Raw genomic sequence first — 72,089 nt, 5'->3', positions numbered from 1 at the left:
AATGACTGCTAATGGAAATAAAGTTTCTTTTGCTGGTGATAAGAATATTCTAGAATTAGATATTGGAGATGGTTGTATAATTGTGTGACTATGCTGAAAACTATTGATTTGCATAGTCTAAAAGGTAAATTGTATGTTATGTGAATTATACTCCAATAAAGTTTTTTTTAATTTTATTTAATTTTATTTTTTTATTTTATTTTTTTTAAAGAACAGCATGTTCCGGTCAAGGGCATGTACCTGGGTTGTGGGCACATCCCCAGTAGGAGGTGTGCAAGAGGCAGCTGATCGATGCTTCTCTCTCATCAATGTTTCTAACTCTCTATTCCTCTCCTTTCCTCTGTAAAAAAAAAAAAAAAAAAAAAAAAAAAAAAATCAATAAAATATATTAAGAGAAAAAAATAGCATGTTTGGAGGAGAATTTGATTATAGTCATGGGCTGCTTAACGACAGGGATATGTTCTGAAAAAAAGGGGTTAGGTGATTTCGTCACTGTGCAAGCATCATAGAGTGCACTTACACAAACCTGGATGGCAGAGACCACTACTGTAGTTGTATGTGTTGTACTTATAGGTGACTGGCAGCGTAGGAGCTTTGCTTACACAGGCATCACCACAAACACGTGAGCAATGCCTTGCCCTACAACATTACAGTAGCTAAAACATCAATGGCGGCAGGAGTTTTTCAGCTCCGTGATAACCTTATGGGACCACCACTCAAGTCTTGTTATGCAGTGCCTGACTGTACAACCCAATGCCAATTCGTTCAGGGGAGCTGTGTAGAGTTTGATGTCAAATCCCATCTCTACTTCTGAAGCTCAATGTCAGCTTCTGTCAAACGGGCAGTGGGAGAAACAACGCCAATGCTGACAGAGTGTGTGTGAGGATGAAACGAGGTGGTATATACAGAGTTCCTGGGACATAAAAAATGACCCCCACGATGGAACCCAGTACTAAAGAAAAGTAGGATTTTGAATGTAATCAGGTAAAGGAAGGCTCACCATTGATAGAGATGAGATTTGGAGAAGGGCTGAGTGTTTTTGGTGCCACATGGCTCCTGGCCTTGAGTGTGTTGAAGGCAATGGAACTAAGGGAACAGGTGCTGGTCCCACGTTTTTTTCTCTTGTTTGCTTACCAGGAAGGAGGGACATATTTTCTGAGCATTCTGGGGCTTCTGGTCACTGGCTGAAGGGCCAAGGTCAAAAAGTGAATCCACAGCCTCAGAACTGCCTTCCTTCCCTTTCTTCCCCATGGCCTCTCTGTCTTCACAGCAAGGACTGTGTTTTCTTGCCTTGTTCATGAGTCAGAAACCAAGCACGTGATCTCTCTGGTCCCTGTGACCCACTCGGCTCAGATCTGGACTGTGACTCCAGAGAGAGGAGGAAGTTCAGGTGAAGAGCATGGTCAGGAAAGGCTAGCTGGGTCTGATGATTCCACTCCCAGGCCATCTCTTTAAATCAGAACTTGACATTTACTACAATCTCTTATTGATTCTGACACTTACCACTGATTTGATGACAACTTTTGGGGGGAGGGTATGGGTTAGAAGAAATACTATTAAATTGCAGGCAATTTTACTGTACTCATCAAAAATAGCTTCAATTTGTTCTTAACCTTTTATTCCTTTTTCTTCCCAAGTTGTAATCAGTGTTGAGTCAAGCCCTTTTCACATTGTGACTCTTAGAGCTCCAACAAGTGACAGCAGTTGGCGGAAGTCCTCACACAGTCATCTCGTGGGCTGCTTCTTATCATGACTCATGCTCCCTGACCTCTTTCCTGTCCTTTGGCTTGATAATATAATTTTGAGTCAAACTGAAGAATATTGGGTTCTCATCTGCAGTTCTCTTCAGTCAGCCTTATAATCCTTTAATTGAATTTGATGCTAAAAAAGTTAAAGGGCTTTTCTGAACGATCATTGGAAGCCTCGTGATAAATAGGAGAACAGCCCCTGACCGATCCTTCACGGCCCACGAATCAATGAACACCAATCGCTCCTGACTTTTTGAAAATTTCGGGGTTGGTTATGCTAAAATATTTGGCTACATTAGCACATCCTCAGCAATGGCGAGGTGCAGCTTTCTCATCTTCTTACCAAGGCACTTTTTGGCTTCTCATGGTCTTTTGACCTTTTTGCTACTTAGGGTATAAAGATTCTTTTTGCTTTCAGGAGAATCTTCTTTTGTGCAGTCATTGGGAAATATTGACTTGGATGAAAGAAGCCAAAGGAGTATGGTTAAATCAAAAAGACGTGGCCAATCAGAGGTTTAGACCTCTGTCCTTGAACCTTGAGTTCTTAGTCATGGAAACATAAATCGTCCAGGGGCAGTGGTGGCACCGAAAGCCCAGGGGGCCCTGCTCTGAGTGCCCAGGGGGCTGCATCAGTGATAGCATCCCCAGAAGGAGCGGCTTCAGTAGGGCTTTGGGCTGCTGAGCTTATTTTCTGATTTTGGTTGCCTGCCTTCCCCTTATTGCCTCTGAATGATCCATTGTCTTTGTCTGCTTAAGTAGGCCCATGCCGGTTTCTGTTTTAAGGGAACCTGGGGTGTGTTTTAATTCAATATGGTAAGACACGAAGACATAAAAGGACTGTCATGAAGGAAGAAGTTACACATGCAGCCCCCTAGAAAGAGGAGGCACAGTGTGCCATGAGGGCCATACAGGAAAGCTCCAGGGCTGGGTAAGAGGCAGAAGGGCTGATGAGAAATGTGGGCAAGAGCCTTTATTGTGGTTTCTCTGGGAAGGAACTGGTGAGGCAATGTAAGCAGGCTTAGCTAATTTGAATAATTTTAGCAGGCTCTAGGGTGCAGAGGTTGCCCCTGGTTGTCTGGCCTGGAGCCTGGGGTGATTCAAGCAAGTGGAGAGCCCCATAAAGGAGACAGGGACAGAGGCTCAGGTTTGGCTCGCATATGAAAGGCATGCTCTCAGGTGGGTCATTTACTAGCCTTGGAAGGGGCAGTCTCTTCTGGGTCTGCAAGATCCCAAGGTATCAAAGCAGCAATTAGAAAAAGGGGGCGATTACACTATTGTTTACATCTGAGAACCTTGACTATACAACTTTGATTTTAAAGAGTTCTGATTTGGGAATGTTAATACGGAAAATGAAGATAAGCATGCATCTTACACCAGTGTAATCTGGGAGTGCCAGGCACTGTCCTAAGCACCTTGCTCCTGTCTCCTTATTGAATTCTCTCAGGAGCCCCACCAAGCAGCCGCTGTTTTGATTTCAGGTATATTCATGAGGAAATTGAGTTTCGGAGGTTAACAAGCTACTGTTCCAAAGTCAGACATATAGAAGAGAAGCCAGGATCTGACACCTGGTCTCTGACCCCAAAGCCATGATTCTTTCTGCCATGCTCACCACCTCTGGGTTGTGATTCTTATAGGGGTGCAAGGTTGGTCGGCCAGTGGGTACCAACTACATGGAAGGTCCAGATGCCAGAATAGAGCAGAGGATGGGGCACTGATGCAGCTGTTGACTCCATGGGCTCAACTCCACAAAGGAGACAGCCCGTTGCTTTATTTTCCTTGAAAATTTTCAAACAAAAGTAAAGAGAATTCCCAAAGGAAGCCCATGCAGCCATCGTTATCATCATGGAGTCAGTCTTGTTTCCTCGTCAGTCTCAGAGAGCCCAACTACCCAGGTCATGGACATGGCCAGTGTTAGCCCTGATGTCCAGTGTCCTGGGAATCCCTTCACATGCATCTAACAATAGGGTGGCCATCCTCTGGCCTCCTTCTCTCAGATCATGTTGAAGCAATTCTAGAACAATGTATCATTTTATCCATAAAAGTTGAAGAAGGCATCTCCAAAATATAAAGACTTTGCTTTTCAAAACACAACTACAGTACCAGTGGCACATCTAAAAAGAATTCTTAATATTATAAAATACCCAGTTCCTGTCCAGAGTTCCTCAACTATCGCATGCATAGTAACATTGATTTTATTGAATTAGAGTCTATATAAGTCTGCACAGTATGTTAGGCTGCTATATCTCTTGAGTTTCTTCTATCAAAAAAGTTCTCCTTCCCACATGTTTCCCCTTCATTTATCTGGTTAACATTTCTGGGAGGGTTTCTGAGATTCTGTGTTTTGTTGCCATATACCTGCACTGTTATGTAGCATGCACCTCTCTTCCCTGTGTTATAAACTGGTAGTTAGTTCTAGGTTCAGTGTTTGGGAGGTGGGAAGGGGGATGCTATTTCATATGTGGGGTTTTGACCCTCTCATTGTATTATATCAAGATGCACATCAATTCTGATGGACTCTTTCTAAGATTCATCATGGGTACATTATAAAGTTCTTCTTTAGCTTTTTGCTGAGTTTTCTTAACCACCATTGGTTATTATTGCTTAGATCCATTATTTTGTAGGGGTACAAAGTGGTGATATTCTAAGTTTTTCATTCTTTCATCATTAGCAGAGATTTTTTTTTTATAAAGAATTTCCCATCATCAACTCTTTACCCAAAAGTAGGGTTTATACAGGAAAATCAGGTTAAACTTTTTAAATCTTCCCTTTATATTTCATTTTTTAAAAAACAACTTGGAATCCTAGTATCTCCAGAGGTGATCATTGAGGCTTCTTCTTCTTTTTTTTAATAGTATCATTTTGAACCCATTGATTTTTAATCAATTTAATCAATTTTAACTATTTTGATTCATTGCATAAGTTCTTTTTGAAGTTAAAACTGAACCACCTTTGGCCAACAGAAGTATTATCTTGGGACCCCCTTGAGTCCTCTGACCTGACCCCTGTGGTCTTTGATTCTCTCTTGCCTTCTAGTACACAATATTGTGGGCTCACTTTTTACATTTCCTGACCCAGTTGAGGAATTTACCACTTTTCCAAAAAATCCTAGTACTTTTTAGTGAGAAATGATACTTAGAAGACACAGTCTGGGTTGTGTCATTCTTTTTAGACCTCTTATGTAGGCAGAGCTAGGAAATGAATGTTTTTATTAAATTTATTGGGGTGATATTGGTTAATAGGGTCATAGTTTTCCAGCGTACATTTCTATGATACATGATCTGTATATTACATTGTGTGCTCATCACCCAAAGTCAGATGAGCATAGACAGAGTGAGAAAATGAATATTTTTAAGAGAGAAAGTGCATCACGCTCAACTATTGATATCTCCAAAGGTCAAAGGTTTTATACCCAGGCATTCTGACTCAGTTCTTGCGTATTGCTTTCCCAAACAACATCCTCAGCCGTAGTGACACCAACATCATTGCTCACTTGTTTTATTCTTCCACATTTTTGCAGCAGTTCCAGAATAACCAAATCAATATTATAACTAAAATTATGGTTTCTGAAAACAACTTGCAATCTCTTTGCAGTGGTTTGCAACCCTAGGCTGCATCTCAGCAGGGACATGCAGGAAAATGACTGTAGTTTAAAGTTGTTTAACATAATTCCTTACTGTTATGCCACCAATTTTGATATATGGTTTAGTTTATTTAATTTTGCTTCAGATTTTTAAGGATTGCTTTTTTTTTTAAGTTTGATTTAAATTTATTTTATAATTTGTGAAATATTTACCTGCTGAAAAAATAATATATTTGGAACAGATTGCATTCACACAAGTCTGGTTTCTATTTCTCTCCCCTTCATATGTGTCTTACCACTTGCATTAGGAAACCCTTTTGTTTATTCCCCCATTGCTTTTCTTATATATAAGCTAATAAATATTTATTTATATCTGTTCCATTTCTTAGGTAAAAAGGAACATGCTATAACCATTCTTTTGTGCCTTACTTTTTAATTTAAAAATGTATCCTGGTGATTGTACCTTACCACTTTATAGAGACGCAGGAAATTCTCATCTTTTGTGGTTACTTTCTGTGAAGCTGCAAATGGACACTGAATTAGCAAACCCGCCATCCTTGCCCTGGGGGAAACACATAGATTCCTGTGAGCCTCTGGCCACAACTTTTTCATCAACCAGTCACAATAGGACCTTGTTCTATGAATGTTTCTCTTTAAAGACACCTTATTTAATCTGTATTGTTAATTTGCTAACATTAAACTTGGGCACTGTATCTGTTCATGTCAAAGCTTATCTAACACAACACGCATTTTCTCTGACAGGCACATCACAGTTTCCTTTTGTTTAAGACATCTTTTAAAACATATATATATATATATATATATATATATATATATATATATGTGTGTGTGTGTGTGTGTGTGTGTGTGTGTGTGTGTGTGTGTGTGTATATATATATATATATATATATAATTTTATTTATTTATTTATTTTTTTATTGACTTCCGAGATGAAGGGAGAGAGAGAGAGACAGAAACATCAATGATGAGAGAGAATTATTGATTGGCTGCCTCCTGAATCCCCCCTACTCGGGATCAAGCCACAATTTAGATCTAAGCATGTGCCCTGACAGGGAATCGAACCACTCAACCATTGAGCCATGCTGGCTGGGCTGTTTAGGACCTCTTGATAGTACTTCAGCATTATGCATTTTAAACAGTGAAATTACCATCAAAATGCACAAAAATGTGAAGAACATGGTGTTAAATACTGTGTGAAAGACCCCTAAATTTACAATACGGAGAACTGACAAAAGACGGTAGAGAGAGGGTTGCCATGTTTGAGCTCAGTTGGAGATGTGTACATTCAATAACTCAATTTTTTGCTGTTCTGTGTATGGGTGTGTCTGGGAATGATTGCAGAAGTGCCCTTGATGTTGGCGTTGGGGTTACAAATCTTAGCTAGTAGGTGAATTTGCAACTATAAAATCTCGAACCATGAGGAACAATTGAAGTCCTCATTCCCCTTTTACAGTTGCATCATACTATCTTGTGTGCGTGTATCATAGCCTTTTCAACTGGTCCCTTATTGATGGGTACTTGGGGACTTTCCAGTCTTCTCTGTTACAAACATGCCACAACGAATAGGCTTGTGCTTTGACAACTCCTTGGCATGGAATCCTTGAAGTAGGAATGCTAGTCAAAGGTTAAATGCACAGATAGTTTTTTGTAAGCATTGACAATTTCCTCTCCTTGAGGGTTGTACCATTCCACCAGTATATATGAAATAGTCGATTTCTCTACAGTCTCACCAACCACATTGTAGGCCATCTTTTGAATGTTTACCAATCTCTAAGTGGTTATTTCAGTGGAGTCTTAATTTACATATTTCTTATTATCGGTGACGTTAAGTATTTTTTCATATTGCTATGGGGCACTTGATTTTTTTAAAAAAAATTTTGATTCACCTGTCTTGTTGGGAGGAAGCTTCTTATTAGCAGGGAAGGTAAGAAATGAAATAAAATACCATCAGAGTGGGTTTTCCTAATAAAGAAGAAGAGGAATGAAGAATGCAAGCCGTGGGGCCAACCCTGGAGGCATCTTCAAGTAGAAACCATAGTCAAACCCATAAGAGTAGCCTGGCAAGAAAGAAGGCATTGGATTTTCAGCCAGGGTCTGGAGCTTAACACCCTAAGTTCATATTTACAGTCGAGGCAGGAAGGGAGATAATGGAGGCCGGGAAAGGGAACCATCAGATCTAAGGAAAGGGGGCAAGTGGAAGCATTGCCATGTGGAATTGATTCAGGTGGCTGGAGAGAGGAGAAGACCAAATCATTGTGTAGTTCAGAGCACTGGCTCAGAAATCATCTAACATTTAGCCTTTTTCTCCCACCTAGTTTGATCTTGTACGAGATTCTTCATGTTCCCGAACCTCATTTTCTTCCTCTTGTGAGCAATAGATGGGACCTCCAAGAATTTCTGTGAAGCTTACATGAGATTTTTACATAAAGGAACTTGTACCATGACTGCTGTTTACTAAGTAGATGAAAGCGATAGCTATTGCTATGCTGTGGCGGCAGCACCCTGCCTTCTTCAGGTCATGCCTGAGAAGAGAGGCAGGACAAGGAAGGAAGGCAGGAGGCATGGATGGATCCTGCCAGGAGGAATAAGGGTTACAAGATGAGGTGGGGGGTGAGTTCCCCGCTATGGATCATGCCTCAAGACACTGTAGAGAAGGAATGTTAATTAGCTTTAAAGGGCACAATGAACATTTTCTTTAATATCTGGGTTGGGTTTGAGGCATCTTTTTAGGGATACTTTGATTTAGTGCTGGGTCCATCACTCTTCTCTCATTTCAATCCATGCTTTTTTTTTTCTTTTTTTTTCTTTTTTTTTCCTTTTTTTTCCCAGTGGTGATGATCCCTCTTCCTACCTTCCCTAACTGCAAGGGAAGAGACATGAACCAGGTCTACATTGGATCATACTTAGATCTAGTCACCTGCCACAGTGGCTAGTTCAGGGTGGCTATGTGACCTAGCCAGGGAAGCACAATGGCCTTTCTGATGGACCCCAGGGAGAATCTCACTCTTTTCACAAGGAATTTAAAACTGAAATGATGTAAGTACTGAAAACATTTCAGTTGTTTTTGACCATGATAGAAAAACTTGTAAAAAAAAAATAAAAAAATAAGTCACTATGAGGTGAAGCAAGTTGCAACTTAAGGGGAGAGAAATTAGAACTTATTGACATCATTTTAGCCCCTGATCAAGCCGTACCTGCAGCTGGACTAGGCCCTGAAATGGGCGTTTGTTTGAAGTGATAAATTCCCTTTGTGCTACAGGCAGTGTGAAAACAGGTTTGAGTCACACCAAGACTATTAACTGGCAGAGTGGCCAATGGTTAGTGATTGTCCCACCCAGTTTGTTTATCGTCACTTCCCTAGGTGCCAGGCCACTGCTTAGCTCACTAGAAATTCAAAGCAGCTTCCAGGCTCCAGGGAAATTCATCCTTATACTTCAGACACTGAAAGTCTGGGCAGCAAGCACAGGATGACTCTTGGGCACTACAATTTTATCCCATCAATTCCATTTGGAGAGACAGCAGGTGTAGGGTTTCATTATAGACGCTCCAAACCCCCAAGATCTTGTTCCGGGCTCTGATCTGGCTCCTGCCTGCTGGCGCTTGTCTGGCCCATTGAGAGACTACGATTAAGATAGAATTTGTATAGATTATTTTCCAGCCAACAAAAGAATCGCCTTGTTAGTTATTCACAGGGTCTGGTGTGCAGTATAAATTTAGCCAGTTTGAAGAGCCAGGCTCTCTGATCTTGTGAGAGCCAAAGGCTATTGTCTGCTTTTCACGCGACGATGGAACTCCTGCTGGAAACCTCATTTCTAATTGCAGGAAGGTCAGAACGCAGGGAGACTCCTGCTTCCCGGGCTCCTGGAGCATAAGGAAGCAATGTGCTCTGAGTGCCCAGAGACCTTCTAACTTCTGGATTGTAATCAAATTGAATGCTCACTTGGTCCAGCCCCCTGTGGAGAACCACTCTGGAATCCTCGCGGAATGCATGTGGCAGGAACAGAACTGGGCACTGGCCAGGAGATGTCCCAGAATTAGACAGCCCAGGATTTCAGCTCAAGCTGCCGCTCCAAAAAGTGCCTCGTGGGGATGTGTGGTTGTGTGCATCGCAATCTCAGAATGGCAGAGCTGCTGCTCTGATCATCCCAGAATTCCCAAAGTTACCAACCTATTTTTAAAGGTATGTCCAAGTTCATAGTAATCGGTTGGTATTTATATTCATACATGTTTATTAAAAATACCTAGTAAATATTAAAAAGGTACAAGGAAATAAGCATACTGCTGAGAGATGGCCATTATTTATTTGGATGATATGTGCTTGAGCAGTGCTTGGCCCACAGGAAGTCCTCTCTTGATGTTAGTTGTTGTTGTTGTTGTTGTTGTTGTTGCTGACAAAGACCAGTGGGAACTATTTACATTGGTTCATATATGGCTTAATCCATTTTAACATTGAATGAATGCCCATGGCTTGCAAAAGACTTCCATTGCATTATTTTCAGTGGTAGTATGATATTTTCCCATTATATAAGTAATAGAGGCCTGGTGCATGAAAATTCATGCACTGGAGGGGGGAGGGTTCCTTAGCCCACCCTGCCCCCTCTCACAGTTCAGGAACCCTCATGGGTGGGAGGTGACCTGTCAATCAGGGGGAGGTGATGCCCCATCACACCTCTGCTGCTGCCACTGCCGGCAGTGCGAGCCTCGGCCAGTCTTTGGGCAGTCCTGGGCAGCTGGGCAGCTGCCATCTGAGGCTTGCCTGCACCTTGGACCAGCCCTGGGTGGCTATGCAGCTGCCTTCTGAGGCTTGCCCGTGCCTTGGGCCCGCCCTGGGCAGCTGGGGGGAGGGGGGCTAAGGGGACTTGGGGGCTCTAGAGGCAGGTGCGTGGAGTGGTCGGACCCGCCTAGGGGTGGGCCCAGCCATGCCAGGCACCTGCTGCCCTGGCGGGGCTGAGGGGACGGGGTGCCGCCATCTTGTGGCTTGGGTACCACCATCTTTGTGAGGGCATGGCGGTCAATTAGCTAGGATACCATAATTTATTTACTCAAATTTCTTATTGTTGGATATTTGGGCGCCTTTCTCTCTATCTTTATCTCTATCTCTATCTCTATCTCTAATCTCTATCTCTATCTCTATCTCTACCTCTATTGCCATCTCTCTGTTTCTAGCTCCCTCATGTTTTCTCTATATTTGTTATATGTGTGCTATTATAAAGAGTACTGTGCTAGACAGAGAAAAAAAATATTTGCAGTCTATTATGTCTCCAAAGGTAAAAATGCTTAGAAGTGATACCTCTGGGTCAGTGAACATGAGCAACATCCATATTGCCAAATTATCTTCCGGGAACCTCCCAGGATTTATACTCTCACCAAATAGTAAATAAGTAACAGTTCCTGTTTCTGGCCACTCTTACCAAAACTATATACTCTCCTTGAGTGCCTTGCTTTTAGATGCTATTATTCTTAGGTACCAAAGAGTTCATTCCATATCTGTGTTTGTTGGAAAAGACTGTGTCATTGTCTTCATTTGAAAGAGGACTGGCTTTGAAGTCACAGGGCCTGCTGTCCTATCTTCTAAGACAGGCAGGTTTGAGTTGTCTCTTGCTTCATAACAAAACACCCCAAAATTCAGTGACTCAAAACAACCATCAGTGTATTACAGCTTGTGGTTCTGTGGGCTGACAGCTCAGTTGAGTGGCTCGTATGCTCCATGGTGTTGACTGACTGACACTGAAGTAGTCTGAGGGCTTGATGGGGCTGGACCCACCAAGACTGCTCACTCGGATGGCTCTCAGTAAGTGCTGACTCTCAGCTGCGGGCTCAGCTGGGAATGAGCATCTTGGTTCTTCTCCGTGTGGTCTCTCCATATAACTTAGGTTTCTCACATGGTGTCTGACTTTCAAAAACAGGGAATAGAAACTGCTAGTTTTTTTACTTTTGAGTTTAGAATCCCAGAATGTCACTCTGCCGCATTTTTCTTGGTCAAAGTCACAAAGCCAGCCAGGATTCAAGGATTGGGGAAATATGTTCCCCTTATTCATGTGACAGATGACATGTATGTTCAAGGTGGGAAGGGAGTCAGGGTGGGATCTTTGGAGACTGTTTAATGAGGGCAGCAGGAAGAAATGGAAGGAATATGAACTTTGGAGTCAGGTGGCTTTGGATTTCAATCTTTTCTCAGACCCTGCTGTGTTACTTTGGGCACATTACTTAACTTCTCTGAGCCTTAGTTTTTATGTCTGAGAAACAGGAATAATCTCATGAGAGTGGAAAGTTGTTGTATATGTGCATATATTTAAATGTACAGCCATATGTCGTTTAACAATGGGGATGCATTCTAAGAAATGCCTGGTTAGGTGATTTTATCACTGTGTGACCATCATGGAGTGCACTTACACAAACCTGGATGGAGTGGCCTACTACACACCTGGGCTATACGGTACAGCCTATTGCTGCTAGGCTGCAAACATGCACAGCCTGCACGGCAAAGGCAGTCTGCGGCGTTGAAAGACAAGGTGGGGCCACACTGCAATGTTGAATTTACTACTAGCTCTGGGAGATTGAGATGATTTAAGAATCTTATTCATTATATAATATGAACGTGACTGGTGTGTCTGCGAGTGCTGATGGTGAAGGAAAATTACTTGCCAGTATAGACTTGGCCTCTTTAAGGGTGAAAGTCCTTTCGGCATTCATTTCCATAATACGACCTCACCAGGCGATAGGTATATTTCAATTGCATTATAATCTTATGAATCACTGTCCTGTGTGTGGCATGTTGTTGACTGATATGTTATACAGCGTATGACTGGAGATATATATATATATATATATATATATATATATATATATATATATATCTGTATCTCTATCTATGGATCTCTCCATCTGGATTCTATGAATAGCAAGCACAGTGGTGACAGTGCAAGTTATTATTGCAGTTCCTGGCTTTGCTAATTTCTAGCTCTGTGGCCCAGGAAAGCCATTTAATCTCTGTTGCCTCATCTGTAAAATTGTATGAAATGATATCTCACAAGGTTGTTAAGAAGGTTAAATGGAATAATGTTGCCCCTTAGCCTTGTTCTAAATATCTTATTTTTTTCTGGGGATTTGGAAACCAAAAGCAGACATGTCTTGTTAAACATTATTTATGAGGATTCTTAACTGATAAAAGCAGACCTTTATTTTCCTTGATTGAAAATGATAATTTCCTCATATATTTATTTTTTAAAATATTTATTGATTTGAGAGAGAGAAACATTGATTCATTGCTCCACTTATTTATGCATTCATTGGTTGATTCTTGTATGTGCCATGATCTGGGATCAAACCCACAACCTTCACATATGGGGAGGACACTCTAACCTACTGAACTACTGGCCAGGGCCTTCCTCAGATCTTCTATCAGGATATAGAGAAAACCCAGACAATTTGAATTTTTATGTTCACTTTAGAAGTAAATGTACACATAGACATCATGGTATAGCAGGGTGGGAAAAATTAAAATCTCACCATCTGCTAGCAGACGTCATTCTAGGGAAAGGTTGATTGCTTTCCAATCTACAGTAAATGTCTGCTCTATGCAGATGTTCTGCAGAAGGGTCTTTTCTTTATATATGAGGGGAAGAGAGGTAGTAGATTCAAGTTATAAAAAGAAGTCTTGTGTCACAGATTTGAGGTGATGCCAGGGACAGCAAGTACATATAGATATTTCTCTATATCTCTATGCACAATATCAGGCCAAATTAGCAGAGAAAAGGGTGCCTTAAAAAAAGTATACGCCTTGGAAATGATGGGAATCTCTGGAAGGTCAGGATATGAGGTTGGACTTCAAGGTAATTTTATCTAAATCTTTAAGGAGGTCAAAATGGCCCTAAATACTTTCTGTTACTCTAGGACAGTAGCCAGCAAACTCATTAGTCAATAGAACCAAATATCAATTGTACAACGATTGAAATTTCTTTTGTGAGCCAAACTTTTAAACTTAAGCTATATAGGTAGGTATATTGTTATTAACTAATTAGAGTACTCCTAAACTGGCCTTTGCTAAAAACTCAAGGGGCCAAAGAGCCACATGTGGCTCACGAGCCACTGTTTGCCAACCAGGTCTCTAGGAAATGAGGCCATTGTGAATTAGCAACTCAGAGAAAGACTTTGCCCGGGAAGCACATTCTCTGTGTCTTTCCTTTGTCATCCACATGCAGATCCTTTCGCCAAATCCCTTTCCCCAATAAGCTTCCAGGTAGCTATAGCAGATTGAACACTGACATTTACCTCCATTCCTCCCTGGAGACTCCCACTTCAGTGGCACCAAAGGGATGAAATGTTATAAATAGTGAGAAACTTGAACTCCATGGGGAAAGGAGAACAAGAGGGGAGACAATAATGGATAAGAAATGTCAACCAAATGTTGAGCAATGGAATGTGGATCAATGAATGGTAACTGAAGTAACAGAGTGAAGAAAACTGAAATCTAAGAACTTGTCAAGGGGGGGATATAAATAAAAGTCAAGGTGATTTAGGTCACGGAACCTCAGGAAGTTCAGGAAGTTTCAGTGACTGGAGGTACCAATTACATCAGAATCATGAGCAAAGGGTGTTGGTAACAGGAGAGTCCCTTGATAGATTCCCAGATCTCCAACCTTATCTTGTAAAACCAGGCACAGAATGGGAGGTAAGGATTTGAAAAAATTGAATTAGGATCACTCTTTATTCAGAAATATCAAGCACAGAGAATAATGAGCATGCCAGGCATCCAGAGAAAAGGATTGAATGAATGTCAGTGTATTGAAGGGTAAGGCTGCCCGGCCCTCTTTCCCTGGACTCCTGGATACTGGCAGCCAGGATTACACCTCAAGATAGAAGATTAGAAGACTCTTCTTGAAAGAAACAGAGAGGACCAAGAAAAAATAACTACAGAAACTAACATTTAGGGTTATCCCAGTAGAATGGCTTGGTTCATGAGAGTCAAATTATTCTATGAATTTCAATTGATGAATTGCATCCACAGATCCTCCAATGAGTGTGTGTGTGTGTGTGTGTGTGTGTGTGAGCATGTGCTTTATTTAAATATCTATAATAATAAAAGCATAATATTCTAATTAGACCAGATAGCCAAACAACCTTCTGGACATCATTCTGGACATCCTTCCAGACAAAGCCACTGTGGTGGGGGGTCAAGGCAGTGGTTAGGGGCAATCAGGCAGGCAGGTAGAGTGATTAGGGGGTGATCAGGCAGGCAGATGAGTAGTTAGGGGCAATCAGGCAGGCAGGCAGAGTGGTAAGGGGGTGATCAGGCAGGAAGGCAGTGGTTAGGGGCAATTAGGCAGGCAGGCAGAGTGGTAAGGGCAATCAGCCAGGCAGGTGGGTTGTTAGGAGCCAGTGGTCCTGGATTGCGAGCGGGTGCAGGCTGGGCTGAGGGACCTTCCCCACTCCAGTGCACGAATTTCATGCACCAAGCCTCTCGTTAATTCATATTAAAAGGTCATTAGCCACTTGAGAAAAGTCTTCAACTTGGGGAGAAAAAAAACAACAACATACAAATAGTTAACTGGAATTTGAGGAAAAACCAAAGCCATGCAGGAAGCCAGAGAAAACTTCAAATAAGAGTGAAGATCCTCACAGAAATTAGAGAAAATATCTCATCAATGCAACCAAAGTAGGATGCTAAAAAAATGAAATATAGGAGAACAAGAAACAACTCTTAGAATTAAAAAATATGGAAGATGGGACAAACTTTCAAAAGCATAGTTGAAAGAGAAAATTCGGGAAATTTCCAAAAAGGTAGAAACAAAGGTCAAAGAGATGGAATTAAAAAATATTTAAGAGAAGTGGAGGAATAAAAGTAAATATTGTCTACAGAAAATGCAGAGAGAGAACACAGAAATTGGCAGGGAGGTGATAATCAAAACACAGGTGCTATCAAATTGCCCAGAAATGGAAGATATGAAGCTCCAGGCTATAGAGATTCATTGAGTACCAAATAAAATAAATTTTAAAACCTATTATAAGGCACACAATTTTACAATTACAGAATTCTGAGGAGGCAGAGATAATCCTAAAATCTTCAAGGGAATAATAACAGATGATTAAAAATAAGGAATTGACGATGGACTTCTCAACAGAAATACTAGAAAGCTAGAAGACAAGAGATCCATGCTCTCAGAATCATAACCCAGAATTTGATATCCACTCAGTTACGCAAAAGCAAGGATATAATGAAAACTGTTTTCAGACATGAAAGGACTTGAACATTTTCCTGAGATGTTAGAGGATATGCCTTGGGGAAAAAATAAAAGAGGAATGAAAGAAAAAAATTTAAAAAGAAAATATGAAGCATAGAAAAGGGATTCTAAAGTGGGAGAGGTTAAAGAAAGTCTCAGGAGAATGTGGAGGTGATGAAGGATAGAAAGGGGTGGGTGATGCAGGATAACAGTTATGTGGCAGATCTGGAGAGCTAGATGACACAGGTGTTTTGGAGGGGCGCCTCCTAGGTAAAGGAAGGATAGCTTACTGATGAGCTTTATCACATTCAAATATGTTTGGAGTTCTGGTGGAGATTTCTGGGAAGAATTCATGTTAGATGCATAGAAAATCAAAGGGGAGGACAATCACTTCAAGAAGAACTAAACCTGTATGGGGAGAAATTGAATCATTGTATCCTACTCGCCTCAATGGCTACAGTGATGCACATTCTGATTATTAATATAACAAAATATGCAGTATTACAGAGTTGACAAGATGGAGTATGTGGTGTGGGGGGAGAGAGAGGTAAAGGCAGGAGAGAGAGGGGGAGGAGGAAATGAGGGAGGAAAGTAGAAAGGAAGGAAGGGAGAGAAAGAAAGGAAAGGGAGAAGATTATATCTTCCAATACTATCAACAGGAAGTTAAAATTGACAAATTAAGAAACAAAGTATAAACCGGTCATTTAGAATATGGAGGGAGGGCTAAAAGTTAGTGAATGTTATTCCCTCTGAGGAGCAGTATTCAGTGGTGGGGAGGGGTGAGCAAGAGGATTGCTGTTTTGCACTTAAGCCCCTTAACACCCTGACTTTTTGAACTATAAACACTCAGTGCTCTGATAACAGAAAACACTAAGTTCAAAAAAGAAGCCCTGTCAGAACAGGATCTGGCCTCTGGCATTTGAAGGTGAAACTTGGGCGACACACAGTACCATTCCACATTTGCACAGAGCGGTCATGGAACATAAATTTTGTGCCAGACTTTCCATTCCATATGAAGTCTCATGTCATCTTCCTACCAACTTGTCTTCATTTTGCAGAAACTGCTACCCTGGCATTAAGTAACCCTGTGAGTGAATCTCAGAATAAGGATTTACACACACATTTGTGGTGATGTTTTGCCCATCAGCCCAGCTGCCTTTCTACAGTTTAAAGTCTATTTATGTTCCCAACTCACCACAGAATAATAGAATCTTAAGTCGATAACAAGTCTTACAAATCATCCGGCTTAGAACATTTCATTTTGCCGGTGGGTAAATTGAGGTTCTGTCACTTGACCAAAGAGACAAACAAGGTCATTAGCAGCTGACCTGGCCCAGGTGCTGCCGCTTCTCTCCATCTGCATGCCCGTCAACATCCTGGGGACAGCCAGGAAACTGGGACTCCTCCAGTGAACAGAAACCACAGCTATTTCTTCACCCCCAAGAATAAGAAAACCTGGCTATTTCAAGCAGAGAGAAAGGTGGGACTCCGACCGTGGACATTTTCCAGGGCCGGCAGCACCAGCCCTGGTCTTGCTTTCTCCCGCCTGTCTTCAGTACCCTGCCTACCGCCCTGGAGAAGCCCTCCTCATCTTTATGAAGTGACATGTGGCAAGAGCTCCCCAGGGACAAAGCTCTCTAAGGAGGGAGTCACCTGCTCTTTCTATAGGGGCTTCCTGGCACAGGTCAACACGTGAACCCCACCCTGGCCAGTGTGGCTCAGTTTGTTGAGCATTGACCGGTGCACCTAAGGGTCGCCAGTTTGATTCCCAGTCAGAGCACATACTCAGGTTGTGGGTTTGATCTCTGGTCGGGGTGCCTGCAGGAGGCAGCTTCTCTGTGAGTAAATCCACTGGATTAACTTCGTGACGGGAAAATTCCTTTCAACCCTGGGCCTCTGCTTTCTCACTGAAAGAAGAGAAACGTCAGTTCCGTCTTCTTCCTGACAATGAAACTCATAGAGACAGATGATGTTATTCAGCCAGAGTACTCAGAAGACAGAGTGCTATATAAACACCAGATAGCTCTATTGTTGCATTAATAATAAATACTTAAGAGAGAAATCCTTGATTTTTAAAAACAAATAATGCAAGACACCCAGCGTCACCTGTCACTTAGCGAGGGTTTGCTCTCTCCCTGAACCAAAACACGCGGTGCTTTTATAAGAGCTTCGTGTTTTAATATTCGGTAACTTAAGAAATCCAGCACATAGCTTTAGGATTAAATATTAAAATATTAAATATTAAATTGGACAGCAGAAATCTATCACAGACTTGAACCTGTCTGGTTTACTCAGGGTTTCTAGCTGCCTCCTGAAACCCAAGCACTGTTCATATTCACTGAGCTCATAGCTTGCTTGCTTTCTTCCTCTTTTATTTTCTTTGCCAGACATCCAGGCACCGCATGCATGTTTTATTGATCAATCTTGAAGAGTTGAGTGAAATAGACCAAATACTTGTGTCTGTACTTGAAAGAGCCGCTGTAGCATATGAATGCATGGGCTACATTTAGTAGACACGGCCAATTAGTCAGAATGTGGGAGTCAGGGCATGTGTTGTCTCCTTGGTCCATGCCTGTTTCTTCTTGACTCCTCCTGACAGCAGCTTCCCAAAGCCACGCTCATCCCGATGTTTGTGTACATTTTTGTTGGCCACAGTGGTCTGACAGTCCCCCAGGGGTCATCAACATCTGAGCTCCAGTACTCAAGTCAGACCCCGAGAACCTGTTTATTTGATTGAAGAAGTCTGGGTTTTCTCTACCCGAGGAAAACAACTTCAAAGTTTATCTTTGCTCTATCTGCCTCTGCTGTCTGAGTATCAAGCCCTTGTGTAGAGAGTCAAAGTCTTCTGCTCTTCAAAAACCCATTTCTGGGAAGTGAGCTGATGCTAGTCATTTATAATTCATTCTTTAGAAAAACCACGTGGTTTAGTGAAAAGACAGAGAGACCGAACTCCATTGTTTAGCTGGGTGAACGAGAGAAAGTTATTTTTACTTCTCAAACTGTTTCCTCATCTGTTAAAGAGGATGGGAGAATTAAATGTAACAATGTTTACATGGCTGGCACTTTACCATTCACAAGCTTGAAGGTATATATCGAGTCACATTTTGTTTAGGGATGTGATTAGCAAAATTTCAAACTCCAGTGCTGGCCTGGCAATAACTCCTCAAAGCACGGAGGGCGTGTGGAGTGGGAGGAGGAAGAAGGAGAAGGTGTCTCTCTCTGAGGTGATACCCAACCACAGTTGCTCCATGCCTTCCTAGGCTGGAGTTTCACGTACAGGTCTTCATTTTACACACACACACACAACCAGTAATCCAAAAACACAGCTATAGTGCTCAGGGGACCTGGACACTTGAAATTTCCAGACATAGCCACAATCTTTGCGTAGAATCAGTGCCTATTGCTGTTGAGATCTTGGCATTGAGCCAAGATAACTGATCTGATTTTCCTTTTATTTTATGGTGGGTCATGAGGGGGCCTTTTGTATCTTTTCAAGGTTACTGGTTATTCAGGGCCATCAGAGATAGTCATTCAGGGCCATTCAGTGTCACAAAAACTCAAACATGATAAAGGGTCAGATCTTATGGGAAAGTTCCCTGTGGGAATTGCTCTCCAATAACCATTGAATTCCTTAGCCCAAGGGAGTCACAGACTGAGGTATATTTGTTAAACCATAACGTTGTCCTGCTAATATATATAAAACATGGCACAGTGGCAGGTGCATGGCTTACTTCTTACTTTCCTTGGAACACATTTATAATTAGCTTCTTTATTTATTCAAAAATTTCCCATCCTTCCAAGCTCAGATCAAGGCCACCTCTTCTGTGAGATTTTCCTAGATACTCTAGATCCCAGTTGCTTATTTTTCCTCTCAATTCTTTAATTAGCTAATCAACCCATTTCCATCCCCCTATACACATATCTTTATATATTGTCTCATAGTGTTGGAACTATGAAATCAATAGTAACAACATTAAATAAACACACAGTTAAATTTTACTCGCTAGACTTTACACCAAGCCCTTTACCTATGTTATTCATTAACAAGTATTTACTGAGCAGATACCCAAGCATCTGGTGCTGTCCTGGGTGCTGAATTTGCAGAGGTGCAATATGCTTCTTGGTTCCTGCAGTTTTGGACCAAATGGACTTTTGGTCTTGTGTGTGTGTGTGTGTGTGTGTGTGTGTGTGTGTGTGTGGAGAGGGTTTGGCATTGGTTAATAAAATTATTTGGTTTCAGGTGTACAATTCTATAATGCATCATCTGTATATTGTATTGTGTGCTTGCCACCCCAAGTCAGGTCTCCTTCCATCACCATTTATCCACCCTATACCTTTTTCTCTACCCCCTGTCTTTTCCCATCGGGTAAAGGCCATGGCAGATTACAGCCAATGGCCTGATTCTGAGTGGTCCATGAGCTAGGAATGTTTTTATTTTATTTTTTATATTTTCAAAGTGTTGAGAAAGAGAATATGCAGCACAGACGTCATGGGCCCACTAAACCTAAAATATTCACTATCTGGCCTTTTTACAGAAAAGTCTGCTGACCCCTGGTGATTGCACTTTATTTGCCCAGTTATCCTGCAAGACAGATTCTTCATTATATGCATTTTACTTATGAGGAAACTGAGGTTCAAAGAGGTAAACTGTCCTTTCCTAGATGACTCAGCTAATCCTCTTCTGAGCTCGCAGTTCAGGCTAGAATGTGTTTGGTTTATCTGAGGCCAACACCTTTTGCTTATTCTATATTAGGAGGGAGAGACTAGTGTGTCAGTCTTAGTTCTGCCCAGTTCAGCTATGGAAACTCCTTATCCTCCTGCAGTCATGTTCTCCCCAAAATACTATTAATCCACCACAGGGGAGTGAGGAACCAGTGCTTTGAAAAACCAGATGAGCAAAATAGAGACAGACTCATAGATAGAGAGCAGGCCAACAGCTGTTGGGGAATGGGGTAGTTTGGAGTCTGGTAGTAGTGTGGAGATACTGAGCAAAAAGCAGGGGGGGGGGGAGGCAGAAAAAACTCATGGACAAGGACAATAATGTGGTGATTGCCGGGGGAAGGGTGTTGTAGAGCGTTGGGGATGGTATGGGCCGGGGGGGGGGGGGAGCGCGGTAAATGGTGATGGAAGGAGACTTGACTTGGGGTGGTGAACACATTATACAGATGATGTGTTGTGGAATTTTGTACCTGAAACCTGAATATTTTGTGAACCAGTGTCACCCCAATAAATTCAATAAAAAGGAAAAAAAATTAAATAGAAGTCAACTGTTGATGGGATCAAGAAAAATAAGATAAGGAAGAGTGGTCTTAGAATTAGGAACCTTCGTTTTAGTCCTCTCTGGGCCTCAGAATGCATACACCATAGCAGGTGGATTGCTTGACTTCTAAGGTCCTCCCAAGCCTGAATTCCTCTCAGGAGCAGGTGTTCTTTACTCCAATTGGATTGTGCAGATTTCACTTCACCTCACCAGTGGCCACATCATAACTGTTGACCAACCGAATAATAGTTAAATATTTAATGTAAATATATTATAATTGGGAGGGTATAATGTCCTATCCATGCATCTAAAAAAGTCTTGTTTATTCTCTTGGAGGGGTTGTTGGCATTATTTCACATCATTCTAGCTTGTACTTTGTAATCAGGAGGGCAGAGAATCTAAAACATTCAGAATGATTGGTGGCTAATTCCTGATAGCGACCACTGACTGTTCCCCACCCTGTGCTCCCTGCCCCTAGGATATATAATCTGATAACAACTCAGCACCAGTCTTTACTCTGACTCCCATCCATACTAATGTGGGTTAAAAGCGTGTGCTTTTCAACGGAGGATGTGCTTCCTGAGGTATCTAACTTGTGCCTGTGTGACCCAGGGAGATATGCACCCATCTGTATTTTAAAGCCCCAGGTCTGGTCCTCATTATCCTGTCTAGGTTGTGAATGCTTGGAAGAGATGGTTTAGGGCATGTTTTGGGAAGTAAGAGGTTTGCTGTTTAATGGGAACAGATGATTTGCATACCCAAATCTTTTTGAGGACCATGGCTCTTGTCTAAGGAGCTTTGAAAAACACCAAGGCCCAATATAAAGCAGGGGGGAAAAAGGAAAAACAAAAACAAAAGACACCAAGTCCTGGATCTCATACCTAGAGATTCTAATGTAATTGATCTGAGGAGCAAACATCTTAAAGGCTCCACTGGTTTCCAAATGTGCCTATCGGCTTGGGAACTCCCATTACACTAAGATCAAGTGGCCTACTAATCAAGTATCTAATTCTGGATTACCCAACATAAGATAGAATTAAACTCCTATACATTTATATACAAACTAGAAGCTCAGCGTGCGAAATCATGCAGCTTCACCCATCCGTGCGTGCTACATCATGCTTACAGCCCTGCCCACCTGCACTGGTCTTTGTTTGTTACAGTGTTAGGGCCACAGGCCTTTTAGAATATAGACTAGAGGCCTGGTGCATGAAATTTGTGCATGGAAGAGGGGTCCCCTTAGTCCAGCCTGCACCCTCTCCAATCTGGGACCCCACGAGGGATGTCCAACTGCCATGGATTGGGCCTAAACTGGCAGTTGGACATCCCTCTCACAATCTGGGACCACTGGCTCCTAACTGCTCACCTGCCTGCCTACCTAATCATCCTAACTGTCCCCTATGCTGACATGGTCACCCCCAATGGCCCCCCAACTGCCCTCCCACCTGCCAGCCTGGTCACCCCTCACTTTCCCCCTTGGCCAGCCTGGTCGCCCCTCACTACCCCCCCATCCCCCGCCAGCCTGGCTGCCCCCTGTGCTGCTCAGTTGTTTAGTCATCCTTCACTGCCTGCTCCCCACCAGCCTGGTCACCCTCAACTGTCCCCCCTCCTCCTCCCCCCCCCCCCCCCGTGGGCCTGGTCACCCTACACAGCTTGTTGCTCAATCATTTGGTCACCCCTTACTAACACTCCTGCCAGCCTGGTCACCCCACACAGCCTGTTCAATCATCCATTCGGTTGTTTCAGATGCGATGGTCGCTTAGACTTTTATATATATATAGATTATGTATACATGACATTCTAAATATTTGATTTTTTAATGTATAAAGATTCAGGTTTTATGGATTCTCACAAGGAACTGCAATGTAAAACAGGTTTTACTGCTTCTTATTAGCTCATTCTGAAATACCCAGGCAAACCTGAGGGGAAGTGAGCACAGATGGCCACCTTCCCATACTGCTTCTAATGATTTCCATGCAGTTTAGTCATGTTCACGGTTTTTAAATCACACTTGGATAAACATTTCATACATTGTTTTAAAATGCATTTTAAAAAAATTAATCCCATCAATTTTGTTTTCTGAGTTGAAATTTTGTTTTATTAAATCCAAATTGGCAGCATTTTGGTGAACTACACAGTCTGCAGGGGAAAAAACTCCCACAATGCCTTATTTTTGTCACAAAATCATGGTTGCAGTGGCAGAAAAGACTGCTTTGATGGGCTTCACTAAGTGTCTTGTGGAACCCGTACCAAGCTTTGGATCAAGGACTGCTGACAGCTGTGGCAGAGCAAGATAGGTGTTATGGGGAAATGGATTCTAATCTGGGGAAGTGGGTACCAAAATTACCCATGATGCCACTATAACATCACCTCCAATTGCATGATCCTTATAATCAGAAAAAAACAAAAGAAAAAAATGTCCAGCACATCTAATTGTGTGATCCCATTAGTCTTAAGAGGTAAGTCAAGGGCTTATTCCATAATGAAAATGCCTCTGGTGGCAATCTTCAGTATTGTACATGCAGGCCTGCACAGAGTGTGCATTCAAAAGCCCCACAGGGGGTCCTCTGGGTCTTCGGAGTCAGTGATGCAATTAAGGAATGGGCTTATTTTTAGACAAAAGTCCCTAAAGTGACCTGTAATTGGTGCAGCATGTAAAGACATGGCTATAAGCTGATTGTGGAGTTTTGGTCTTCTGTGGAAACAGTGAGGGCTTGTAAAGACATGGCTATAAGCTGATGGTGGAGTTTTGGTCTTCTGTGGAAACAGTGAGGGCTTGTAAAGACATGGCTATAAGCTGATTGTGGAGTTTTGGTCTTCTGTGGAAACAGTGAGGGCTTGATATGTACAGGATTTCATTCTGCAGATGACATTGTTCTCAATCTGGTTCAGCTGACATTTATTGGGCATTTACCATGTCTCCAGTGCGGAGTTAGGTAGCAGGGATAAGAGACAAACTCACAGACCTTGACTGCAGTCTGCCGACAGCCTGGTAAGGAAGGGATCTATAAGTGATGGGTTAGAACTCCATGTATTAAGAGGAGCGCATGTGCAAGGTGCATGGGGCGCTCACAGAGATGGGATGGCTATCTCTGTCTGGAGGAAGGGGTGCTTGGTCAGAGGTAGTTTGATTTGTGGCCCAGACACAACTAGACACACACTCCAAGGAGGACAAATAGAAAGTGGCGCTGTTGTAAAGACAGAGAATCTCATGGAGACAGATGCAGACAAAAGCCTCGTGGAAACTGAAACCATCAGGAACTCTCACTCTGTCTGTGCCCACATCATCTCTTCTCTCCAGTGCCACGCCTCTTCTCACTCACTTTCTCACACACGGCCTACAGGAGCTTCCAGTTCAGCTTCTCCTTCCGTTCCCATGCCTCCTTTCCCCACTCCCAGGAGAGGAAAGGTGATTGGGTCCCCTGGGATCCCGGGCCTGCTCTAGTCCAGGTAGTTGAGGTAAGGGAGTGCATTCAGGCAGGTGCTGTGAGCTTTGTGCAAGGTCCACTTTTTAAAAGCCAATTTAAGGAAGGAGGAGATGGTGGAGCAGTCGCTATCAAGGGTCTCTGTGTCTTGGGCATCAGACTCGTTTCTAAACTTATAAAGTAACTGGGTAAGAGATGGTATATATCCATCCATATGTATGTGCACATACTTGGATGTTATTTACTGTTTACCAGCCTGGAGTTACCTATCTTGGCAAGTCTGGGGCTGAGGATACTCTGTTTTGCCATCGGGTGATGACCAGGCTCAGAAAAATGCGCCTTATCTTGAATAGTCTGAGAACGCTTAGAAGCTCTTGTTTTGTTCATAGTGCAGCATGGCATAGATTGCACTGTGCTATTGTGGATCTAGCTGCTAAGTAATCCCTTACTGTTTTTTTTTAAAAAACATTTCAAGAACTATAAGGCAAGTGATATAGAGACTGTCTCAGACTATTTTAGAAGCTGTTATGAAAACACTGAAACAGAATACAGTAATTGTTTGGAAGGAAAATTTTGACAAATGATTTGGGTAACAGTAGATGCTCGAGAAATACGGAGGAGATGTCAGTGAATTCTGTGGCTTTTTAGGAAATGAAGGAGAGAGAAGTACAGTCTCAGACAGAAAGGAAGAATGGACTTTGGTTAAAAGAAAGCTTACAGAGAGATTTTAGGTTGTGGAACTTAACATGCAGTGTAAAATTATTATTTATTTACTCCATGGAATCTTCAATACATTATTCACTAATGCACTCTGGAGAATTCTTTTTAGGGCCCTTTAAGATGATACAATGGGGCAGTTCATATCTAGACTACCTATGGGAAAATGCATGGATCCAGCTCTCATGCTTACCATGCATAGGTGAATGTCATTAGCCTAAAGAGGTGACTTTGGATTTTTTAGTTATCTCTCTGTCAATCTATAAGTTAATCAAAAGTATCTAAACAACACACCAGCCCTAATTGGCTTGGCTCAGTGGGTAGAGCATCGGCCTGCGGACTGAAGGGTCCCAAGTTTGATTCTGGTCAAAGGCATATACTTTAGTTGCAGGCACATCCATGGGGAGTGTGCAGGGACCAGCTGATCGATGTTTCTCTCTTATCGATGTTTCTAAACCTCTATCCTTCTCCCTTCCTCTTTATAAATAAATCAATAAAATATATTTTTAAAATATTTAAAAAATAAAATAAAATAAAATAAAATAAACAACACACCAGTTGGGTGTGGGAGTATCAGAACATAACAGCATTCACTAAATGCCTGTTTTGAAATATACACTGTTTTAATGTTGGAGCACAAAGTGGAAAGATATAGAGCATTTGCTCCCTAGAGATTCACAGTCTATTGATGAAAACAGACACATAAACATGTAAAAACATAAGCCATAAAATGAATCAATATCACACCCTAATTGAACTTCTGTAAGGAAAGAATCTTTAACACACATTGACACATTCCAAGGGCAGCAGAATTTCTGAACCAAGAGCATTGAACTGAGAAAGCCCCTGATGGCTGACGGTTAGTGGACATTTCTGACAGCATCACTATTAGTTCTATTGATAACGCTTGGGAGAGGTCAAGTTTTGCAAAGACTTTCTGCCCACCAAGAATAGCAAGGAATCGATAGATTCTGAGCATGTGCACAATGTCAGGACCCGGATGGGAACACAGTTGCTTTCTCCGGGAAGCTCTTCTCCCCCCAGATCAGTGTCCTGGGAAATCCACCTACAACATCCTCTAGTTCAGTGGTCGGCAAACCTCGGCTCTCGAGCCACATGCAGCTCTTTGGCCCCTTGAGTGTGGCTCTTCCACAAAACACCATGTGTGGGCATGCCCGTCCAGTGCGATTGAAATTTCGTGGCCCATGCGCAGAAGTTGGTTTTCGGCCTGGGTGAGTCTATTTTGAAGTGGCGTTAGAACACTCAAGGGGCCAAAGAGCCACATGTGGATCTCGAGCCGCGGTTTGCCCATCACCGCTCTAGTTCAAGCATGTCAAACTCAAAGGCTAACATGGGCCAAATAAATGAGGCATGCAGGCCTGGAGTTTGACATGCTTATTCTAGTTAGCTTGTTGGACTCTTTGAATACCTTGGACCCTGGCTTTTCAGTGGCCCGGTCTTTTGTACCTTCAGTCTGAGCTCAAATGCTAATCATTAAGGAAGGCTTTACTGACCACTTGTTTAAGGCAACACCCTTCCCCCTCACTGTGTGCGCACCATACTGTTCATTTCCTTCTTAGCACTTGGCACAATCTGAAGTCATTGTGAATATATTAAGTTGTCTGTTTACCCCATGGCATCACCAGTACGTTTTACATTATTCACCTAATGCACCTATACAGTGGTCGGCAAACTCATTAGTCAACACAGCCAAATATCAACAGTACAACGGTTGAAATTTCTTTTGAGGGCCAAATTTTTTTAACTTAAACTTCTTCTAACGCCACTTCTTCAAAATAGACTCACCCAGGCCATGGTATTTTGAGGAAGAGCCACACTCAAGGGGTCAAAGAGCCGCATGTGGCTCGAGAGCCTCAGTTTGTTGACCACAGACTTAATGAGAATAAATTCCTTTCAGGGTCCTTTAAGAGGCTATGATAAGGCAGCTCATATCTAAATTCTTCAAGAAGGGACAAATGCATGCACCCAGTTCTCAAGCAGCTCACAATGCAAGTCTCCAGGCCAGCCCCCTCCCTTTTTAGGATAGAAGTGAGCACTGACTGTCTTGCACACAGAGCAAGGCTAGCATAGATGGCAGCTTCTTGTGCATTAGAGAAATTTCCCCTGTAAACAGTTGGCTGAGAAAATGCCCACCTTCTTGGCAGACAGTCCCATGAGTTCACAGCTTGGGGAATGGATTCCACCCCTCCTTGCCTTATGTGTGCAGTACAAGAACTTTGAAAACATGGGTGGCAGCCATGCTTGTCCACTGCTGTTTGGAATTGCTTCTGGTACCTAGCAGTATTCATTAATTTTCGGTGAGTGAATGAGGCGCCCCAAAATCCAGTAAATACTCCATGTTATATGGCGATATCCTAATATCGCAGAGCACAAAGGAGTTCCTGGAAAGCTGTTTGAGACCAAGCTCCCTCCCACACAGACCACATGGGGCCAGTCAGAGACCCCCAGCTGGAACACAGCTTCCAGGAACCACTGAGGATGATCTCTGTGACCTTCTGATATTTCGTAAATGCGCTAACCTCAGGGGTCGTATTTAAGGACTATTGTCAGCCTTGTTCCTGCCCGTTGACTTTAAGCACCGTTTATGCAGCCAGGTTGGCAGGTCTGAGCCTCCCAACTGAGCACCCACCACCAAAAGTCCTATAGGCAGCGACAAAGCCAGGCTCCTGCCTTTTCTGAATAGCAGACTCCGAATCTCACCAGTGACCTGTGCCCATGCAAGAAGCCTGGACAACAGATCTGCCTCTGATGGAGATGCGAGGGAACTTTGCAAAGTAAAGAAAACCCACATTGCTTCCCTCAATCAAAACTTCAAATGAGAACAGGGCTTTGGCAATTCATTCCCTGCAGAATTAACCTTTGTTTCTCAGTAGGCTGCTTCTAAGAATATGCATCCTGCCTCAAAGGAAATGAGAGAGAGTTTACGGAATGACTTGTGTGTTTACCACAAAGGAGGAAAAGCTGAAATGAAAGTGAGCTTGAAAAGGAGGCTTGTTTCCAGCTAACCCAGCCTCTAGAGAGGAGTCCTGAGATGCAAAAGCAATTATCAAAAACATGAATCTGAGTCACTACTCACTGGTGTGCAAATGCCACTCCTTTATCTGCTGTTCCTATAACTTACTCCCAGCACGGATAATAAACCCTGGGGGCTGGGAGTCAACCTCAGATCCTGCCATGTCATTTCTGCTATTCTTTAGGAGTCAACTTGGAACCTCCTCTTGGAAGCCTTCCTAGATTTGGTAAGTGCGCTTCCTCTGTGTCCTCCCAACCCTGCCAGTTTCTTTATTATTGAATTTGTCACATTGAATTATAGCCATCTGTTCATTTGTCCAAGGGTATTTTATTTGACTTTTTAAAAATCTTTACAGTCAAATACTTAGCACATTGTCTGGAATAAAATGACATCTCAGTAAGCTCTTAATGAAATAGTCAATGAACCATTCTATTAATGGTTGCTTATTGAACTCGTTCTATTTGTCGTCCATTTGCCGCACACTAGGAAAGTACACAAGGAATAAAAACACAATAATAACAGTGGCAGCTATCATTTTGAGTGTCTGTTATGAGTCAGGCACTCTGCTAATTGCTCTACAAATAGTTTTCTCACTAATACCTTAAGACCGCATTATGATCTTCATTTTATAAATCAGACTGATGAACTGACTTCCCCCCAAAGCCACACAACAGGGAAAAGATAGAACCAGGAATTGAACTAACCTCCAAATCCCCTGATATTTATCTACATTTGCTGACTTCTCTGCCCTTAAGAAGCATGAGATGCAATGGGGTGGGGCCCAAGGGTTAGAAATAAGGTGAGCCTCTAAATTCAGGGTTCCTGGTAGAACACAAAGCATAGTCAGAAGCCAGGCAGCAAGGCAAACATCTTTACTTCTACATAGAAGGGTGCATACACATGGTCTGGAAGCATACCCATACCAACCAGGCAGGGTCTGCTCGGGTTTATAATCCTTGATGCACATGATCTGTCCCTTGCTCTTGATTGGAGTTCAGGTGTATAGTCTTTTGCAATTGGCTAGTTCAAAGGGAAGGTTGGCCTTTGCTGTTTCAAGATGGCGACCTCCAGGGGAGCTTCAAGTTATGCAGCCAACATGGCGGCTGCCAAGTTATGCAGTCCAAAATGGCAGCTGTCTACACTGTTCTTTGACAGAAAAGATGATTTGTTTATTCTCACACAAGGTACTACGCACTTGAAGCATTAGAGAACCAGTAAGTGCCACACTGTAGAAATGAAGAAATAGGAATCAATGCAGCAAGAGTTCTCTGTGGATTGCCTTAACCATGGAAAAATTGATGGAGGGCCCAGGATTCAGACTTGATTCCAAAATGGGACTTAAATATATGGAGGAGAGAAGGCAGAGTAGGAAAATGTACACTCAGTAAGTACAGCAGGGCAGTATTGGTTAGGAGCGTGGGCTTTGGAATATGACAGAACCTGGGACAGAATTCTGACTCTGCTATTTAAAAATTTCTGTAAACTTTTGAAATTTGCCTTTTGAGCCTCCCCATGCCTATATGTAAAAGAGGCATTACAATCCACCAGGTGGTAGGTAAAAACGCTTCCGTATGCAAGTAACAGAAATGTTCATGAAAAATAGCATTCACAGAGCTCGGTCCAAAGAGGAGCTAGATAAAATGTAAGGACACATAGGCATCTCCAGGTTTGTTGAGCAAGTCACGAGTGTTATCAAGGACCCAGGCTCTCTCTGTGTACCTACTCTAGAATTTTCAGCTATAAACATCTCGTTCTCATGTGCACAATAAGGCTACCACATCACCTGCTGTCACTTCCACATCAAGATAGGAAGAAAGGGGAAGGGAAGTTCCAAATAGATTCCTATTTTTTTTTTTTCTGGTTATGTACCCCCATAGAATCTTATATTTCTCCTTTATAATCCTATTTCTCCTTTATAGTTGTTGAGTCACCATCAAATAACTTAAAAAAAATAGTGTCTTTCTTCCCAACTAAATAGGCAACAACATAGAAGCAGGATTGTGCCTGTCCTCCCATCCAGCACTGTAGCCCAGTGTCTGGAACACAATAGAATCTCAATACATATTTGTGAAGTGATTAGATAACTAACTGGGCAGATGAATGAATGAAAAAATCAGAAATCTGTTTAAGATGAGCACGATGATGATTCTCCTCGAGTATGTAATGGGAAAAGTGGCCCATAAATAGCCAAAATATTGTGTCTTATGTTGCTCTAATCTATGGAGATTAGAACTCATGTTTTAGGGTATTTTGGTTTAGTGTAAGGAAGAACTTTCTAACTAGGAAGCTGCCCTCAGTAGTAGGACACCCTTAAGGTGCTCAATCAAGCTGGAGAATTTCTTGCTCAGCCATATTGTAGAGACATTCACACATCGTGTGCAGATTGAATAAAAGATTGTGGGAGCCGAAATCAGTTTGGCTCAATGGATAGAGCATCGGCTTGGGGACTGAAGGGACCCGGGTTCGATTCAGGTCAAGGGCATGCATGTACCTTGGTTGCGGGCATATCCCCAGTGGGGGATGTGCAGGAGGCAGCTGATCGATGACTCTCTCTCATTGATGTTTCTAGCTCTCTATGTCTCTCCCTTCCTCTCTGTACAAAATCAATAAAATATATTTTTTTTAAAAACAAACCTTTAAAAAAAAAAAAGATTGTGGGAGACCCAGCCTAATGCCAAGTCCGTGGTTTCATGTGAGCACCCTCACAGTTGAATATCAAGCTGTGGAATCACGAACAGAAGGGCTCAAATCCCAGCAATGCCTCTTACCAACTGTGTGACCTCAGCTCAAGTTGAGAAAAGGATGCTCATCTCATGAGGCTGATGTGAGGATTAGCTTGGTACCCTGAGGAGTAGAGAGAGCCAAATACCTGCCTGAAGATTACTGACACTCTTAGACAAATGTCACCATGATGAGCTTTGGATGATTAGGGTAGGCCTACTACTGCCACCACCACCAACGACGCAAAAGTTAATGGGAAGATGCTGCTCAAAGGGCACAAGCCTTGTTATAGATGAGTAAGTGCTGGGGACCCCATGTACAGCTTAATGACTATAGTTAATAATACTGTAGCTGATACTTGAAATTTTTTTAGAGAGTAGATCTTAAGTGTTCTCATCACACCACACACACACACACACACACACGCACGCACAGGGCAACTACTGTGTTTCCCCAAAAATAAAACATCCTCTGAAAATAAGACCTACTTACAGATTTCCTTCTGAGTGAAATATAAGGCATCCCCCCGAAATTAAGGCCCCCCTAGGCTCTGTCTCAGAATGCTATTGCTAAACATGAGAGATTTGTCCACTGATTCTGAAAGAAATGGACTCCCAAGAAATTCACCAGGAAATTTAGGAATTGGATTGTTATGATGATGTTCCAGAAGATGATGACAGGATTGTCATTGAATAAATGAGTAAATTCTTGATACTGTAGGATTCACAGTTTGTCTGGTTTGTATTGACAACTACCGTACTACCGTACCGTATACAGGTAATAAATTTCCTTTATTTTCATTTAACAATAAATGTGTACCGTATTCTTCTTCATGGAAAAATAAGACATCCCCTGAAAATAAGACCTAGCGCATCTTTGGGAGCAAAAATTAATATAAGACACTGTCTTATTTTCAGGGAAACAGGGTATGTGAGCTGATGGATGTGTTAATTAACTGGGTTGTATTAATCATTTCACGAAGTATCCACATCGCAAGTCACATCATACACTTTAAATGTATACAGTCTCATTTGTCAATTGTGCCTCAATAAAACTGGAAAAAAATAAAATGAATGGTACATACCTAATAACATTTACGCAGCCCCGACTCTGAACCAGCTATTGTACATGTATTGGGTTGTGCTGAGCAGTTCACATGCATTTTCCTCGACTCCTCCCCGAACCCTGGGCGCTCTGCTGCTTCTCTAGTTTCTGAGCGTCAAACCCAGCCTCAGTTTCCTTATCTGCAAGATGAAGAAGAACCTCCTAACATGTCAGGCTTTGGGAGGAATGCATAAGCATATCCGCTCAGAGGTCTCCCGAGTGCCTTGAGTACGTTAAACCCTGCAGAAATGGAGGCCAGGTCATTGTCCCATTTCCAGGTAGGTAAATGGGGGCCCATGAGGTTTCCTCAGTCACAGCTCTAGCAATAGCCTCCACTGGGATCCACGCCAGCCTGTCTTGACCGCAGCTGTGGGCCGTCTCCTGAGCTGTGTCACCTCTGACAGGCCATCCACATCCGGCCCCTGTGCCCGATGACACCCGCTCTGCTCAGGGTGCAAACTGCCACTCACCCAGGCAAGGCTGTCAGCCTCGTGACAGGACAGAAATCAGAGGCCTCAGCTGGACACAAGCCTGGCCGGAGCCCCTCAGAGCCAGGAACGAAGCCTTTACTGGGATTAGCCTTGCCTCAGAATCCCTGAGAGCCCGGGGAGCTGAGGAGGGGATAGTGAAGCAATCAATCACCGCAAATTAGTGTAATGACACACCCTGCGAGGCCTGCTTGAGTCCTGTGCATGTTACCCCCCAAAATGGCATTTAGCTACCTCATGGGGACGGCCTTCCTCTCCTATCAGCAGCCTGTTAACAGCGCCTTAACAACAATGATTAGGATGGAATGCCGGGGCCAGAGAGACGACTAGTGTTTTAACATGTATTTTAATAAATAAGCGAATGTTATCTGTCTCCTAGCACTGAAGTGTCTAAACAGTGTTCGGGAGACCTATCAATCAGCTCTCCTGAGCCTGAGATCTCTTGAGCTCTCCCCTAACCCTCAGGCCCTCGGTTGCTATAGCAACCCCAAACCAGGAGTGGTAGCTGTAAACTTTAAAAATATGACTTTTTCCTGGCCAGCCATGCTTCTCTATCAATAGCGGAACCTTTGCCTGAATTCCAAGCGAGTGGGGGATTTTTGTTCTCTCTGGAATCTATAGCAACCAAAATTAGACTATAAATCATCTTAATGGTGCTTTTCAGAGAATTCTTTGCTGGATCAATTCAGATCATACAAGGTGGCAAGCTTCTGAACCCAGGCACTAATAATGGCCGTGTCAGAGACGTATGGCAGGGAAGGAAGGGATTGGGCTGGATGCTGTTGGCGCTGATCCCTGATGAGTGGCCACCAAACCTCCGCCCTGTGTTCCTTGCCCAGTCCAGTCAGTCAGCCTTTCGGCTGCTGCCTGGAGCCATCTCTCCACCAGCTGCCTCAGAGTCCCCGGAAGTGACAGGATCCCACAATCTCTGGTATTCTCCAGCACGTCACGTGGCTGTGGGGTTGTGAGACAGCCTGACCCAGTAGTCAGGAATCTGGGCTTCTACCCCGGCTCTGGGTGTGAATTCAACACCGAGCAGCTGTTTGAATTTGGAAAGTGATGCAACTTCTTTAACTTTCAGAAGTTAAACTATTTCACTGTCTCATCAGTGAAATAGGAAGAACAACAAGTGTTTATCTTCTGTGCTGTTTGTCAGGATTAAACAAATAATATTTGCCAAGCACCTACCAAGTGCTTGGCATATAGTAAATGCCCAAAGAATGTTTACTATTATTTTAAAGACATATGGGGTGTAAAATGTTAACAGTTGTGGAATGTCAGTGTTCATTGTATGGGCCTTTCAACTTGTCTGCTTGTTTAGGAAAATGTTGAAATATATGTTGGATAAAAAGAAAAACAGAGTCAAAATGGCCAGAGAGCCACTTTTCAGCTCCTCACTGTGGCGCTGTCAGCTTACCATGTACCAGGCACTGTGCTCGGTGCTAAGGTCACAGAGGTCCTCATGGAGCCAGCATTCATTCTAGTGGGGGAGACAGGAAAGTAAATATGAAGACCTGATGCATTGTGGGAGAATTATTCCTTGAGTGGAGCGCAGGTGAGGGACAGTGAACTCAGGCTGGGGCCAGGTCTCTCTAAGCTGAGACCTAAAGGACGAGTGATGAGGTGGGTTAGCTAATTACAGTGTGCGGGAGACAGGCGAATGCCGGTGGCAGATGGGACATAAAAGCCCTGGCATGTTTGAGGACGTAAAAAGCACCTTCCGTCCTCTCCCAAATCTGCCCACTTGTGACCAGTCTTTCCAGGTTCAATTGTATTCCATTCTATTCAATAAACATTTATTCTCCCCTCTCTCCCAGGCTCAGTGCTAGGCACAGGGAATTGAGTTGAATGGTTCCTTAGGCTATAATTTGCTGATCCCAACTTTAGAGCATATACAGTACCACTGAAGTATATTTCACGAGGCAAGGGAGTTGCCTTTTGTATCCCTATCTCCATCAGCCATTGTCTGTGAAATTCTTCTGGGTAGGTGAGCTAAGTAATGGCCCGGGCCAACCGTTTCCTCTCTGTACTTGTCCCCCTGCCCCATACACACCAGGTGTTCTACCTGGTGAGTTGTATCAGCCGTGGGCCTAATGTCCAGAGGTCTCCTTCACTGTGTCCAGGCAAGGTGCTGATTGGGTTGGGTTCAGGAGAAGGTGACTATCAAGTGCATGCTACCTGGACTCCCCTTTTCTAAAAGGTCGAGCTTTGTAGTATTGGGCACTGGCCCAACACATAACAATGTGATCCGTTGCTTCCGTTTGGCTGAAGATCTGTCTCCTGCAGGAACTCCTCGGAGAGGGAGAATAAAAGGTGGGACAGAACTGGGGACATAATTGGCCCCATACCACCAAAATGGCATCAAAATGGAAAGTGATGCAACTTCTTTAACTTTCGAACCCTCATAAACTATTCTCTCCAGCTCAACGCAGTATGGGGAGAAAATGCTTCGAGATCACTATCCTTCTGAACATGCCACTTGCAAACCTCCCTGTCTCATTCCTGTGACTGTGAAGGTGACTCCGTCTCTTCCAGAGAATGCTGTCCATGTCCCATGAGGCTGTGGGCACTTCACAGACGGCTTCAGTGAGCAGCACCTCCTCCTCAGAACCTCTGCTCTCCGCCGGCCTGAGGGGCTTTGCTTGCATGTTGGATCTGCCAGCATGCAGGCAGCTCCTCGGGAGGGAACCCATTTCCCTCTGAAAGTGTTCAAAAACAGGCTATCAGGGAGACAGCCACGTCCACCCCACCTGCTGCCATGCTTGTTGACCCCCGTAAAGACTTCATTGCCATGGCCTCCTTCCCTCTAAAGGGGAGGACTCCAAAGGTCAGGGGTCCTTTGAGCCTGGTGGGGTCACCGCAGCTTCCAGATACAGGGAAAGTCCCACGGGGTCTCCTTCATTAGTGATGGCAGTAGTTGTCCCCATAGGCGATAAGGCACCCTATCTGAGTGAAAAAGCAAGTTTCCGCTCCCAGCACAGGGGCCTTGGGCCACACTTGCTGTGTGTGTGACTGCTTTTGATGAATGGACTTTGTCCTGGGGACACGGCCACTGAGTGCCACCTCTCCTCTGTCTAACCTTCTACCATGTGAGAGAAACCAGGATAAGGACTTTTCGGGAACCAGTTACCTGCTAGACACGGTGCTAAGAACGTTGCATGTTATGTCATCTTCACCTGTAGAGAAGAACTACACCTCTGTTACAGATGAGATAACAGGGAGGATGAGGACTTTGCTCAAGGCCACATACCTGGTAAGGGGGAGGAAGAGGTGAGATCTGACCCAATCTGTCTACACACATCATTTCATTTCAGCTGGGGGTTGCTTGAATCTAGTGGACAGAGGCTGGTGGTACTGCTCAATAACCTGCAGTGCCCAGGGCAGCCCCCCCAGGGCAACATTCAGTCCCAGGTGTCGGCAGTGCTGAGCCGCTCGCTGAATCTCAGCTAGTGTTTTTGGAATACCATGTTTGTGTTGCATTAAATAGAGATGCCTTCAGGTACCACTAAGAAGATTTATCTGGGGGAAGGTCCCCTTGCTCTGGGGGAGGGAGAGGCTCACCAGTTCATCACCCCTGTACCTGTATGTGTCTGTCTGCACATGTGCCCCAGAGCAGGGAGGGTGATGGAAAGCCGGGCCACTTCCCAAAGTGACCACTGCGTGGAGGGAACCCAGCTCCACACCCTAATCTGATGTCAGTTCAGGGTGTTACCCAACCCGCCGCACTCATGCAGGTCTTTTGAGACCTCAGACCAGAGCATGTGACATACCCTCTGTCTTCCTCCTCCAGTGCCCCGGTGTGGTTATCACCCTCATGGCCTCAGCTCCACAGCCACCTGCATGAGACGCTGGGCATTGGACAGAGGGAGACACTGGGGCGCCGTGGGGCTATACGATCACAGGACTGTCCAGCTCTGCCGTGTGGTGCATGCAGGGTTTCTCCACGTCAGCACTGCGGACACGTGGGGCCGGATGCCCCTCTGTTGTGAGGACGGTCCTGTGCTCTGGGGGATGTTGGCAACATCCGTGGCCCCTACCCACCAGATGCCAGAGCATCCTCTCTCCCAGTTATGACAACAGAAATGGCTTGAGATGCTGCCTAATGGCCTGAGGGGCCGGAATTGTTCCCGACTGAGAATCACTGGTGCAGACTGAGACCTGAGGTAACATCCTTGCCCCATCTCATACCTAGTGACCAGGCTTATCACGGTTCTGGAAGTTAGTACCCACCCCCCTGAGATAAACCTTCCCATGTTTGCTCTTCTGGATCCTGCGCTTGTGGGAAGGGCAGCCCCTCTCGGCACACCATATCGGACCTGCTAATCACGATGATTTAATGACACTCAGGAAGCTATGCCCATGGCCCACTCCTTCCTCTCACCATCAATGTCCCTGAACAGTTCATCTTCCCGGACTTTAGGTCTTTGGTGGATCACCTCTCTCTCACCCCCAAGCCCACTCATATTCACCACCCCTCCCACACTCACTGAATCTCTCTCATCCCTCACAGAGTCCAGCACAGCACTGAATTGTTGGCCCAGCAAGTTTTGCTCAGTGGATAGAGCATCAGCCTGCGGACTGAAGGGTCCCAGGTTTGATTCCAGTCAAAGGCACATACCTTGGTTGCGGGCACATCCCCAATAAGAGGTGTGCAGGAGGCAGCTGATCGATGTTTCTCTCTCATTGATGTTTCTTTTTTTTAAAAAAAAATATATATTTTATTGATTTTTTACAGAGAGAAAAGGAGAGGGATAGAGAGTTAGAAACATTGATTAGCTGCCTCCTGAACACCTCCTCCCCCCTACTGGGGATGTGCCCGCAACCAAGGTACATGCCCTTGACTGGAATTGAACCTGGGACCTTTCAGTCCGCAAGCCGACACTCTGTCCATTGAGCCAAACTGGTTTCCACTCATTGATGTTTCTAACTCTCTATCCCTCTCCCTTCCTCTCTGTAAAAAATCAATAAAATATATATTAAAAAAAATAATAAAATGCTTAAATCAGACCATGTTGCTTCTCCATTTAAAACCCTCCAGTAGCCTTCCATGCACTCAGAATAAAATCTAAACTCCTACTCACAGCCTGAGAGGTGCTATCTGGGCAAGGCCTCTGGCCTCCCTCTCAGACCTCATCTCCTGCCTGCCCCCCTTGCTCATCAATCAGGCCTGTGCGCCTCTTCCTGTTCCTTGGACACGCCCACCTGGCTTTTGCCCTAGGGGGTCCCTCCCTGCTGCTCTCTTTTGCTAGATTCTCTGCTTACATGTCACCTGCACAGACAGGTCTAACCCAGTCCCTGGCTGGTCTCTTCTGTACCTCCTGCTTCACTGTCTTTAGGACACTCCTCATTGCCCAGGGCCCACTCATTTGCTTGCGGACCACCTGCCCATTCACCCCTCTCACCACTGGAATTGCACCTTCCCCTGAGCAGAGGTCTCACCTGTCTCACTGACCTTCGCATCCCCTGTCCCTGGGACAGCGCTGGCTCGGGTTGGCCTTCCAAACAATACACGTGGAACGAGCCTGTCACGCCGGGTTAGCGTGCAGATTTCATTACCAGCAGTGCCTGTGGAGTCCAGGTTGCCATTAGGGGTAAATAAAGCACACGGCCACATACTTGGCTCTCCCTGTCCGGTTTCCTTCCAACACTTGAGAAGCAGCATAATATATTCTGATTTTTTTTTGATTGAACTGTCAGCATGATTTATTTCATAGCATCTTCTTCCCTCTCCCTTTGTAAATAATGGTGCCTCTGCAGAACCTTTTGCTAACATTTGTCTTGCTAATTTGCCTAGGGGGTGGGAGGATGGTGGCATTTAAAAAAAATTTTTTTTTTTACCCCCTTATCATGGGTTCGGAGGAGAATTTTTTTCTTCATGGCATTGGGACTGGAAAAAAAACAAAAATCAAGGTTATATGGTGCATTGACTTCTTGCTGTTTTACAAACTGGCTCAGGCTCATTTTACAACTCGAGAATAATTCACATTGGAAATCACCTCCTTGAAAACCATCAAATTAATGGTATTCCCATTACATTCCCTACCCAACCATGCGAATGGAGGGGCCCGCGCCGCAGCTGCTAGAATGCTGCGTCGAAGTAAATAATGCACTAACTAGAGGGCGATTTCATCCTCCCGGAGAACTCCCCAGGCATCTCTCCTTCAAGAACTGGGTGGCTTCAGTGCAAACAAGGGCCCTTGGGACTGTGCGGCGTGGCTGGAATGAATGTGGACCCCTGAGTATTGGAGATGGGCTGTGCAGCACGCCGTGTGCTTTCTTGAATTATTGTAATCTTTCCGGACTGTCGCAGATAACCGCTGTGGGGTTGGAAAACATCTATAATTGCTCATGGGCTTGTTAGAGTCTCTGGCAATATTATGTGTGATACACACACACACACACACACACACACACACACACACACACACACGTGTGTGTCATATATATATCAAGTTAAAAAAAAAACACACAAAAAACAAAAAACAAAAAATGGAGTGCCTCCTCCCACTCTCCCTCCTCCCCCTTCTCGCTTGGCTTCCACATCTCATCAATCACAGCTGTCAGTGTTCGTTCCTAAAATATTGTTGTTTGAATCTGGTCCTTTCTCTTCCAGACTCTACTTCCCAGCATGAGCCCCCAAATTCTGCTCCTGCCTCTAAACCAGTAGTCTGAATCCTGGATGTTCACTGGACTTGCCTGATGAGTTTTACCAATTCGCCGGTGCCCAGACTGTCCCTCCACTGTGTCTGATTAAATTGGTCTGGGGTGGGGTCCTGGCTTTGGATTTTTAAAAATGCTCTCTGTTGCTGAAACTGGTTTGGCTCAGTGGATAGAGTGTTGACCTGCGGACTGAAAGGTCTCAGGTTCGATTCCGGTCAAGGGCATGTACCTTGGTTATGTGCACATCCCCAGTAGGGGGTGTGCAAGAGGCAGCTGATCGATGTCTCTCTCTCATCGATGTTTCTAACTCTATCCCTCTCTCTTCCTCTCTCTAAAAAAAAAATCAATAAAATATATTTTTAAAAATAAAAAATAAAAATGCTCCCTGTTGTCAGGATCCAGAGTGACTGCTTTAGACCAACCTTACTTCCCACAGCAAGCAGAGTGCTCTGTCATGAAGCCCAGCCGGCTATACCGTCTCCTGCACAGAACTTCAGGTTGCTTTCTGGTGCCTTCACATCCAGCTCGGGGGCTGCCAGAGTGACCCCTGGAGTCTTATTTCTCCCCTTCCCCTCATGCACACAGGATCGTATACACATAATCAGGCACACAAGATTATGCACAAGGATCATGCACACAGGATCAGGCACACAGGGTCAGGCACACAGCATCATGCACAAGGATCATGCACACACTGTACTAAAACAGAATTGGCCACTGGTCCTTTCTGAAACCAGCACACCTGTTCACACCTCTGTGACTTTGCATGTGGAATGCACTTTCTCCCAAAATCTGAGTGCAGGTGCCTAATGATCTTCCAAAACTGGCCCTAAGAAGTTTCTCTTGAGTTCCCCTCGCTCCTCTGTGCTCACGCTTTTGTTGTGTGATAGAAGCATTGTAATCGAGTTACAGCAGGTGCTGTTGGATCCTGATGCCTCACAGGCAAGGGCCACACCTACCTTTCTCCATGCTTCCAGTGCTCAACACTGTGCTGGGCACAGTGCTTGCTTAATAAATGCCTACGGCTGACTGTGTCTTAAATGATAGTCCCAGGGGATATGCCGATTCCTGTGCCCTCAAGTAGGATTCCCTGTAATTCTGGGTGAAATGGAATTAGTGCTTTGCTGTGAAGTGAAGAGCATGCAGACTACCCAGGATTTCTGGCTTCACCACTTACAGCCACATGGCCTTGGACAAGTTCCCCAGCCTCTGTGAGCCTCAGTTTCCTTGTCTGTGCAATAGGGATTCTCCTACCTAGTCCACAGGTTGTGATAAAGACCAGAAGATGGAAGGTTAGTAAAGTGTCTACCAAGGATCATGACTCAGAATAGCCAAGTATTTAATGAATGATAAATTAGAGCTCCCTAGCCTCACTTTACCAGTTTTCCTCCATGCTACTGGGAAAAAAAATAATTATTAAAAATATATTTTTGTTGATTTTAGAGAGAAGAAGGGAGAGGTTGAGAGAGGTAGAAACATCAATGATGAGAAAGAAACATTGATCAGCTTCCTCCTGCACGCCCCCTACTGGGGATCGAGCCTGCAACGGGGCATGTGCCCTGACCGGGAATCGAACCCTGACCTCCTGGTTTATAGGTCAATGCTCAGCCATGGAGCCCCACCAGCCTGGGAATCTAAACCAGGCAGGGCTTTTATTTCCAGAGTGCACCCACATCCCTAACCTGTCCACCGCCTTCCTTCGGGGACTCTGTCGGATTTTTGTTTTGCTGACAAAGAATAGTAATAGAAGGGCCACCTGACTGGTCATCAATATGAAGTGAATTGATTGTTCCTTGTGTTCCGTCTTCCTTCCTCATGCCAACTCTTGCAAGCATTTTGCAGGTACTGGCAAGCAACACGGGGAATTGACAATACTTCTCGTTAGTGATTAGGGCATGCTAATGTGCTCTGTTGGTAATTAGTGCATTAATGTAGCATGGATTATATCACTTACAGTGATTGAGAGGCATGGCAAGCTCAGAGCATTATTAACAGGTGAAGCTGCAGGCTTGCGGGTGGAAGCCTAGTATGGCTAGTGGGAGAGCTGGAGGGGAGTCAGAGGGCCTGGCACCTCGTCTGGCTGTGCCACTTCCGTGCTGGGTGGCTCTGGACAAGTTATTTCACTCTGTGGAGTTCAGGTTTCAGAGGTAACGCTAGGAGATCAGATTCTGGCGTGTGAAGGAGAGAGGAAAGGGGAAGGGGAGATGCTAACAGTGAGGACTGTGGGAAAAAAGGGATGAGGCTGGTTCACCCTTGGACCACCCATGGGAACACAGACCCCCGAGGAGTGACGGATGTCATTGGGAGGGACTGGGGTGTGCAGAATAACAGCCCAGCCCAGATGTTCAGTGGTTTAGCACAGCCACGGTTTCCCTGTCACTCCTGCGAGTTCCACAGCAGGTTAGACAGCTCTCCGGGGCTGCCTTCCAGTTGATGACTCCGAAACACAAGCTGCTTTGGTCTTGTGGCTTCCAGCGGCTACCTCAGGGGGATGGGCTGCTGAGCATCTTGCTCTGGCTCCTAAAGTGACGCAGATCATTTTACTCACATTGGATGATGGGAGTCACATGGCCCCACCCAACTTCAGGGACTAGGAAATGTGGGAAATGGCCATGGATGAGGTTCCTGGTCCAGGGAATGTGGCAGCGTAGCACTGGGCCCCTTGAATCTGCAGCGCGGAGAGAGGAAATGAGCACTTCTTAAACACCCCTTCATGCCAAGACCTTTGTGCACATCTGTTCTTCATTACCTCTCTCTACTTTCATCCTCACTTGTCACATAAGGACTTGGACTCATGGAGAGTGTGAGTTAACAAATGCATACTGCTAGTAATTTGCTGAACTGGAGTTTTAGCCTAAGTGTCTGATATCAAAGCCCAAGCCTTTTACACACCATCACAGTGTTTACATTTTTTTGGTTAATCTTCACTGGAGGATGCTATTTAGAGAGTGTGGAAGGGAGAGACAGAGCGAGAGAAACATCAGTGTGAGAGAGACACATCATTTGGTTGCCTCTTGCACGTGTTTTTGTTTTGTTTTGTTTTGTTGGTTTGTTTTGGAGGAAGGCTGGGGGAACTTGAAGACGAAATTAGTGCTAATTAAATTTGTTGATAGAGTGTTTTTGTTTGTTTGTTTGTTTGTTTGTTGGCTGAGCCAGTTTAGTTTTTAGTTACTTCCTGTCCATTAGTTTGATTGCTGCTTAGGGAACAACCAGGGCCAGGGATTGAGCCTGCAACTGAGGTACATGCCCTTGACTGGAATCGAACCTGGGGCTCTTTAGTCTGCAGGCTGACACTTTATCCACTGAGCCAAACCAGCTATGGCACAAAGTTAAAAAATAGTTATTAGAACCTCCTAGTCTACTAGTATATGGTCTCCTTGTCTCTAAAATTCTACCTCTTATGTCCTAAATGAAAATCCTTGCAAGAGTGAAAAACAAAACTAATTTCCTTGGTTAGGTTGTATCTCACTGACACAGATTTCAACTCTCACAATTCAACATAGTATACTCTACATGGAGAATTCATTCGTTCACATATTTTCTGATTATCTTGACGCACTTACTGCCTTATCAAAATGTTTTGTGATGTGCTATAAGATTAGGAGAGAAAAGGAGAAAGTCACAGCGGGCACTCGTTAATCTCTTAGCAGCACACAGTGGGCTAAAGCTCGTGCTAGAGGCCCTGGGTTGGGCAGTCAGGGTATGTGTGGGAGGCAACTGATCAATGTTTTTCTCTCCCCCATTTCTCTTCCTCTCTCTAAAAATCAATGAAGAACACAATACACAACTTGGGCTAGAGGGAGAGTATGTGATTTTCCCAGTCACGGAGAGATGAGAAATAAAATGGAGTCCTCTAAGTCCCTCATCCTGTAGCCTCCAGAGCAGACAGCAGAGCCTGCAGTGCTAAGAGAAGCATTTCAAGATGTACAGGAGCAAAAGCCAGGGACAACTCCAGAGATTGCAGGAAGCGGTTGGACACATAACACAGCAGTCATTAGTGACCTTGTGTTAGTCTGGGCTTCGGTGCAGTTGTGGGGACTAAGACCTGATTTCAGGTGAGTGACTAGGAGGTAAAGAAGGAGACATGGTGGGTGTGGGATAGGCTTCCAGGAGCTTTGACAGTGATGGGGCACAGAGGAGGGCTGGGGGAACTTGAAGATGAAATAAGTGCTAATTAAATTTGTTGATTGAATGCCTTTTTTTTTTCTTTTTCTTTTTTTTTTTCTTTTGGCTGAGCCAGTTTAGTTTTTAGTTACTTCCTGTCCATTAGTTTGATTGCTGGTCAGGGAACAAGAATCAGTTTTGTCATTGGCTATTTTAAGTGGTAATTTACGAAGGTCAGTCTACTGAAAAAAACCCATCTGTATCACCCAGGCCACCAGGGATTATTTCACAGCTACTCACGGTTTGGCTGATGCAGGCCACTGCTTTAAACCATTAACACAGATAATTAAATGCTGGCTGTGAAAGATCAGAATTCCATTCTTTGTTATTCATATAGTGTTGTGGTCGAGAGCACGGACTCTGGGACTCCGTGGTGCCACGTAGTAGCCACATGTCTGCCACGCAGACCTGGACATGTCATCTGGCCCCTGGGTGTCTTGGTTGACTCATCTGTTACAGTAGGTGTTGCACAGGGATATCAGGAGAACCGATGGGCTAATACAGAACATGAAAGGATTAGGATAGCTGGCAGCTAGTAGGTTTGCAATGAAATGTTAGCTTCTTTGTAAATGTTTACCCACCTGCCAGTGGCACTGGGGATATCCCTGTTGACGAGGTAAATGGGGTCCTTGCTTTCACAGAGCCTGTAGACTTGGATGTTACAGAGAAGTAAACAGGAAATTTCAATAGATTGTGACACGTGCTGAGGCGAGCACGTGCAGAGGGTGACAGGACAGAGGAGGGCACCCAAGACTGACTTGCAGGTACAGAGAAGACTTCGTGAAGGAGGCAGTATCCAAGCAGGTGCCAGGGAGAAAGCAGGAGCTGGCGTGCACTCTCAGTCCCTCCCAAGCCCCTCCTGCCCCTCTGCGAGAATTCTTTAACAAACACCATTTGAGCTCTGCAGTACTTTAATGACATCTAATTGCTCCCTTGGGTCCTGCCTCAGGCTCCTGCCTTCTTCTCGGGTCCTTTCTCACTCCAGCTCTCTGTCCTCTGGGAAGTTCTGACTGTTCTTATTTCTCAGAGGTGCCGTGTTTCCTCTAGTTGCATGTTTCCTCCCTGCCCATCCCTTGGCCAAATTAACCTTTACTCATCCTTCCTATTTCAGACAGCTGGAGCTTCCTCAGTGGCCTCTGGGGAGGGGGAGAAGGCCCTTATACTACCCTCCCTTCACTTTCCCATCATGGCACATGGCAGTTTCCACACGCCTACCTGTGATTCTCACCATGCATGTCTGCCTCCTCGGTGGGATGTGAGCTCCAGGCAGGCATGGACCTCGAATGTTTGGATGCCCTTAGACCCCAGCTCTTAGGCTGGGCATAGCAGGCACTGAGCATGTGTAGGCAGAGAGCATGCAGAGGGCTCCTTGAAGGTGAGCACGCTCTAAATCCAACAAAGCCGAGTCCCATGAGAGCTCATCACCATGATGCTCAGTCAGCATCCGTGTCTGCCTACAAGGTGGGGGTGTGGGGGTGAAGCAGCCCAGGGCACAGCATGGCTGGAGGCCAGGGACTCAAGAAGGCCAGGCCCTGGGGCTTCTGTGAAGCAACCTGATAGTTTTGGAGAGCAGGATGGGTGAGACAAAGACATTATGGGTCACTACCCCCCACCCCCCAATTTTAAATACTTAGACCCTTTAAGTATGTAGACCCTTGTCCTATGCACTAAACTACGATGAGGAGTAGTAATAACTCCAGAACATTCTATGGTGGGAAACTGAAATGTTAGAAGCTTGTATCTTTGTGTCAAGAGAGCTTCTGCTTATGGAATTCACTAGAATAATCCAAAAGCTTAGGTGAGGCTTAGTAGACAGAATGAGAACGCTGGAGTCACACTGCTGGGTTATTGTTGTTTTTCAAATTGATTTCAGAGAGGAAGGGAGAGGGAGAGAGAGAAAAAAAAACATCAATGATGATAAAGAATCATTGATCGGCTGCCTCCTGCTTTCCCCCTACTGGGAGTCGAGTCTGCAATCCGGGCATGTGCCCTTGACCGGAATTGAACCCGGGACCCTTCATTCAGAAGGCCAATGCTCTATCCACTGAGGCAAACCAGTCAGGGCACACTGTCAGGTTTTATTCACTCTCAGCAGCTGTGGTGCTTAGGCAAATCTTTAGCTTTGTCTGCATGCCTCAGTGTACACATCTGAAATACACACACAATAACATTGACTCACAAAGCTGTTGCAGAAGATGAGAAACAATATAGGCAAGTGGCTGGCACAGGACAGGCACACAATAGATGCTCAATACATGGTGGCAGGTGCCTGATATCCCCTCCTCCCCATCATTTATCTGGCTTCAGGAATTAGCCAACATAAAAAGAATGTATAGTCGAAATTATTAATGCAAAAAAAACCCTAGTTGATAGAATTTACTACATGTCTGTTTGTGTGGTAAGCCCTGTGCTAGGACTTGGAGTCCCAGTAATGAAAGAGAAACAAGGATTCTGGCCACAGAGAGCTGAGAGTCAGCGATGTCTCATTTATTTCTAAAAAGACTTTTCCAATTCAAACAGCAATTGGGGAGATAGATCTGTAAAATTCTGAAAAAGTAGGAAGAGAAATTATTAGTAGACTCACTACTTTGAAACAGCCATTGTAAACATTTTGGTGTTTTTTTGTTTTTTTTTTTCTCCTTCAGTCCAAATGTCTATGCTAATTATTTTTACTTAACTCTATGACAGAAGTATATTTCTGTGCTGTTGATAATGCTTGGTGTAAGTAATTTTTAATGACTGCATAATGTTCTGTATAATGAATGAATTTACTAACCCACTCACCTGTCATAATATATCGCGCATAAAGACTTTTTTCCTCCCGTGTTTTTGGAATGTTTCCTCAGGATAAAAATCTCAGAGCTGAACTATTTGGATGAAAGCTCCAGAGATTTCTTAACATCCTGCTCCACTCTTTTTAGCCGTGGAGAAGCAAGTCCCACCTTTGATGTAGAAAATACTTCTTACAGTGTTCCTTTAAGAGGAGAAAAGATTGAACATTCTGCAAAGGAGATACAAAGTTAAAGCCATATTAATCATCCCAGCTTAGCTTGCAATGCTAAATATTAATGTCCCTCTTTAGTATGTGTGGCATATTATGTACAATTCATCTGAATATAAATAGTCCAGATTGTGACATTGCATTATTCATGATGAATCAACTGTCCACGCTCGGTGCAGCGCATCACTCAGAGATGCGGCACGCTCGCTAATGAATCAGCAGGTAGAAAATGGATGGTGAGCTCCAGGAAGGGGGAGTGAAAAGGTCTAATGTTTATTGAGCATTTATTATGTGCGAGGCGCTCTAGATAAATCAAACCACTTAATGAACAGCCCTCGAGCTTGGTAATTGATGTGCCATACAGTCTCCTTCCACTCTCTTCTTCCCAGGCTGCAAACCCCGTCCCGCCCCCATCCTACATCTTCACTGGCGACTTCTGCTCTTCAGCACTCAGGTGGCCTGACGGTGGACGTGCATGATCTTCCTTGTGGAATTAGGGAGGTGAGTTGGGGACAATGCGAAAATGAAGAGCTTGAGAAGAAAGAAACAGGCCACGTGACAGTGGCCCAGATAGAAATTCTAGTGGTGAGTGTCAATAAACTATGTTTTTCTTCAGCTACAGCAACTCAGATCATTTTTTTTTTCCTTCTGCCACTTAGAACCAGGAAACTCTGCTGGGTGTCAGAAGGGACACAAGGGACCCTCATGGCCCAATTACTCTTTCAAAAACATTGAAGTAGAGCCTTCAGAGAACTTTAGGAGCACAGCGATCTTAGTTCCCGAATACCAGCGTCTGTCATCCTTAATAACTCATTTTGGGGCTCGCAGGGAACGAGCCCTCAGTCATATGTGGAAACATAGAAGTCTGTGGAATGTTGTGCCATTTAACAAAAGACAATGCTGCATTTTTTACAATGAGATACAAGGTCATTTCCCTTTTGGTTAGTTTATAGCCGGGAGGGAGACCGGTCAGCCGAGTTACAGAGCCTGGATGTGGCAGCTTGTACTGGAGGTGAAGGGAGCAAGAAGCCAGTTCTCGTTTGCTTTTGGGCGAGAAAAGTATTCAGCTCACGGATCCTAACATGGGACATACACCTTTGACCCGTGGGATAGCTCTCCAAACTTCTTTCAGTTAGGAGGCCCAGGAATAGGGGAAATAAAAGGATGGATGTCCCCAAATCAATTGGGGCCCCATCTGTGTGCATTTTGACTTGGGGATGAAACATGCCAGACAGCAGCTGATTCTAGATAAGCTGGATATGAGGAGTTGGCCGAGACCTCATATCCAGCTTGGAGTCTGGCCAAGACCAACAGGGTCAGACTCTGGGAGTCTGTGGTTGCAGCCAGTTTCCGAGAGGTTTTAGGAAATCTGAGCTTCTCACTCATCAGGATGAAAGCATCTCTGTTTCACTGAGTGCTGCCTCCATGGCAGGGGCAATGGCGAGGGGTGGTCAAAATGGCAGGACACATGGACAGGTTCTGGTATTCTGATGCTTCCAGCAGAGGGAGCTGCTGAGCTGGGACGTTCTCTATCAACTAGTGCTAGAGAATAACCTTCCTATGCAATGCATCTTGCTAAATGCTGAGATGCTTTCATTTCTGTTGCTTTGTGACTGATTCTGCCGTTGCAATCACTTTTACAGTTACTATTATTTTACTGTTACTATTCTGAGTGATAGGGCAAGGCCAAATTCCGGCGGTCCCGACTATCGTTGGCAATTTTTTAAAATCTCTTTTGTTTTCCGATCTGTGAAGTGAAATAATAATGCTACTGTGTCTGTCTCACAAAGATGCGGTGAGCCTGTGGGGTGGGTTTTGAGGGCCTTTGAGAACCTCAGGGTGCTGTGTAATAGAAGGGGATATTGTTGTGGTTGACCTGCTCGCTCATCTAGGTAAGAAACATTTGCGATGTTTAATGGCAAGATGAAAAATGTGTGCGTTAATCACCGGGAAACTCCGAATTTCTTCCCCAGGAATTTCGGTTGGAGAATCCAGTCATGAGTAAATTGCTGCCCAGTATGAACCAAAAGACCAGTTAACTTGAGTCATTCATCTTGAGTCTCCAATTCTAAATCAATATTTTTTGAGAGTCTCCTAAAACTAAGTATTTGAATCTCACGTTCAGCCTCTTAGCAAGGCCTTCACGGAGTTCCCACTTAAAGTTGTACACTGCTTTAAGGAACGTTCCCCAAGGTTTGTCCATTTGAACAATGCTTTCTTGTCTCTCCATTAAAAACAAAAAGCCAAGGGTACTGTTCACTGTTAACATTCCTTGAATAAGGATATGGCACCTTTCTACCAAGCTGTGCAGGAAAAGGAAGTATTTACCCCCGCAGGTGTATTTGTGTGCTTGCTTTGTTCTGGAAGGAGGTGGGTATTGTTGAATACTCGATGTTTACCCCTTCGCTGTGGCTTCCAGGACACAACAAACCTGACCCTCAGCTGTGGCAGTCAGTTGGCCTCAGGGAACTTGGTGACAGCCGTATGCCCTTCCCCAGATTTACCCCTGATGGTCTTTTCTTTGAATTGTGTTAGGCTTAAAAACATAAGGTGCGTTCAGAAAGCAGGGGATAAACCAGGCTGCAGGAGTTGCTGGAGGTAATGCTTCAAGTAGGCTGGAATATTTCAGCTACTTATTCCCTCATTCGAAGTTTCAGTTAAACCCCTTAAACTTAACAACTGTGCTCACAATGTCTAGTGCAGAGTTTTTGTGTGTGTTTTTAAAAATATATATTTTGACTTCAGAGAGAAAGGGAGAGGGAGAAAGAAAGAGCAATATCCATGATGAGAAAGAATCATTAATGGGCTGCCCCCTGCACACCACACACTGGGGATTGAGCCCACAACCCGGGCAGGTGCCCTGACTAGGAATTGAACTGTGACCTACTGGTTCATAGGTCAATGCTCAACCACTGAGCCACACCAGGTGGGCTAGTACAGTGTTGTTTTGTTTTGTTTTAGCTGTCTAGAATCAGAGATTTTAGAACAGAAAAGAACGTTGAAGACCATCTTTTATTGGATGTTAAAATGCATGTGCTTCAGACACGCCAGGTTTCGAATGCTGGCTTTGCCATATAACAGCTGTGTAACCTCAAGAAACTCTCTGAAATGCTTGCACCTTAGTTTCCTCTTCTGTAAAGCAGGGATAGTGACGTCTACATCATAAGGTTGGTTACAATAAGGATGATAATTTGTGAAAACACTTAGCATAGTAGCTGGCACACAGAAGTTACACAAAACATGGTAGTTATTCTATTTAAAGGAGGAACTATATTAGACAATGGGGGAATTTGAGATAATTAATGGATGGTAAGTGAATTGTTGTATTAAAATATAAATACAGCATTGTGAGGATCACATACATCTACCTATGTTAAAGCCTTCACAAGATCAAGTATGTTGATTGTTCAGTTTATTTAATGGGACAGTATACGGGCAAGGATCTTGAGCTTTCATAAGTCATACCAGGAGGATGATGGGTTCTTTAAGCAGGAGACAAAGTGGAAAACAAAGTTTTAAAAAGGGCCTAAACCCTTTTTAAGGAGATGATGTTGGTGATCATTTAATTTATCATAGTTACTTAATTCAAACATCTATTTTCCTAATGTTTTCTTATGATAATTCAGCATAGAGAAGGGTGAATTTTATAGTGACTGCCCATATACCAACCACCTACTTCCTAGAATTATATTTTACTCTACTTGCTTTATTATATATTCATCAATCTATCATCTGTTTATACATCTATCTTTCCATCCATCTACCCACCCATCCACCCACCCAACTCATGCATTTTCATGCATTTCAAAGTAAGCTGCAGTCAGCATGCAGAGCATTAATTAGAGTTCAATATTTGTTTACAGTTCTTTTTTTTTGGTAAAATTTACATTCATTGAAATGCACAATTCTTAAGTGTAGCGTTAAGTGTGTTATGACAAATAAATATGCCCGTGTAACCCAAGTACCTAGCAAGACAAAGGCTATGCCCTGTGGTCAGCAAACTGCGGCTTGAGAGCCACATGTGGCTGTTTGGCCCCTTGAGTATGTCTCTTCCACAAAATACCATGGCCTGGGCGAGTCTATTTTGAAGAAGTGGCATTAGAAGAAGTTTAAGTTTAAAAAATTTGGCTCTCAAAAGAAATTTCAATCATTGTACTGTTGATATTTGGCTCTGTTGACTAATGTATTTGTCGACCACTTCCCTAGCCAGTTTGAATCAATGGTTAGAGCATCAGCCTTCAGACTGAAGGGTTCCAGGTTCACTTTAGGTCAAGGACATGTACCTCGGTTGGAGGCTCCTTTCTGCCCTGGGCCCTAGTTGGGCCCATGCAGGAAGCAACCAATCGATGTGTGTCTCTCACATTGCTGTTTCTCTCTGTTTTCCCCTTTCTCTTCCATTATCTCTAATAAATAAATAAATAAATAAATAAATAAATAAATAAACGCAAAAGTATCCTCAGAAGAGGATTTAAAAAAAAGACAGAGGATATTACTGCCACCCCAGAATTTCCTGGAATCTCTTTCCTGCCAATCCCCACTCCCCTTTTCTCCAAGGCAATAAGTGTTCTGATTTTTTTTCCCCACCGGAGCTTAGTTTTGCCTGTTGTGGTTTCATATAAATGAAATCATATACTATCTACTCATTCGTATTTACTTATTTCACTTAGCATGACGGCTGTGAGATTCATCCATATCACTGCCCGTAGCAGAAGTTTCTTCTGCGTATTGCGTACTGAGTGGTAGTCCCCGGATGAAGTTACTGCAGTTTGTTCACTGGTTCTCTTGTTGACAAACACCTGTGCCGGCTTTCTGGTTGGTATAAATAGAGTTGCCACTGACATTAACGTAAGGGCTTTTGGACACATACTTTCATTTCTCTTAGGTAACAACCACCTGGGAGTAGAATCACTGGGCCATAGTACAGTTGTGTGTTTGGTTTTATTAGACACTGTCAGGACGTTTTACCAAGTGGTTGACCATTTTACCTTCCCACCAACAACGTATAAGGGTTACAGTTCCTCTACATTTTGGTCAGTGCATGGTGTTTTAGTCTCCTAACCTTAGCCATTTTGGGGGGGGCGGGGGGGGTGTAGTGGCATCTCATAGAGATTAAAGGTATAATTTCCCCCATGTATAATATTATTTGGGATGCATCTTGCAATCGGTGTCAGCATTTGCATTGGTTTGCTGCTTTTTAGTCTTCCCCCCTTCCCCTGAAACAAAAGGTCTTATTAAATCCATCGTGCTTGTTACAATCAAGAGCGTCTTTTATGGAGGAATTCCCAGACTCAGAATACTGCTGCGGTGAGCTCCAGCACAGGAAAGGATGTCTGTGATGCTCAGGACAGTATCCCAGGGCCTCGGACAGTGCCTGGCACACAGCATCTTGTGAAAGAATGGATGGGCTTATTAATGAATTAATGGTGGGTCCTTGCATAAGGCTACTTTGGATCATGTGGGCTTTTAACTGGGCCTGAAAGACAGAATAGATGCATGGATTCTATTATAGCGCCCCCAACTGAAAGCCCTCTTTCCTAATTATTCTGTGCAACTTAGACACACAAAGAAGCACAAATCACAAGTCAAGGTCACAAGGCCCTGACTTGATGCCAAGTCAAGCAAACTTCACGTGGACATTGGAAACCATGCCCAGGCTTCTGGGAGCCCGTCAGTCCGTACTTGGAAATGCTCAAAAGGGCAGGAAACTAATCACTTGGTTTTGATCCATTAGCTCAGCTGTAATGTAGCAGAGCTAATGCAGTCACAGGCAGCAGACAGCTTCTCTGGCAGAAAAAAAAGAGAGAGAGAGAGAGAGATCTTCTTTCACTTTTGCAATGAAAATTAAATGTGGAAATAATTTCCTGCTCCTTTTTTGGAATATTACTGTGCTATTAACTAGGCTAAGATCATTAAAAAGTGATGGCATGAGGTTGCATGCATCATTATTTTAAGAGAGATTGAATGAAAGTATACTGTCGATCTTTTCTGCTTCTCACCTCATCCCTGGCTTAATAGGCCTGGGTAAGGACCACCGTGAATGTATATTTTCATATAATAAAATTATGGCTTTGGCCTTGGAAATCTGGGTTTTTAGAAAATGGACTGGCAGCCCCCCTAACGTGTCTCTCTGATTTTTTTTTTTTTAATATAAAGCGTGTTTCTATTAGTACAACATTAAGAGTGGTTCTCAGGAACAGAGCTGCTCAGAACACGGGTATAAAGTCCACCACAGGCTTTGACAGAGAACACTCTCCTCGTTGTTCTTTTCATGGGGGAAAAGTCCGTGGATCATTCCATGGGCCTTGTTACAGTCACTGGGACCTGCTTATTTTCTTGGTGGGAGCTATGGCTTCTACAGTCCCGGGGAAATGTAAATGAAGAGGGACCCCTGCCCCGCAGAAACTCTGGTACTTGTGTGGGCCACATGGTATCCCAGCATCCAGATTGTCTGGATGGGGGGAGGAAGGAGAGGGTTTGATCCTAGAGAAAAAGCTTTCATGGAGACATTATGAGTTTCCATTATGGTCCCTTTCTACATCTCCCCCTCCTCCCCACTCCTTCCAGCACACCACAGTGACCCGGTGACAGACAGGGTGGTTGTACCTGGAGCATAATCAGGAGCGACTGTGCTATTATCCTCAGTCTGGAGAGATGGCATCGGTGCCCAGCCTGAATATGTGTCGGAAGGGGAGGTCGCTTCTCGTCCTCTCCCGGGGCTGGGAAAAGACTGTCCTTGGCTCCCAGGCTTTCAGCTCCGGTTGTTTAACACAGGCATTCTAACTTTATTACCTCCCAAGGGAAAGACCAGAGAGGAAACATGCAAACAAAATGCTCTCTTAACGTTGAATGGACCCAGGAGCGGTATCTGAAAGCTTTGTTCTCCTTTCAAGTTCACTATCAAATCTACCTGAGACCCCCATGTGAATGTAAATGTTACGACCCAACAGGTTGTAGTTGCTGCACTGTTTATTCCCCCCTATGACAAAGGCAAATGTTTTCATTGAGGAGAATTTGGAAGATTCAACAAAGTGTAAAAAAGAAAATTAGAAGTCTCCATAATGCTATCCATCAGCATCACTGTTAGCATTCCGGGGTGTTTATATTCGGATTCTCCATCCCTACACACCTTTTAGGTAATTTACATAATTATGAGCATACATTATGCACAGCTTTACACCTGCTCTTCTTTTCCTAACATGCTTTCACAAGAAAGTTCCCGTGTCATTAAAAATTAAATCTTCACGAAGTCTAAATGGTCTTTTGAACTTTATACTCTAATTAAGGAGTTTTGCATAATTTTATTTGCACACACAATTAAACATCATGTGATTTGTTTAGGATTTCAACTTCACTCTTATTCTTTTTTCTTATTCTTTGGTATGAAAGAAAAACATCAGTCAGTTGCCTCCCACACACGCCCCAACCCAGGATTGAACCCTCAGACTTTTGGTGTATCGGATGACCCTGTAACCAACTGAGCCACTGGCCAGGGCTTATGGGAAATTTTTAGCACTCAACCCAAAAACCACACTGTTGACCTTTAATTAGAGAGCTTGTCCCTTAACATGTTCTGAAAGGTAACCAGGAAAAGAAATCTCTCATAGATCCTCCCTCCCCCAGTAGAGTTCTTTCTTTGGGCAAACCAGAATTTCTGAGTCAGGGAATGCTTTAGACTGGAGAAGTGGCTGCTCTGGAGCTGTAAGCTCAGAGGGGCCCGGAGGCAGAGCTGGAGCCCAGGACTTGGCCTCTGAGACAGCAACCAGGTGTAGGCAGGAAGGAGAACTACGGTGCAGGACAGTCAGATGCAACCTGGGCAATCGGTAAGAAAATCAACCTGTCTTTAAGAAGACAAAGCAGGTACCCAAGGGAAAAGTCACCTGCTATAGAGTCGGGAAGATGTGATTTCAATTTATGATTCTATACTTACAAACTGTGTGTGCCTGGGCAAATTCTTAACCTCTCTGAGCCTCACTTTTCTTACCAATAAAATAGGGAAAATAACTAGTGACTTTATACAATTATTGGGAGAACTGAATGAGATAATGCATACAAAGCTTTGGGTATGCTGTTGGTAAATGGAACTTGTTATGCTGTTGTTTAAGATTAGGACTAGAGGCCCGGTGCATGAAAATTCGTGCACTGAGGGGGGTATGCGGGGGGGGGGGGGGGGCGGGGCGAGGAGAGGTCCCTAAGCCGGGCCTCACAGTCTGGGAGCCCTCAGAGGATGTCCTACTGATTACTTAGGCCTGCTCCCCACCGGGAGCGGGCCTAAACCACAGTCTGGCCTCCCTCTGCAGGAGGTGACCTAGTCAATCGGGGGAAGGCACCATCCCCATCACCCCACTGCTGCTGCCTCTGCTGGACACTGCCATTGCTGGATGCTGCCAGTGCCGGCCCTCCTCAGCCCTCACAGTCGCTATGGCTTTGTCCAGAAGATATCTGGTGTATCCAGTCTAGTTTGCATATTACCCTTTTATTAGTATAGATTACCACTGTCTTCCCCAAGTTCCCCCAGTGGTGGAAACATTTGAATAGTTAGACACAGTGGTCCAGTACATCCCCTTTGGAGCCAGCCATTTGGAACCAGTTCTAGCATGTGCCTTGGAGGGCTTATTTCTTAGCATCTCTGAAGGTCCATTTACTAATTTACTTTTTAAATATATTTTTATTGAATTCACAGAGGAAGAGAGAGGGAGAGAGAGAGAAACATTAATCATGAGAGAGAATCATTGATCATCCGCCTTCTGTGCCCTCCCTACTGCGGATTGAGCCCGCAGCCAGCACAGGTGCCCTGACTGGGAATCGAACCAACCTTCTAGTACATTGGTTAACACTCAACCAGTGAGCCACACCGGCCAGGCAGGTCAGTTTATTTTTATGAAAAGTTTGTATAAAGAGTTTCATGCTGTGAGGTTGTGAGGATGGAATGCTATAGTCTATAAGTAAAAGGAAGGCAGGTATGTCATTTAATATAATGCGTTACAGCAGCAGAAGTGGTGTGCTGTGCTTGCGGGGGACACAGCTGTGAGATTGGCGGCACATCTGCTCTGAGGATGTCCATCCTCTTTGCGGGGGCAGGTTACCTGTGCTTACATTTCTGCCTGGTTGTTAAAGTGTTCGATTCTGATGAGCTGTGCAACTTCTCGAAAGCTGTTTCTTAGCCTTCCATCCAGAATATGGGCACATTTGGCGGGTGTGTGTGTGTGTGTGTGTGTGTGTGTCACGGGCAATTAGGATTTCACGGTGGGGGCTCTGAAGGAGGCAAGAAGGGGTGCTGTGGGAGAACATAGGAAAGACTGGCCCCAGGAATTTGATTTTTGGAAAGGCTTTCTGGGACCAGTGATGTCAACAAGGAAAATAACCTCCCATTCTTTTCCCAGAGCTGTTCACAGTCCTGAGTGATCACGGGGTCGCCATTGCTGATACAGATTTTCCTGGACACCGAGTTGCACTGTAATTTGGTGTTCAGGATACTCCTTTCCAGAACGATACATCCTTTCCGGATAAGTGTCACTCTCTCAAGAACAAGATCGGGAAAGAGAAAAGACTTGTCTAGAACTGCAGCTTAGCTGAGGAGAAATGGCTGAAAAGGTAGAATGGAGTGACTATTCCAAATGAAATATTCATGGGAGCAGGAAATAGGATCTGTGCTTAATAAAAGGATCTTGCTAGTTTTCCAGCGGGCCCCCTGCGCTTCTCTGCAAATTATGCCCCTGTCCCCTCTCCCAGGTGGGCATTAAAATATATAATTAATGTTCACTATTAATAATACATCTCTGATTTCCAGCTGCAAAAATATAGCTTTTCCTCCCTTGGAGGATCACCTATATTTTGTCATTAACACTTTGTCATCAGAGGCAAAGGATGATTTAGATGGACAATTATTCCGACAGGCAAGCTGCCACTTTGGGCTCGGGCCAGACCCTTCGGGGAAGGGCTTCATTTATCACCTGAGACTTAGCATGACCCTTCCGCTGATTTATGGAAGGGAAGGATGAGGACCCTGTGGAGGGTTTCGGCCCCGGAGGGTTAGGAATAATAAATAGAGCACCCGGAAGCCCAGCTGTCAGAGCCAGAGCAGCTCTGCTGAGGGGGAGGAGATGTCTGATTATGGGTCCAGTTTCTGAGAACACCTGGCTCAACAGTTGTGAACGTCCGGTGGCCTGCTGCACACCTGCACGTGGACTTCTCACGGGCGCAGGGAACTCAGTGCAATCACACCGAGTGCTTCCTCCTCCAGCATGTTTTTCTTCCAGTGTCTCCTGTCTCCTCTACTTCCTGTCTCCAGCCAGAGACCTGGGAGTCATCCGATGACCTTCTCCTGCTCCTTTCCAAGCGCTTCCTCTTCCAGGAGCTCATCAGGTCCCTACAAAAGCCTTGAGGTGCAGGGGGAGCAGGATCTGTATCTCTTTATTGAAATATAAGAAATCAGGACGCCCATAACCACTGGTAATTAATGACGGTCAAGATTTAGTAGTCAGCAGCCCCGCACTGTCCAGTCTGAGGGGAGCATCGTGAGGAGGAGGAGACACCTCGTCACCAAAGCCACAGCCTTCTCTGGGCTCAGCCTGGGACCTGCTGCCAGGAGCTTCCACCCTGCGGCCCTGCGAGCTGAGCTGCCGTCTAGGGTTTCTTTGCCTTCAGAAAGAAAGAAAAAATGATACCTTGCATCCTGGAAGTTCATTTAAGAGACTAAAATTAGGGACTTCTTTCAAATTTGGACATGGCTCATCGAGGAGCAACAAGACCCAACGGGCCAAATACTGGAAGTAAAATATGCCAGTTCCAACTAGTACTTCTGGGCGAGACTGCTGCTGGCAAATCAGGCCTAGTGCTTCGTGTTGTGAAAGGCCAATTTCTTGGGTTTCAAGAGAGTACCATCAGGCTACTTCTCTAACCCAAACTGTGTGTCTTGATGACACAACAGTAAAAGTTTGATATATGGGATACAGCTGGTCAAGAGCGATGCCATAGCCTAGCACCAATGCACTACAGAGGAGCACACGCAGCCGTAGTTGTGTACGATATCACAAATGAGAAGTCCTTTGCCAGGGCCAAAAATTGGGTTAAAGAACTTCAGAGGCAAGCCATTCCTAACACTGTAATAGCTCTGTTTCAGGAAACAAGGCTGACCTGGCAAATAAAAGAGCTGTTGATTTCCAGGAAGCACAGTTCTAGGCAGATGACAACAGTTTATTATTCGTGGAGACATCAGCTAAAATATCAATGAATGTAAATGAAATATTCATGGCCATAGCTAAAAAAGTTGCCAAAGAATGAACCACAGAATCCAGGAGCAAATTCTGCCAGGGGAGGAGGAGTAGACCTTACTGAACCACACAGCCAACCAGGAGTCAGTGTTGTAGTAACTAAGCCTCCTCCAGTTTGAACTAGCTGGTATCATCTTCTGCTTCCTAAATGTTATAACTATGGAATTGGAGCATTTAACCAGCTCAGTATGACTTACAAAAAGAAGAGACTTATGATAGTCAAGTTCCTAATACAGAATTATTTTAAGTGTTTTGAGCTTAATTTTTAATGACATGCATGTGACCCTCTGACTAATGTTTCAGCAGCAGAAGGGGAAAATGAGAGCTGTGTATCCTTGTTTCCTTGGAAGGTTAGGGGGAATCACTTCTTATCAAAAGGGATATAGGCAAATGACTAACTGAACCCACAGTTAACCGGCCAGTTCTAAAAAAGAGATTTCAAACTTAATTTAAGCCTTTCAGAAACACTTCTTTTTTTTTTTTTTTTTTTTTTAGAAGATTCCAAAGATATTTATGCTTAGCTACAGTATTTAGGCAACCAGTCATTTCTCTTAGTATCCATATTTAAAGTGCACATTTCACATGTAAACAAATTAGCCACAGGAAAACAGTCTCTCATAGTGTGTGTGTGTGTGTGTGTGTGTGTGTAAGGAATGAACATTAGTGGCATCTAAATTGTAGCCAGTCCTCTTATTTTTTTTTTTAAATGGGGTAAAAAAAAGAAAAAAAATCAAAAGTAACCCCATCTTGTTTTAGAAATATGAAAACTGATAAAACACATTGTAATGGGTAGTGTTCCCTTCAAAGGTGAGCTCTTCAACAAACGTACAACAAACCGGGAGTCTGTGATTTCTGTGTAATCACTGCAGGCCATTTTATCTATAGGTTTTGTTTAGGGCTTGGAGGGGGCTCTTGTTTCCTTTGGACATAATATAGTCAATGCACTAACAATCATGTACATTCAAACTTGATTATTTCAAATTCGATCTTCAGCTGTACTGTAAATGGGGCAGTGCATTGTAGTCTCCATATGTTCATTACTTTTCTGTAATATTTAAGAGTTGCTTAAATGTATACAAAATGCACAGTTAAGAAAACAGCTAATTTTTCCTTCTTGCCCCCTTCCAAAGGAAGGGACTTCAGAATCGTAATAAACAATGTAGCAGTAATTTGTAGCGTAAGTATTGCGATATGTTAGTAATAATCCTGCAGCCTTATTTTCCAAAGTTTATTTTGATCAATTCAGTATATTGCACTAATTGTTTTAGGTATTTTCATTATATGAAATCTACCACGTGTCAGAGATGATTTAATCTATTTAAGTGTTGAACTGCTAGCAGAACTTGTACATTTACAGTAATTCATAATTAGTAAGGAAAACAGTTCACCAGTGTTTAGTTTTATATTGAGGCAGTCAGGTCGGAAAAAAAGTGGTATAAAAAGAAAAGAAAAAAAAAAGGAAAAAAAAAAAAGAAAAAAAAAAAGATTTAGTAGTCAATGGGCCAGTGTTTTTCCCAGGACACCATCTTGGATCAGGAACATGTTGGTTCCTTCTTTTTTGTTTTTGTTTTGTAATACTCATCTGAAAATACACTGTCACTGATTTTAGAGGGAGATGGGGGGGGGGGGAGAGGGAGGAGAGAAAGAGAGAGAGAGAGAATATGAATGAATGAGAGAAACATCAATCAGTGACCTCCTTTACACAGCCCAACCAGGGATGAAACCAACAACTTTCCATGTATGGGACATTGCTCCAATCAACTGAGTTGCACCAGCCAGGGCCTGTCTTCTTCTTTACCCTTCCCCCCCTTCTCCTCTTTTGTGCCCTAAAAGGGTCCTCACAGTTGCATAGCCTATCCCGTTGGGATAAATCCTATCCTCCCTCAGGAAGAAAAATGCTAAGATGATCTTTGATGATCTGTCTCCCATCAAAGCTTATCTACACTGTGTCCTGTTCTCTTATATATATTTTTTGAGTTAGTTAATGTGGTAATTTAACGAAGATAAGCTGACAGTCCATTAACCTTCGCTCAGTAACATTTTCAAAACAGCATCTGCCCCAGCCTCAAACCTGTTGACTGCAGATGTTGGAGTTTCAGTCCTGCCTTGGGAGAAAGATGCTCTGGAGAGTGTGGTCAGGGAAGATCTGTGCTAGTGAGTTAGCGTAAGATGTATTTCAGGCACATCACATCCGACGTATTAGCATCTTCCACTTTGACCTTTTTAGGGAAAGCACAAAAGATTGACATTTCAGGAGTAACTATGTGCCTTTATGAAAAGGCAATCCACTTGGCCCAGTGGAGGGATGGGGATCAATGAATGACCTCAGGGCCTTCCATGTTTGAATGACTTTGTTGTGCAATATAGATTCTTGCATATGATTTATTTCAGGCTGCACAAAATCTGTTTTGTGGGACGTTTATATAGATGCAGGATTTGACTCAGAGCAGTTAAGTAGTTAACTCAAGTTCACACAACAGGTCCTTGGAAGGACGTGGGCCAGAATCCAGTTTTTTCTATTCTTAGATACACGGTATTGGGGTGAGGGAAATCAGAGTTTGGGGGCATCAAATTAAGAGGTTCCAAAGATGAATGGCAAGGCTAGGACTCTAGGGTAGACTCAGACACACTAGTTCTAAGTGAGGTTGCACCATATATGAACTATGAGATCTCAGGAATAAGCTAATTCATCTCTCAGACTTTCTGTTTCTTATCTGTGGCTTGGGCTAACTACTTCAACAATCCTCCTTTCTGTAACTTCACAAGTATGTAGGACCCCCAACTGGTGAGGCCGTGGAAATGCTTGTGGCCTGTAAAGTGCAATGCAGATGTCTGGGCACAAAAACACAACTGGAGGAATTCCGTGTCTGGCCCCTGGAGCAGCATGTGTCTGAAGGCATTTTGCAGCAATAGGAAATAGAATAAGACAATGAAGACCAGGGACTTTTAGAACCTTGAAACTATCTGTTCAACTTCCTTGGCTGCAAGTAACAGGATTCAAGTCTAAGCAACATGGCAGTTTATAGTGTGTTCAGTGATATGAGAACTAACCTGACAGAGGCCGAGGTCAGTTTGGAAGGAGGGGTGGTGTTGTGTAGAGAGGTTGATGGATCAGTGATTCCTTTTCGGTGTGTGTCCGACTTCCTGGACACACACAATTCCACTCTCCCTCAGTGTTACTCAAGGGCTATCTTGTTTTCTTTTGTCTCCAGGGCGGGGTCAGGAATGATTTTAGTCTCATGCTTACTTGGGAATAAGCATGAGATGAATTTTTTATTAACTCCTTCAGCCTTAATGTTACTTTTAGTTAGTATATCAAGCTGGGATTTTTTTTTTTTTCTGCAGAAAATGTTCATCTCTTTAACATAATTTAACTGCTCCAGTGGGTGCAAGCCCTCTATTCCTTGTAAGACTGACTGATCCTCAGCGTATTTGAGCTTCCTTCATGGGATTGCTTGGCCCTTTTGCTGTTAAACAGCCCATCTCCCATCAAGCCCTCTAGTTCTGAAATTCTGTCCCCAGGTGGACTCATGTGGATTTGAAGTCTTTTTTATTCCTAATTAACTGGTTAATCCTTAAAGGGTCTATCCCCAGATGCCTGATTGGACTGGTTTAGTGATCAGAATGTCTAGGACTTTCCTCCTCCTTTGAGTGCGTTGTCCCAGTTGAAGTGACACCTGAGAAGAGACTTGTTTAGCATTTCAAACATCTGAAGCCCCAGACTCTTGACCTCAGGTCTGGCCCTCAACATGAGTGATCCAAATTTCCCAGAGTCCTTATGCTCCTAAGTGAAGTGTCCATCTCCAGAGGCAAAGTTGCCCCAAATTTGGCAAAGGAGCATTGTTTCCCGAAGACAGTGACTTCGGTCGGATGAGCTGTTCTGCAGAGGAAGTTGTAGGATGGGCAACTCTTTTTAAGACAAAGCTTATCCACATGCATGTCCTTCCTTCTCTGAAACCTCCACGAGGCAACTCCTGTTAGCAGCCAGGCTAAAGGCAGGCTGCTGGTTCTGCTGGGGGACCTCCCCAAGGGCTGTGCCTTCGCTGATGTCTGCTCTTTAACAGTTTATGCTGAGATTAATGTGTTTTGGCTTCCTTGCTGCTGAGATTTCCTATTGTATAACTTGGGAGCAAACTAAACTGTGGATGTGTGTTATGATGGTGGAGCCAAAGATCCGATTCCATCTAGGCTGCTGAAGTGAGAAATATCAGCCGGAGGGCCAGGGGGATGTGCTGTACATGAATGAACGGGGCCTTGAGGGACTCTCCGGGATTGATCTACTATAGGAATTTGTACTTAAAGCTTTCAGGGAGGCTGGTGATATTTTTATTCACTGGCCTTTAAGATGACCAGCTTTACCCCAGCCCTTACCTCTTGTTGGCTGCCAAAGTGAGACCCAAACACATGCCGATGTGATAGTTCAAGGCCTATTTGTGTCTGGACACACCGTAAGGTTCTTCAGAAATTCTCCGGAGTGTTTCTGGGGCAGGGGGAGTGTGTGTTATGGGTGAAAGCAGCCTGGCTTTAGATCCCAGCTCCCTTCTTTAACCATAGATATTCTCGGGTTTGTTTTGTTTTGATTTGTGTTAAATATAGAGTCCCAGATCTCTTATTTTGGAAGAATCTTATGTCAGGTTTTTAAACACGGAAGCAGACTAACTTACTTAGGCTAAAATAAAAAATAAAAAATGAATTTAGTAAAGAGAAATGAGGGGCACAGAGAAGGAAAAGGGAAGGTGGACCAGCAACTGCCAGACTTGCAAGACCTGGGACAGCGCTGGGGTCGAGGTGAAGGAATGAATGGGTTCTCCTTTTAGGGGTCCAGTGGTTTGGGGTTTTGTGTGAGAAAGTGGCTTTGGGATTTGTGTTAAAATCTCCAGGAGCAAGAGTCTGATTGGTTTGGATTAGAAGCATTCCTGAATTGGGTAAATAGTCTCATCCATAAGTGTTTTTAAAATTTAAGGTAATATATTGGTTGTATATTAAGATAATATATTGGTAGCAGTGATGAGACTATATTGGATGTTTCTGAAAGAAGCAGGACCTTGAGAGGCATGAAGAATGACTAAATTTGGCACCATTTTTTGTGCTCATCTCCTGGCAACAAGCAATGACATCTCTGCCACCCTTCTTCACCCCACCCCTCCAGGTTGACTCACCGCCCGTCCCCACTGGTAGTAGTAGGTTATAGCCAGGCCCCTCCATGGCTTGGTTCAGGCATCCACACTATGCCCAGGGATAGTGACAATCCCTGCCTGGCATTCCAACCAAGCCAGGGTGGGGGAAGGGTTCGCTAAAGGAAGGCTGAGCTGAAGGAGGTGACCATGGATGCTGGGTGGTGTCCAACAACCACCAGAATGACAACAGAGATGCTATACCAAAAGGACTGTTTGCTAAAAAGAAGATGGAATCACCTGATGCTGTTTTTTCAGGCCACTGGTCTGGGCTTTATGCTGGAGACTTTAGGCAAGCCAGTGGCCTTGGCCAGTGGTTCTTTGAGTGTGGCCCCTGGACCTGTAGCATCAGCACCACCGGGGACTTTGTTAGAAATGCAGCTTCTCACTCGGGCTCCACCCTGGCCTTTGGAACCGCAGTCTCTGGGAGTGAGCCCAGCGCGCTGTTCTAATAAGCCTCCGTGGGATTCTGATGCACGTGAAGTTTGAACATCACTGATGTGTCAGTAGCTCCGAATGTTAGGCAAATGTCCAGCAATGCTTTTACTCCTCCACCTCCAACGTTTGCTCTTTCCTCTCTCCCCCCCCGCCCCCCCCCCCCCCCCCCCCCGCTCTCCTCGCCTCCCCTCCTACCCCTTCCCCCCCTCCCCCCCCCCCCACACACACATTGCTTCTGCACTCTTGGCTTCACCATAATTGAAATGCTTTAGAATATAATGTTCTCCCAGACTCACTCGCGTGTACAGGAGCAGTTCTCCTGCAGGGTTTCGGCGTATAAGACAACTTTTGAAACGAAAAAAAGTCAACCGAAAATCAGGGGCAAAAGACCAAAATTGCACAAAAATTACCTGCAGATCTTGACGGCAAAGTAAGTCTTTTCTTTGAAGTGGGGGGTAGTCTTATTCAGCAAATATAGGCCTAAACCTATGTTTTAACTGTAAAAAAATTAAATAAATAAATAAATCAGGGGGTCGTCTTATACGCCGGAAAATACGTACCTCATCTGGGATAGAGGGAATAATGTCATATCCCATTTCCGAAGAATTCCCTTTTTCTCACAAAAGAGAGATGAGGACATAGAGTTGGGAATTCAGGGGTGTAGAGGAGGTACCTGGACATGCTTAGTTGGGGAGGGACTACTTGCTCGCTAGGCTGCTAAGTGAGTTGGACTTCTCAGAATTTTTTAATATGCTAGAGGGGATCGAGACTCTTCAGGAAAGGAACATAGTGTGAAATGTTACCCAAATGCATTGCTCAGGGGACATCTTCTAGGAACACGTTCTGACTTAGACATTATCTCCAGACACTCGCTGTGATCCCATCCCGAATTCTTTCCCTTGTGGAGGGTGCTGAGAATTTTCCTGATGATCCTGTTTCTGAAATATTTAAGTGTCAGTGAAATGTGACATCAAGGTAGAAAGTAAGTAATCCATCATAAGTATGTAGTTCTTACCCTGCAAACTAATGAGTGAATTAACTGGCCTGAGAATCCAGGAATTGGGGTTCCCGTTTTGGGTTGTGCCTCAGTTTCTCCCATTTGGGAATGTGCAGAAGAGGCCGCTGGAGAATGTCTCAAGGGCTGTGTGCAGCTCCAATCCACGAGGGATGCTAGAATTCGGAGACTGTCACATTTTTATGGCATTTCAATTGCTGCAATTCCTCTTAAACATTCAACTCTCCATTTATGACCATTACTATATGACATTTGGAGTGCTTTCGACATTCCAATACCATCTTAGCATCTTTTTAGCTGAAAAGCAGATTTCTCCGGACAACTTTAATTTTCTGTTTCTGTTCAGAGCAAAATAAAGTAAAATATGGACTAAAAAAAATCTCTGGTCTGACAGCCCCAGTGACTGAATCCCCTGATGCTGTTTTGTTTTGTTTTTTTGTTTTTTTGTTTGTTTGTTTGTTTTCCATAACAGATTTCAATAGGTGGTATCATGCCTCCTTGTTGTCAACTGAGTCTTGGTCTGAAGACCACACAGCTGGCTTGAGTTAGGTCCATAGGTGACAGGACCTGACCTGCAGGGACTGGTCATGCAGTTACTTCCACTGCCCCTCTCGGGGTCCACGGAGGAGCTCCATAGCTCTTTGCTTTCAGGAATGCCGAGGACGGTTGTGGTGCCTTCTCAGAGGTGAACTGGCTTGTGAGATTGTTCCTGCTCAGATGTCATAGTGGCCTAATTTGGAATGTATTGAGCACTGGTGTGCAGAGATGATACGGTGAATACATGAGTTGTAGGGTCAGGGAGACCTGCATTCCAGGCCTGTCTCAGCTCTCTTTAGGAGGAGTTGTCTTGATGATGCTCATATGTTTTTGCAAGCTTTGGTGGCCAAAGGAGTATTCTGGAATCCTCGAATGCTAAGAGCAGATTTTTTTTCCCCCCCAGGAGATCAAAGAATTGATGTTGCTCCCCCTGCCCATTACCTCTGGTGAGGACATGGCCTTGTCAGGTCTGTGGTTGTCCGTGAAAGTTAGTTAGCAATTCTGATGTGCACCATGGGTTCATAAAAATCAAGGGTTGTGGTAAGAAGGAGACTTTTCAAATCCAGTGCATGTAAATGTGTATGTGTCAGAGACCCTGGGCCCGAATGGAGACATGTTTCAATGGCCCTTGTTCTGTGTGGCCACCTTGATTCCAATAGGATTCTGTATCCTTACTAAATAAATGAGTTACATCAGAGAGGAGGGAGAAAGAAAAAGAGAGAGAGAAAGATTAAATAGAGATGGAGATACCAAAAGGGAGGGAGGGAGAAAGAATGAGAAAGAGGTTTTTCTCACAAACCCATAACCCACTTCAAATGCTCAACTTACACATGGGAATATGAATACACATTATAACCTACATATAACTAGGGCCCTGTGTGTGGTCCTGTCTTACATACTGTCTCATTTTTATCAGAGAATATAATTGAAAACAAGCAAAGCTTCATTCATACTCTTGAGTAAAGAAAATGACAAAGGGAATAAATTCCAAGTGCCTACCTATTTCTTAAAATTTTCTCTATTTCTCTATCTCAGTCTCTTTCATGCTTAAGAATAATTCCTTACAGAACTGTCTTTCCCATTTCGTCTACTGCTCCAAATTATTTTTGATACACAGCTTAGGAAGCTCTACTTCTTTCCACTTCTCTTTCTGCCTTAATGTTTTAAAACATACTTTTATATATCAAATAAGCCTCTCTTATTATCAGTATTAAATTCTGCCTGTACTAGTCAGGGTTCTCTAGATAAACAATAACATATACATGCTCTTTTGGTTCTGTTTATTTGGCAGAATCCACATGAAGTTAAATATAGAAGATAGAGAAATAGAGATAAATAGAGATATAGAGGGAAAGACTACTGACTTATAAGGAATCAGCCCACTCTGTGATGGAGGTTGAGAAGTCCAAGATCTTCAGTTGGTAAGTTGGAGACCCAGGAGAGCTGATGGTGTAAGTTCCATTCCCAAAGCAGGCAGGCTTGAGACCCAAGAGTTGGCTTCACTTTGAGGCCAGAGGCCAGAAAAGACCAATGTCTCAGCTCAAAACAGGCAGAAGTGCCCTCTTATTTTAGGAAGGGTCAGCCTTCAACTGATTAGATGGGGCCCACCCACGTTAAGGAGGGCAATCTGCTGTGCTCAGTTTATCCATTCAGATGTTAATCTCACCCAGAAGCACCCTTACAGACTCACCTAGAAAGTATGACCGAATGTCTGGCCTACCCATGGCCCAGGCTAGTTGACACATGAAATTAACCATCACATTGCCCAATAAACGAAATCTCACAATCTTGCTCTAGCTCAGGCAGGCAGTGGGGAAGACATGGGCTAAGGTAACATCTCTCTCTATCTCTCTCATTTGGTCTCAATGATCTTGCAAGAGCACCAAGAATTAGACATGATCTATGTAAAATAACCAATGCATAGCATAGGATATAGGCTCAATACACAGACTGCTATATTGTTCAGATATTCTTGGCTCCTCTTAGCTTTGTATAGATGCTCTTATCCTGGATATGAGACAATACATACAACAACAAAAGAAAAAACAGCCTTAAGTCTACTCTCCAAGACATGCCCCTCCAGGTGGTTGTGTGGATGAGTGAGTGTTAATGCAACTTAATGCATTCAGTTGGCAAATAATGGATTATTCTACACTGTGGAGCGACAGCAGCAGAGCCCCTGGATACACACAGAAATGAGACAAAGCCTTTTCCCCAGAGGAACTCACTTTCTAATAGAAAAGATAGTCTGGTAAACAGATTTTAAAAACAACATGAAAAGTGCTAATTAGAGAGAAATGCAAAGAATTCCCAGAGCACAGGGGATGGAGTGATAAAATCCACCTGCAAAGAAGAGGCTTTGATCTGGGCTTTCTAGGAAGCGTATGTGCTCTCCATATGAAGTAAACAGAAGAACGACAATTATTTTTTGCTTCATAGTGTTAGGTACTCCCATGTTGTTCAAATGTTCCTGCATAAAATCTTTCATTTCATGTAGTCATCATAAGACCCCCCCTAGAAAATAGATACCAACACCCCCATTTTACAGTTAAAGACACTGAAGCTCAGAGATGGTAAGTGACTTGTCCACGTTTACACACCTTGACCCAAGTTTTTTTCTGATTCTGTTCCTTTGGAGAAGGACTGCATAGACATGGAGATGTGAAGTGTGGGCACACCTTGGACATGTTTTAGGAACATAGATCCAAGGGTCACCTTGCAGGAAAGTAGCTCTCTTTTGGGATGTGGCCACTAATGACCTGGACAGAGAAATGAATTGGGGAGAGAATGCACCATGGGTGGGTGGGGATGGGATGGTAAAAGGTGTAGGGAGGATTGAGGGTCATCTGTCTCTCCATACATAAAGGTATGGTGGGTGTCAAGCTTACTAGCAGAATGATGTGCCTTTAAGACTGTGGCTCGTATGGACCTGATAGGAAACTTCAGCTCTGCCTATTATTAAGTGGATATATTCAGCTTCTCTTAACCTCAGTTTGCCCAACTGAAAAGTTTGGAGAATTATAGTATCCAACTCAAAGAACTGTTGACAGGGAAAATGAAACAATGCATGTAAATTGCTTTGCAACGTGCCTGACATATATTAATTGCTAAATAAATGTAATTGTTATCATTACTGTTACTCATTTTCTCGGCAGGGTATAGACCCATTTTTCTAGTGTACCTAATTTTGATTCTGTGTCTCTGTAATCATGTGATTTTCATACAGCTGTGCTTTCCAAGGGCCCCTAGTAATTTATGTCAGGCTGCTGGTCTCACAGGCTATTTATGTGTGTTGTGATATCAGACAAGGCCTGCCTCTGCCACATGATTATTTTTGAAACTCATTTGCAAGACTCTGCTTAAAACAAATCCACGTTTATCTATGTCTCCAAGGCAGATGGATGTGAATGCCGTCACCATGATTGCATGCAACTCTTCAACTATGGGTGAGGCTGAGTTGCTTAGGGGACCTTAGCAGTAATGCAGTACCAATTGCCTGGAGAGCAGTCAACTAGATTGCACTTGCCATGTGCTGCCCAATATTGTGCCCAACGCTGCACTCATGGACCTGCTTGCAAATCTTGACATGGTCACCTACAGCGTGCTCTTCCATGGTTTCCTTAAATTCTCTAAACTCAGAGATAGCGATAGCATTGTTCTATTTCCCAGCATCCAAAGGACCCAAGGCTCCAAAAGCTAGATGTTCATCCTCCAGATGGGACCAGGTGGGCTGTCCTGATAGTCTCCATTTGCCATCCCCAGTACAACAATCAATTGCTATAAAAATAAGCCTGTTTTTTCCACTCTCACCCAACTTAGCATGTGGACCTCAGATGATTGCCATTATCAGTCCTTTCAGAAAATGGACAGTTGAAAGAGCCAGGAGGGAAGAGAGAGGGGAAGAAACAGCACATGAGCTCATTGTTAGAAAATCTGGAGGGCATTCGGTGGAGGGAAGAACTGTGTTGGCTTCCCACTCTTGGCATGGTGGGCAAGAATATGGGCTTTGGTAGTCAGGTTCTCATCCTAGCTGTGCCCTTTCTCTCAGTGTGGCCTGGGGCCAAGCATGGAACTGCTCTAAGTCTGTTTCCTCAACTCCTAAAAAAAAGAACAATTATACTTACATTCAAGAGTTGTTGACCAGTAAGTCAGATAATATATAAAGCACTTAGGATACATACATTATCAATAAATCCTAGCTGTTATTATTTTTATTACTATTAATAAGTACAAGGAGGAGAAAGGAAGACTTTTGAATATCAGAGCAGAGATCTTTTAAAAAATTACTAGAGCTCATAAAAGATGATAGAATGACCTCTGAGATTGTTAGCATTCCAGACTAAATACATTGAATATCAATAGGAGACTTCAGTTGAGGGTGTTATAGAGGAGATCCCCACTTTAGGCTCCTTCCATGAGGGAGGGATGCTGAAAAAGGACATTTTATTAAATTATCAGGGATGCTCCTTAGTTGCCTGATATTCTGAAGTTGTGCTACTATTCCAAGAGCTTACCATAATCTGATCTTCAGAGGTAGCTGGGTGTCATTACTTTCATCCATCCACCCTTCTATCCATCCACCCACCCATCCATCCATCCATCCACCCATCTATCACCCTTCCATCCATCCATCCATCCATCCATCCATCCATCCATCCATCCATCTGCCTGCCCATCCATCCATCCATCCATCCATCCACCCACCCACCCACCCACCCACTCACCTATCCTTTCTTCCTTCCTTACATCCGTTCATCTATCCATCTACCCATCTACCTTTTTAAAGAGATAAACCTGAGAGTTTCAGAAGATAGCATTTCTTGGCTGGTGGAAGATCCTCTGAGTCTGTGTCTGATAGGATTTTGAACCTCTGTTAATACTGACTATGCCTGATTAAGAAGCCAGCTCTTCCTATCCATTCAATCCACTCCCATAAGCATCTTATTGTCCTGAGAGAACCTGAGTTCTTTGGGCATATAAATATGGGTTTTAATCCCTCTTAGCTGGCTGTGTGACCTTGAGTAAGTTGTTTACTCTCTCTGAATCCTATTTCCTTATTTATCAGAAAATAATATCCATACATGAGTGATATCGTTTGGGGGAGGTTTAGGCCTTGCACAATACCTGAGTTAGGACATGGGAACTAGCAGTAAGACATTAACACAACAGTTATTGTAGTTTTATTACGATTTCATCAATATATTGTTTAAACTGTAAGAAGATCTGTTCCATTTGAAATAGCCACAAAGAAAGTCTATCCTGTAATTGGAGAGAGAACATCATAGTGAAACGAGAGACTGGATCTGCAGGAAGCAGGAGTTTGCGTGTGTGTGTGTGTGTGTGTGTGTGTGTGTGTGTGTGTGTCTGTTTGATAAGATTGACAGTCCTAAAAAGAAGTTACAAGAGTAGCTACCAGGGGAGGAACTGACCACAGAGCAGAGTGTAAGCAAGAATTATGCTTGCCTCCTGAGCTACAGGAACGCTATGCCCTCTGGGGCTGCTTTTCATTTGTAATCTTAGTAACTCAGTGGAGCTGCAGACAGACAACCTTGAATTGATTGGGAGCCCTACAGGGAGCTCAGGCACCTGGAGCCCCAAGGACACAGTTTCACCTCTTAGCTGCCACTTTCCACAGTGTGTGTGTGTGTGTGTGTGTGTGTGTGTGTGTGTGTGTGTGTGGTTACGCAGGGACAATTCTAGGTCCTTGTGGGACCTGGTGGTAAGAACTGCTGAGCTCTCAGCAAGGAGGAATCCGTCCAGACATGGCTTCCAGCAGCAGGAGGCCCTGCCCCTAGGATGCCCTGAGCCCATTAAAATGCCTGCTGAGAGAACTCAATGCCGCAGGGACATTTACTGTTTGTTCTAGTCAACACCTGGCCCCAGGACCCTGACCTCCTTTTCTTAGACCATTTACTAAGGAGGCCTTATGATTGTAAATGTGTTTTCTTACAAGGTAAGTGTTTTTTCTCAAGGGCCTGTGAGCCTTTCATTCGGAATGAAGTCATGAGGCAGGACAGGCCTCTCTCTCCATGGCTCTGGGAGGTGAGCATCCTCACCTCCACAGCTGCTAGCAGGCAGGCAGGAGGGCTTAATCTCATTTCCATTTCCAGGCCAACCCTTTGTTAGTTTCCTCTTCTATGATTCAATTCAGCCTCTTGCCATCTTCTCCCTCCCCCTCCCCGCCCCCCTTTAAATGCCCGAATCCCCTCTGCACACTTCGGGATGGGGCCCAGCTCTTCCCCCTGTCACAAGTGGTTGCTGGATAGAACCTGTTTTCACCACTTAAAATGATGTCCTGTCGTGTTTGCCTTTGACAGAGGAAAGGCTTCTTTCTGCATAGCAGGCGGATGTAGTCCCTCAATGTCTGGTCACTGGCAGAGGGTCCAAGGATGTTTCTTTTCTTTCTTTCCTTTTAAATAATATTTTTTAATTGATGGTAGTATTGCAGATATTTCCCATTTCTCCCTCTTCACCTTCCTCCCTCCAACCCTTCCCACCCCCCCACGTCCCCACCCCTATTTCCAGTGTCCATGGGCTATGCATATAAGTTCTTTGGTTTATCTCTTCTTGTCCTCCCACTCCCATATCAAGGTATGTCAGTCTGTTCATGCCTCCAGGCTCCAGGTCTTATTTTGTTGGTCAATTCATTTTGTTCATTAGATTCCACAAATAAGTGAGATGATGTGATATTTGTCTTTCTCACTTTGGCTTATTTCACTGAGCATAATGTTATCCAGATCCATCCATGCTGTCCCAAAGGGTAAGAGATCCCTCTTTTTTTACAGCTGCATAGTATTCCACAGGGTAAATGTCCCACCGCTTTTTTTTTTTTTTTTTTATCAATTCATCTACTTCTCTCCTTTCTGTTCTTCCTCCCAAACACGAGACTGCTTCAGTCCGTGGCCATTGTGCCTAGATGGTAAAACCATGGGCAGAAAGTGAGGATGATGCTAATAATACCTGCATCATGAAGTGGTATTGAGGATTAATTAAGTTAATGGAGTTGATTGACATGAATTAACAGAGCATTTCAGACTCCCCACCCTCCCCTGGGACACCCTGAATTCCTGGGATTGCCTAAATTTCTACACCCCTCAGGCCATGGGCCCTTTCCTGTGGGAACATCAGGAATGTCTGAGGTGACACTGGAAGGCATGGTGTAGCACCTGAGCATTTAAAGAGGTGCCAGGTATTGAGCAATGGAGGTCCACATTCTTCATTTCAGGTGGGTCTTCCACCCCATCTGTGTTGATAGAGGCAGGTGGGGGTTGAGGGAAGCACACTGGCCACATGAATGTATCTTTTTCCTCATTTAAACCTCATTGGAGAGGCAGCAAATGGAAAGAAAGGAGGGAGGAAGTAGGAAGAAATGATGGGAGGAAAGTAAAAAGGGATGAATATAAGGAAGGATGGACAGGAGGGATGGAGGAAGGATGGAAAGTGCTATCTCACAAAGACAAAAAGCACAGAGAAGGAGAGAGCAGAGCAGGAGAGATTTAGCTGGGTCTGGAG

The 72,089-nt window shown here is 44.0% G+C and overlaps 1 pseudogene across 1 annotated transcript; it reads left to right on the top strand.

The window, feature by feature from the left end:
• Positions 1-56,866: 56,866 nt before the first annotated feature.
• On the top strand, positions 56,867-57,516 carry LOC311621166 (ras-related protein Rab-5A-like; annotated as a pseudogene). The gene has a single exon. The product of its transcript is annotated as a ras-related protein Rab-5A-like (transcript).
• Positions 57,517-72,089: the final 14,573 nt, after the last annotated feature.

Source organism: Pipistrellus hanaki, assembly GCF_964339955.1.
Source record: "Pipistrellus hanaki genome assembly, chromosome: 4".
Taxonomy (NCBI): Eukaryota; Metazoa; Chordata; class Mammalia; order Chiroptera; family Vespertilionidae; genus Pipistrellus; species Pipistrellus hanaki.
Note: the sequence above shows the minus strand (reverse complement) of the source record. Positions and strands in the feature narration are given on the sequence as shown.